Genomic DNA, 72,089 nt, shown 5'->3' with positions numbered 1-72,089 from the left:
AACCGGACCAGACCGGCCGGTCCGACCGGTTCAACCGGGAACCGGACATCAGTCCGGTCCGGAAGAGCATGAAAACCGACCTGTCAAAAAACCAATGAAAAACCGTTAAAATGGTATAAAAATGGGAAAACCGGTCTGAAGAAAAAACCGGAAAAATGGGAGGATATGTTTTTTTGCTTGTTTGAAACCTGCAGATCTGATCTGAATCTCAATGACAGAAGAAATAGATCTTCTAAAATACATAGATGAAGAAGAAAGAAATAGATCACGAAGATATCAACAACCATTGTAGAGAAAGAGAAGAATAAAGAAGGAGAAGATGGGAGGAAAAGAAGCAGCATCCAAAAGAGATGACAGTCAAATGCGGCTGCTGGCAAATGCTAGGGTTTCATGCTAAATTGGACTTATAAAGAGAAGCCCATACTTAATTATTTATGGAGCCCATTACTCATTGTTTATATAAAACATAAATAAAAACATAAAAAAGAAAAGGTTTTCATTGGATTTAAATTGAAACAGACATTAGTTTTTTTAAAAAAAATCTCTAACGAGCCAAGTAGACAAATAGACATGTTATTCTTTTAAAAAAAATTATAACTTCTTTAATATAATATAATAAATTATTCAAAAAATTAATATTTTATATATCCGGTTCGACCCGGTTCAACCCCCGGTTGAACCTCTAAACCTTAAACCCATGCCTATACCGGTTTATTGTCCGGTCCGGTTTTGATTACCTTGTATTTAACAACATAAATAACTTCATCTATTAGTAATAATAATCTTTTATGTAATGATTCTTAATAACTCAACCAACTTATAATTATCATTAACTTCATATTCATCACATTATAAACTTCATCATATAACACATAATAACCAAATCATAACCAATATAGATCATCATATCATAAATATTATCTTTAACACACAACGTAATCATTATCTCATAATAACTTAGACCATACAACATAATCATCACTTAATAATAATAATCATATACAACACAACATAATCATCACTTAATAATAATATAAACAACACATATTCATCATCTTATAATAATACAACAACACATATTCATCATCTTATAATAGTATAACAACAACATATTAATCATCTCATCATAATATAACAACACATATTCATCATCTTATAATAATATAACAACAACATATTCATCATCTCATCATAATATAACAACACATATTTATCATCTCATAATAACTTAAACAACAACAATTAATAAATATTAATACTTCACTTAGTTCTTTATTAACAACTCATTGACAAATGACAACTTAACGACAACGACAACGCAACTTCAACTTCTTAATCATGCTTGTGGTACCAACCAAGGCATCAAGCCCCCAACATATTGAGCGTAAATAGGCTCACAGAGCATCAAGCCCTCTCCCTTCACATATTATGTATAAATATACATTACAGAGCATCAAGCCCTCACCCAACGTAAATGAGTATGCAATGGACTCAACATCTTAACAACTTAACAACTTAGACATCTCTTATGACTCCAATAATTTGGATCAACATCTTACAACTTAAACCAACATTAGCATCTTAATGATATTAATACATCACATCAGCAAGGCAATGATGTAGTATTTTTTTTGCATCAAACAATAGTAAGTATTTGTATCGTCTCCTCAGGGACTAGTGCGATATCGCGGACCGTTCGACACCAAATATCATTCTAAGTTTAAAGATAATTTGTTTGTTTGTTTTAGTAACTAAATTGCAAAAGTAAAAGTTGAGAGTAATAGGGCGTAAAACTTGTTAGGATTAGAGTTCCTTGATTAAGCGTCACACATAACCTAATGACCATACATGGATTCTAGCTTTTCTTTGATATTATCACGTATCCCTCGACAACACCATTCATGTCCAAACAATATTGTGAAATCAATTGTATCATTCGAACGTCGATGTCTCAAACTATTGAATGATTCAAGAGTCGGTCATCTAATCGATGATTTCTCAATCTATTGAATGATAAGAAAGCTTTAAGTTTGGATACAAAAGGTGATTATCAAAACATCGATTCCATGTCTAGAACCTATGTTTTGATAGATGATTATTCTAAACCTAGATTCAAAAGTATTTCTCAATCACAATTAAATCAACATAAGCATTAAAATGCAAGAATAACATCAATATCAAATCAAATGCTAGAACCATATATTTATAGATCAAAAGATTACATGTTTAAGCTAAGATCAAGTACCTCTAATCCCAACAAAGGAGATTTAGCTACTCATTATCATGGAAGCCTTGCAAGAATGAATTGAAGAAGCAAGATTCATTACAACTTGTGATTTCTCAACCAAAGATGAAGAATCCACTTTCTATCACTCTCACTCTATGAAGAACAAGCCCTATCTCTCTCTCTCTGGAAATATTATAACATGAAAAGTATGAAAAACTAAGTATCCTAATGAAATGCTTGACTGGGCTATTTATAGAATTCTGATTCAGCATCAAATCGCCTCGCGAGCTCCTTCATTCGCCATGGCGAGTTGAGGTTCCTTCACCATTGGGTTTGTGCCACATCATCTGTGAAGAGTTAAACCGCCCTAACTCCCCTCGCGAGTACATCCATTCTCCATGGCGAGTATGCTCGCCTTCCACTCGCCATGCGAGTTGAGGGCGAATGAAAAACTGGTGCTCCCTGGAATTGCTCGCCTTTGAAGCTCGCCATGGCGAGTTGGAGGCGAGTGATATTCATTTTTCAGCCTCTTTGTACTTTTCTTCATTTTTGCTCTTTGCTTGATGTCTTGAGTTCAAATCCAGCGCAAATGGGTGAAGTAAGATAGATAAAGCGTAAAAGGGCAATAATCACTTATCTCTCGGCTTTTCCCTCAATAACTTGCAAAACAAGTATCAAAAGTGCCTAAAATATATCATGAATTTAACACTTCCTAGCACTTATCAAACTCTCCCCAACTTAACTCTTTGTTTGTCCTGAAACAAAAGATTGAAAATCAAACAAGTTAATATGACAAGACACAAGTACAAAAGGTTTGAAAACATTTTCAGATGAATGATTCAAAGTGAATGTGCGGGCGAGTCTGAGTTTCCAATCAATCTACGATTCTACCACAAATATGAAATGAGTCCTACGCACAAAGTTCATGTCAAATAGTTCAAGTCAATAAAACATTCATTCACGAACCACACCTAACACACTTTTTTGTAAGTAGATAAACAATTGAAATCAAATGAGTCAGGGTTATGAACACTCATCCTGAAGTCAAGTTAACATCCACATCAAGTTATATGTCCATCCAATTATCATTTCAAAAGGCATAAAAACATGGATCAAAAGGTCTTTAAGGGTTGTAACTTGGCTTGGCTACAAAAGAATTGACATTTGTGGGGCAACTGAATTCAAATGGCCAAGTATAAGGGAACTTTCCTTCTATTTACATTCAAAAGACAAGTTTACTAAAATTCCCTAAACAAACCCTTGGTGTTTAAACATGATATTCCTTGATCTTGACAACTTATTCTATTTTTGGATTTTTCTTTCTTTTTCTTTTTCTCCTTTTCTTATTTTTATCATGTGCACATTTTTCTTTTTCTTTTTCCTTTTACATATACAAACAATGTTGTCTTGATCAAAATTTCTGATTACACCAATTTACTTGACAAATGATGAACATCTACCTTTTCTCCCCAACTTGAATAAAAACATACCCTATTTGAATGTTCCCTTAATCTATGGCAAAAAGGACAAATAACAATGAAGGTTTAGGGTTCAACAATTAAAACATATCAAGGTCCGATAGTGCAACAAAAATGAACTGGATTTTGGAAAATTTAAGGCGAATTCATTAAGCATTGTGCTTATGAAGTGACAGTTCATCATTGAGGACCTTGCTTCATTTGGCTCAAGTGGGTTAACAAATATTCGCTCTTCTCACAAGGTATGCTATTTGTGGTCAAGTATGTTTCTCTCATTAAACAAAATATGCCTTGATCCTTTCCATGTCTTTGCACAATTTAAAACAAATATTAGATTTAACATAAAATGACCGAGTTAAAACAATGAATGCCGGTCTCCTTGCATATAGTACAAATATTTGAGGTTTCCTCACTTTTTGGCTAGTACTAAGTGGTTCACAAACAAACACATTATCGCGGAGAACTAGATGAACTGAAATTTGTGCAAAGTAATCGTTTCCTATTCAAGTAAAAACTTAGAAAAACCGGAAACTTTGTACCTTGGCTATGCGCTTTGTCACACTATCTATCATTACCGTTCATCTGAGATTCTGCTCAAGCTTTGGCTATCTTTCAAGCTCTTTGAAATCTGAAGCTTTGAGCATTTTTCTTTTTCAACAAGCAAGACTGATAAACTAAAGAAACTTCCACAATTTTCAAAACAAAGTACTTGATATAAACCAAAAGTGCTAATATAAAACAACACAATACAACTTTGAACAATGCGAACATCACAATACTAATTAAAGCAATTGTTTTAAACATAATATCCCACAATAAGTGAACAAAGTAATAATTAAACAAAGTTATGAGTCATAAGTGGCAAGATAAAACAACAGAAGCAAATATTTGTCAAAGTAGTTGGAATCGAAAGCAAATAAAGGAAATGAAAGAGAAGGAACGAATCGACTGAAAGCTTATAAAATGTCACCCAATAAAGGTGAGCTTTCACGTCTCTTCTCTTCCTCCTCAACCCTGCATGTCATCATCATCTGAACCGCCAGTTGCACTTGGAACTCTATCTGGATCGTCTCTGTTAGAGTCTCCCATCAATATATCATCAGAAAGCGTCTCAAACGATGATCCACCCCTTCCATAAGCATCTAGTCTTCCCTCAGGCCAAGAAAAATGCCTGATAGGCCTCTGGTGTCATAAATTGTGACATCACCTCCGGTGGGTACCCTGCCTGCTGCTGCATCAAATACTGAGACTGCTGAAGATATGTATTAGCACGGTTAGTTGAGTCCAGCATGTTCCATGCATGAGTATGGCACTGGTATTGCCATTGAGCGAAGCTTGCAACGTCAAAAGTAGCAGTGTGTGGGTCTTGTTGTGGTGGAAAGTGGGGTTGTGGTTCAGGTTGTCGTTGAGGTGCCCTAGAAGATGATGCTTGCTTGCCTTTATCCTTCTTTGTTTCACCCATAATGTATCGGGTGATGAAAGCATCATTGATGGGGTTCCTGATCTTCTCATGCATGGACACTAGTGGGTAGGCGCATGCCGGTATCTTTAATGAGACCCAGGATTCAACCGGGAAAAGAGAGACGAGCCTCTCTTTCAGTGTGACCATTCGGAGGTCCCAAGAAATGGTACGGGCAATATCTACCTTGATGCCTTTGAGGATGTAGTAAATTAAAGGGCACACCTCGACAACACAGTCAGAAAGATGACTATTGGGCATGACATTATAGAGAATGAATTTTTGTATGATTTTGGCCTCATTTGTCATGAATTTGTACTAGGCCCGGTATTCTCTCCTGGCCTCACTGATGTCATAGTTATAGCCTTCTTACAAGAGAAATCGTTTGATTTCTTCATGGAGAACCGGGAGGATAAAGTGGCCACAGTTTTGCTTATTATGAAAGTCATCAATGTCATCTGGGTGGTCTAACTCAAAAGGGTTGCCAAGGTAGGTGTTGATGGCCTCACGGTCAAACCGGATAGTGCGACCCCTAACAAAAGTTTCAAAGGTGAATGGGTTAGTGTGTGGGTTTTCAGGAAGGGCATTGGCATAAAACTCACGCACCAACTCAGCATTAATATCGGTTAGGGGTTTCAGGAGTCGATCCCACCCTTGATCGAGTAAAAGTTTGGCAATTTCTTTGAAGGGTCCCTCAGGGTTAAGGTTAAAGACTCTCTCACACCACATCGACTGGGTTAAAGACTCTCTCACACCATATCGGCATTGGCCTTTCTTTCTTTTTGTGGGGTTTGTAGGTTTCTTGGGTGTCATACCTGCAAAACAACAAGAAAGTCCATACACAAGACAAAATAAACAATTAAATATCAGTATGGAACTATAGGAAGCAATTTCAAGCTCAGAGACTTTATTTTAGAGAAAATGTAGCAGGTTCTGATGAAACTCGCCTCGCGAGAAGTTGTACTCGCCATGGCGAGTAATGAGAAATTTCTGGGTTTCCAGATGAACCCTCGCTAGGCGAGTGATGGAGCTCGCCATGGCAAGTTGCCCAGAAATTGGCAAAAATTGATTTTTTTTTTTTTTAAATTGTTCCAGTTTCATGATTCCTAACCGTAAATACGACCATTGCGACCCTGATGATGATAGTAAGATGAACTAAATCATGCATTTGATAAAAAGATCGAATTTGTTCCACAAAACCTATTTTATTTGAACTTTTTACAAAAGGGTTATCGAAAGATGTGGATTTGAATGAAAGACAGTACGAAATTATGCATGATTTCGTTTCATCTCAATCATGTGCATGCCATTTTTACAGATTTAGAATCCATAGCAAAATCTTCTACCCTAGGGTTTGTTCATGCAAAATTTGAAATGAATGGAAGCAAAGTGAATACAAACCTGAATCAGAAGTAATCTAAGTGCAGAAATGAGTATGCAATAAGCTTGACTTAGATTGACTTGATAAATTGAAAAAGGATAGTGTTGATGTTTAGGGTTAATGTTTGTTTTTGAGAGAAAATTTTTGTGAATGGTTTGATGAGAGAGAAAGAAAAACAAAAATGATAAATTAAAGTTGGTAACGGGTAGTTAAGAGAAATAAATGAGGGAGTTAGTGGTCTTGGACTCCGTAACTATCAGAACTGCTATCTCTTGACTCGCGAGCGGATTTACTCGCCATGGCGAGGGGTTTTACTCACCTCGCGAGTAATGACAGTTTAGACTTTGCTTTCTTTTGGCTTCTGATTTTTGAATGGTTTTGGTATGCACATGACTCCTACACCTAATATGCATTAAAACAGTAAATGTCTTACAAAGTTGGGTTGCCTCCCAACAAGCGCTTGTTTAACATCGTTAGCTCGACGCCTTTTTCGTTAGGGTGGCCAAAATGAAATGGACAACACATCATCTTTTGTAATCCTGCACTTTGGGAGGAATTCCATGAACTTTAGGCACAACTGATATGAAGTCCATATCCTCCCTAACTTTGGTTTATTGAACAAGGCACATATCTCATCTATGATCCGATCAATCTCCACCTTGTTCACTTTCTTCCCCTTTCCTTCCATTGATTCTTCCTTGCTTAGTATCCGTTCCTTTTTCTCTGTCACCTCCATCACTTCTTCATTTTCAATAGTTTCGGCCTCTTCAGTATATGGCCGTTCTTGAGGAAATTCTTCTTTGTGTGGCATTTCTATTTCTTTTGCACTTTCAAGTTCACCACATCTTTCTAATATTGTACCTTCCTCAGTTTGATCAACTCCTTCCTCAACAATCTCACTGACTTTCTCATTCTTAGTTGAAACATCTGTGCACTTTTCATGAAGGAGTCGATTACTTATTTGAATATCAATGTCAGAAAGTTGCAGCTTCATTTTCTCCATTTGGCATGATAAATTTTTCAATCTTTGGTTAGTATCTTGTATATTTATCATGGATTGCTGCATGAACAGATTCAGAATATTTTCCATCTTTGATATTCGGTCATCTTCAAAAGGATGTTGTTGATACTGTTGATATGACTCATACTCGAATGGAGTGTAGAGGTTGAAACCATCATGTTCAGCTATGATTTCATTTATGTAGCAAATCTGAAACGGATATAACCTAACAAGAAATTTTTCTTTGCATACAAAGAGGGGTTAGTACTAATAACTATACAAAAGAAAATTTATTTACAGAGTATATACTGATGCTTAAAATGATAAAATAGTCGAGATGTCTACGATATCTAAACGCCAATCCCCGGTAGCGGCGCCATTTTGATGTAGTATTTTTTTTTGCATCAAACAATACTAAGTATTTGTATCGTCTCCTCAGGGACTAGTGCGATATCACGGACCGTTCGACACCAAATATCATTCTAAGTTAAAAGATAATTTATTTGTTTGTTTTAGTAACTAAATTGCAAAAGTAAAAGTTGAGAGTAATAGGGCGTAAAACTTGTTAGGATTAGAGTTCCTTGATTAAGCGTCACATATAACCTAATGACCATTCATGGATTCAAGCTTTTCTTTGATATTATCATGTATCCCTCGACAACACCATTCATGTCCAAACAATATTGTGAAATCAATTGTATCATTCAATCGTCGATGTCTCAAACTATTGAATGATTCAAGAGTCGGTCTTATCATCTAATCAATGATTTCTCAATCTATTGAATGATAAGAAAGCTTTAAGTTTGGATACAAAAGGTGATTATCAAAACATCGATTCCATGTTTAGAACCTATGTTTTGATAGATGATTATTCTAAACCTAGATTCAAAAATATTTCTCAATCACAATTAAATCAACATAAGCATTAAAATGCAAGAATAACTGATAAGTGCTAGAAAGTTGTATTTTAAATGATATATTTTAGGCACTTTTGTTACTTGTTTTGCAAGTTATTGAGGGAAAAGCTGAGAAATAAGTGATTATTGCCCTTTTACGCTTTATCTATCTTACTTCACCCATTTGCGCAGGATTTGAACTCAATACATCAAGCAAAGAGCAAAAATGAAGAAAAGTACAAAGAGGCTGAAAAATGAAGATCACTCGCCTCCAACTCGCCCTGGCGAGCTTCAAAGGCAAGCAATTCCAGGGAGCACCAGTTTTACATTCGCCCTCAACTCGCGTGGCGAGTGGAAGGCGAGCTTACTCGCCATGGCGAATGAATTTACTCGCGAGGCGAGTTAAGGCGGTTTAGTCTCTAACAGCTGACGTGGCACAAACCCAATGGCGAAGGAACCTCAACTCGCCATGGCGAATGAATGAGCTCGCGAGGCGAGTTTATGCAGAGTCAGAATTCTATAAATAGCCCACTCAACCATTTCATTGATATACTTAGTTTTTCTGAGTTTTTGATAGTTTTTCACTTGTAATATTTCTAGAGAGAGAGATAGGGCTTGTTCTTCATAGAGTGAGAGTGATAGAAAGTGGATTCTTCATCTTTTGTTGAGAAATCACAAGTTGTAATGAATCTTGCTTCTTCAATTCATTCTTGCAAGGCTTCCATGACACTGAGTAGCTAAATCTCCTTTGTTGGGATTAGAGGTACTTGATCATAGCTTAAACATGTAATCCTTTGATCTATAAATATATGGTTCTAGCATTTGATTTGATATTGATGTTATTCTTGCACTTTAATGTTTATCTTTGATTTAATTGTGATTGAGAAATACTTTTGAATCTAGGTTTAGAATAACCATCTATCAAAACATAGGTTCTAGACATGGAATCGATGTTTTGATAATCACCTTGAGTATCCAAACCTAAAGCTTTCTTATCATTCAATAGATTGAGAAATCATCGATTGAACGATAAGATCGACTCTTGAATCATTCAATAGTTTGAGACATCGACCATTGAATGATAGAATTGATTTCACAATATTGTTTGGACACGAATGGTGTTGTCGAGGGATATGTGATAATATCAAAGAAAAGCTAGAATCCATGTATGATCATTAGGTTACGTGTGAGGATCGATCAAGGAACTCTAATCCTAACAAGTTTTACGCCCTATTACTCTCAACTTTTACTTTAGCAATTTAGTTACTAAAACAAACAAACAAACTATCTTTCAACTTAGAATGATATTTGGAGTCGAACGGTCCGCGATATCGCACTAGTCCTTGAGGAGACGATAGAAATACTTACAATTATTTGATGCAAAAATACTACATCAAAATGGCGCCGCTGCCGGGGACTAGCGTTTAGATATCGTAGACATCGCGACTATTTTATCATTTTAAGCATCAGTATATACTCTGTAAATATATTTTCTTTTGTATAGTTATTGGTACTAACCCTTCTTTGCATACAAAGAAAAATTTCTTGTTAGTTATATCCGTTTCAGATTCTCTACATAAATGAAATCATGGCTGATCATGATGGTTTCATCCTCTACAATCAAGTTGAGAATGAATCATATCAATAGTATCAACAATATCCTTCTGAAGATGAACGAATATCAAAGATGGAAAATACTTTGAATATCTTCATGCAGCAGTCCATGATAGACATGCAGGATACCAATCAGAGATTCAAGAATCTATCCTTTCAGATGGAGATGATGCAAGAACAAATCATGGATATTCAAGCCAACATTCAATCCACTCACGGAAAACAAGAAAATAATTCAAATACATTTGAGGAAGTCGGAAAGATTGTTGAAGAAGGTGTTGATGATACCGAGGAAGACATATTACTAGAAGAATGTAGCACAATGAAAATGCCGGAAGAATTAGAGCCACTACATCCAATTGAACTTCCTCAAGAAAGGTCATATGCTGAAGAGGCCAAAACTGTTGATAATGGAGCAGTGTTGATAGTTACAGAGAAACAGGAATGGATACTTAGCAAGAAAGAATCAAGTGAACAAAAGGGGAAGATAACGAGCGAGGCAAAGATTGATTGAGTCATAGACGAAATATGCGCCTTGTTAAACAAACCCAGGATAGGGAGGATATGGACTCCACATCAATTATACTTCAAATTCATGGAATTCCTCCCAACACGGAGAATTACAAAAGATGATGTGTTGTCCGTTTCATTTTGGCCACCCTAACGAAAAAGGCATCGAGCTAACGACGTTAAACAAGCGCTTGTTGGGAGGCAACCCAACTTTGTAAGTTATTTATTGTTTTAATGCATACTAGGTGTAGGAGTCATGTGCATACCAAAACCATTCAAAAATCAGAAGCCAAAAGAAAGCAAAATGTGAACTGTCATAGCTTGCGATGCGAGTACAACAACTCACCATGGCGAGTACATTGGTCATTGACTGCGTTGACCACCAAAGAACTCGCCACTGCGAGTAAATATGCTCGCGAGGCGAGGTACAACAGTTCTGACAGTGACGGAGTCCAAGACCACTAACTCCCTCATTACTCCACTTAACCACCCATTACCAACTTCAATTTATCATTTTCGTTTTCTATTTCTCTCTCATCAACCATATCACATTTTTTCTCTCAAACCCTAAAACATCAACACTACCCTTTTCCATTTCATCAAGTCAATTCAAGTCAAGCTTCACATTCATCATATCCTTTCTACACTTGCATATCATTAACAAACAGGTATGAATGGCTATCCCTTTTGTAGATTTCTGGTAATGCATGTGAAACCCTAGGGTAGTTGTCAGATAACTCCTGTTCTTTGTAATTGACACCCACATGACTGAGATGAAACATAATCATGCTTAATTTCGTAATGTTTCTCCTTCCAATCCACAATTTTTGATAACCCTTTTGTACAAATTGAAAATAAAATTAGGGTTTTTGTGGAACAAATTCGAATTCCAAAGCAAAAGCATGCTTCAGTTCATCTCTGTGTCTAACAAGGGTCGCAAATGTTGTACAAAGGGTTAGAAATCATGAAACTGGAAAAACTTTCGAAAAAGGGGTTGATTTTGACATTTTTTTCTGAGCTACTCGCCATGGCGAGCTTCATCATTCGCCAAGGCGAGTGAGCAATCTGAAACCCAAAAATTTATCATTACTCGCCATGGCGAGTATACCTGCTCGCGAGGCGAGTAGCAACAGAACCTGCAACATTTTATCTGGAATGAATTCTCTGAGCTTGAAATTGCTTCCTATAGTTCTATACTGATATTTAATTGTTTATTTTGTCTTGTGTATGGACTTTCTGGTTGTTTTGCAGGCATGGCTCCAAAGAAACCTACCAACACCGGAAAAAGAAAGAAGGGTGAAACATCCGTACCTCGACCCCCATCCCGAAACCAGGCCTTTGAGAGGGAGAGATTTAGGTCTCGATATCATCAGGACAGATACATAGAACTGCTTGACCAATCCATGTGGTGCGAGCGAGTGTTTAACCTAAACCCTAAGGGACCCTTCAAAGAAATTGCCAAACTTTTACTCGATCAAGGGTGGGATCGACTCCTCAAACCCCTAACCGATATTAATGCTGAGTTGGTGCGTGAGTTTTATGCCAATGCTCTCCCTGAAAACCCACACACTGACCCATTCACCTTTGAAACTTTTGTTAGGGGTCGCACTATCCGGTTTGACCGTGAGGCAATCAACAACTACCTTGGCAACCCTTTTGAGTTGGATCACCTAGATGACATTGATGACTTTCATGATAAGCAAAACCGTGGCCACTTTATCCTCCCGGGCCCCCATGAAGAAATCAAACGATTTCTCTTCTTGGGAGACTTTAACTATGACATCAGTGAGGCCGGGAGAGAGTATCGGGCCCAGTACAAATTCATGACAAATGAGGCCAAAATCATACAAAAATTCATTCTCTATAATGTCAGGCCCAATAGTCATCTTTCTGACTGTGTTGTCGAGGTGTGCCCTTTAATCTACTACATCCTCAAGGGCATTAAGGTAGATATTGCCCGGACCATTGCTTGGGAACTCCGAATGGTCACGTTGCAAGGAAGAGGTGAAAGAGATGCTCGTCTCTCTTTTCCCCGTTTAATCATGGGTCTTATCAAAGATACCGGCATACGCCTACCCACTGGTGTCCATGAGAAGATCAGGAACCCGATCAATGATGCTTTCATCACCCGATACATTATGGGTGAAACCAAAAAGGATAAGGGTAAGCAAGCATCCTCTTCTGGGGCACCTCCACCACAACCCCAACCATCATCTGAACCACAACCTCACTTTCCACCACATCTAGACCCACACACTGCTGCTCTTGATTTTGCAAGCTTCGCTCAATGGCAATACCAATGCCATACTTACACTTGGAACATGCTGGACGCCACTAACCGAGCAAATACCTACTTCCAGCAATCCCAGTATTTGATGCAGCAGCATGCAGGGTACCCACCAGAGGTGATGTCACAATTTATGACACCAGAGGCCTATCAGGCTCATGTTTCTTGGCCTAAGGGCAGGCCAGATCCTTACGGAGGGGGTGGATCATCGTTCGGGACGCTTTCTGACGATATATTGATGGGAGATTCTGACAAAGACGATCCAGACAGAGTCCCAAGTGCAACTGGTGGTTCAGATGATGATGACATGCAGGGTTGAGGAGGAAGAGAAGAGACGTGAAAGCTCACCTTTATTGAGTGACATTTTATAAGCTTTCAGTTGATTCTTTCCTTCTCTTTCATTTCCTTTATTTGCTTTCGATTCCATTTATTTTGACAAATATTTGCTTCTGTTGTTTTATCTTGGCACTTATGCTCATAACTTTGTTTAATTATTATTTTGTTCACTTATTGTGGGATATTATGTTTAAAACAATTGCTTTAATTAGTATTGTGATGTTCCCATTGTTCAAAGTTGTATTGTGTTGTTTTATATTAGCACTTTTGGTTTATATCAAGTACTTTATTTTGAAAAATGTGGAAGTTTCTCTAGTTTATCACTCTTGCTTATTGAAAAGAAAATGCTCAAAGCTTCAAATTTCAAAGCGCTTGAAAGATAGCCAAAACTTGAGCAAAATTCTCAGATGATTGATAATGATAGATAGTTTGTGATAAAGCGCAAAGCCAAGGTACAAGTTTCCAGTTTTTCTAGGTTTTACTTGAATAGGAAACGAGTACTTTGCACAAATTCAATTCATCTAGTTCTCCGCGATAATGTGTTTGTTTGTGAACCACTTAGTACTAGCCAAAAAGTGAGGAAACCTCAAATATATGTACAATATGCAAGGAGACCGACATTCATTGTTTTAATTCGATCATTTTATGTTAAATCTAATATTTGTTTTAAATTGTGCAAAGACATGGAAAGGATCAAGGCATATTTTGTTTAATGAGAAAAACATACTTGATCACAAATAGCCTACCTTGTGAGAAGAGCGAGTATTTGTTAACCCACTTGAGCCAAATGAAGCAAGGTCCTCAATTATGAACTGTCAATTCATAATCACAATGCTTGATGAATTCGCCTTAAATTTTCCAAAATCCAGTTCATTTTTGTTGCACTATCGGACCTTGATATGTTTTAATTGTTGAACCCTAAACTTTCATTGTTATTTGTCCCTTTTGCCATAGATTAAGGGAACATTCAAATAGGGTATGTTTTTATTCAAGTTGGGGAGAAAAAGGTAGATGTCATCATTTGGCAAGTAAATTGGTGTAATCAGAAGTTTTGATCAAGACAACATTGTTTGTATATAGAAAAAGAAAAAGAAAAAGAAAAATGTGTACATGATAAAAATAAGAAAAGAAGAAAAAGAAAAAGAAAGAAAAATCCAAAAATAGAATAAGTTGTCAAGATCAAGGAGTATCATGTTTTAACGCCAAGGGTTTGTTTAGGGAATTCTAGTAAATTTGTCTTTTGAATGTGAATAGAAGGAATGTTCCCTTATGCTTGGCCATTTGAATTCAATTGCCCCACAAATATCAATTCTTTTGTAGCCTAGCCAAGTTACAACCCTCAAAGACCTTTTGATCCATGTTTCTGTACTTTTTGAAATGATAATTGGATGGACATATAACTTGATTTGGATGTTAACTTGATTGCCGGATGTGTGTTCATAACCCTCACTCATTTGATTTCAATCAAATATCTACTTACAAAAAAGTGTGTTAGGAGTGGTTCGTGAATAAATATTTTATTGACTTGAACTATTTGACATGAAGTTTGTGCATAGGACTCATTTCATATTTGTGGTAGAATTCTAGATTAGTTGGAAACTCAGACTTGCTCGCGCATTCACTTTAAACCATTCATCTGAAAATGTTTTCAAACCTTTTGTACTTATGTCTTGTCATATTAACTTGTTTGATTTTCAATCTTTTGTTTGAGGACAAACAAAGAGTTAAGTTGGGGAGAGTTTGATAAGTGCTAGAAAGTTGTATTTTAAATGATATATTTTAGGCACTTTTGTTACTTGTTTTGCAAGTTATTGAGGGAAAAGCCGACAAATAAGTGATTATTGCCCTTTTACGCTTTATCTATCCTACTTCACCCATTTGCGCAGGATTTGAACTCAAGACATCAAGCAAAGAGCAAAAATGAAGAAAAGTACAAAGAGGCTGAAAAATGAAGATCACTCGCCTCCAACTCGCCATGGCGAGCTTCAAAGGCGAGCAATTCCAGGGAGCACCAGTTTTACATTCGCCCTCAACTCGCATGGCGAGTGGACGACGAGCTTACTCGACATGGCGAATGAATTTACTCGCAAGGCGAGTTAAGGCGGTTTAGCCTCTAACAGCTGACGTGGCACAAACCCAATGGCGAAGGAACCTCAACTCGCCATGGCGAATGGATGAGCTCGCGAGGCGAGTTGATGCAGAGTCAGAATTCTATAAATAGCCCACTCAACCATTTCATTGATATACTTAGTTTTTCTGAGTTTTTGATAGTTTTTCACTTGTAATATTTCTAGAGAGAGAGATAGGACTTGTTCTTCATAGAGTGAGAGTGATAGAAAGTGGATTCTTCATCTTTTGTTGAGAAATCACAAGTTGTAATGAATCTTGCTTCTTCAATTCATTCTTGCAAGGCTTCTATAACACCCCGTTTTCCCAATATACAAATTTCATAAACAATTATCAGAGTAAAAACAATAAACGGGATATCACATAGAAACGTAATCCAAAACAGTTAAATAATAATTTAACCTTCACAATATCTTTAACATAGCAGCGGAATATTTAATTCAAAAATCATAAATCAGTTTGGCACGTAGGCCCCATCAAAATAGTTCATATTCCATAACATAATAAAAATAGCATATTATCCACGTAAGAGAATGAAGCTTGTTATAGCATATAACCCCATCCCGTTACGTATCAGAGCGACCTAGACGACACAGTGAAGGCAAGGCCACTCACGACGGCAACTGCACACTAAGCACGATCACCTGCAAGTTACCCATACGAAGGGCAACATTTCCAAGCAGAAGGGGTGAGATTTCATAATACAATAACATTAATCAATGTAATTGAGAATCATAAATTAACATCATAAATCATTCCATTATTAACTTTGCATAATTGCTAAACAGTTATCACGTAATCGTATATCCAATCATTAGGAATAACATATCATAATCAATAAACACATATCACGTATTCACATAATCAATCATCATCAACAAGGCATCTTAATCATGACAATGTGACAATGCTCTTAGACTCCTTATATGCATGTGGTACCAATCGTCATCATAAGTATTAATATACTTTAATCGTGCGGAGGACAAAGCTCCTATAAAACGTGCGGAGGACAAAGCTCCTAATATTCGTGGTGAGGACTAAGCTCAATGATATGCTATGCATGGACACATGTGAATAAAAACACGTAATCATCGTAATCAACATGCATCCAATAATTTGGAGCTAAACCTTATCATATAATTATGCACTTAGTTAAATAACAGAAGCAGCATAGACAGATCACATAACAAGATGATATCATTATATCAATAGCACATAAATTGCATTATTATCAAACCTTCGTATCTTGCATGAATATACAATACATTAGTTCATACTCAATTAATATCAATATAGTCTTATACAACTCTACAGGCTGTATTAAACGTCATCACTAGGTCTCAATACCAATTAGGGGTTCACTCTTGATCAACTCGTGCGACACAGATCGCACAAACACTCAAGCAACTACATTCTGGTTGTACTCGCGAGGCGAGAGTACTTACTCGCCATGGCGAGTAACACTAATCTCCCAAACTAAGGTTGTTCTGGGTTCAATCCTGTCCTAAAATCATTCCTAATCATCTCTAGGTATGTTTAGGCACTCATAGGCATCCAAGGTCCAACTAAAAAGGTCGAAACACAAAATATGACATGCTCTCTGCCTAAGCTCGCGAGGCGAGGAAAGGTTACTCGCCATGGCGAGTTGCACCAGACAACTCGCGAGGCGAAGGGGAAAGGCTCGCGTGGCGAGCGATGAACTTCATCACTCGCGAGGCGAGGATCATAGCTTGCCGTGGCGAGCGATGAATGTCGCTACGGCCAGGCTTCCTAAAATCACAAAAATCCGACGTTTCACATGGTTCTAAGCTTGGTTTTGATTCCAGAATTCATCCTAAACATATTCTAAGGTTACAGGACAATTCTTACATCAATCTAAACAAGTTTTACCGTTCATTCTCAAATTTTAGGGTTTTGACCTAATTCCAAAACTTCTCGAAATCAATCCTAACTTTGTCAACTAATCATCAGAATTACAGAGGTTAATGCTACTGAGTTATTAGTCCCACCCTTACCTGGTTATGAAGAAAATCGCAGCCCTCTTGGTCTCTTGCTCCTCTCTAAGCTTTTTCTCCCTTTTCCAAAAGTTTTCACGTACAATCAGTTTCTAAAATATTAGGTCTTCTCCTATTTATATCTCTTACTAATTACTTATCTTATCTCACTTTCACCCCCAAAACTATCTAAAATATCAAAACAGCCCTCAACTAAATATTTTATATTATTTTTAAATCTTTATTCTATTTATCAATAAAATAAAATCTCATATCTTAATCAAATCCTCCAAAACTCATAACTTATCACGTCATCATTCAAATCATCAAAACATATCAAAATCATGCATATATTATATAATTATAATATAATTGCCTAAACTCGATTAAATAACGATTAAACGAAAGTGGGCGTTACAGCTTCCATGACAATGAGTAGCTAAATCTCCTTTGTTGGGATTAGAGGTACTTGATCATAGCTTAAACATGTAATCCTTTGATCTATAAATATATGGTTCTAGCATTTGATTTGATATTGATGTTATTCTTGCACTTTAATGTTTATCTTTGATTTAATTGTGATTGAGAAATACTTTTGAATCTAGGTTTAGAATAACCATCTATCAAAACATAGGTTCTAGACATGGAATCGATGTTTTGATAATCACCTTGAGTATCCAAACCTAAAGCTTTCTTATCATTCAATAGATTGAGAAATCATCGATTGAACGATAAGATCGACTCTTGAATCATTCAATAGTTTGAGACATCGACCATTGAATGATAGAATTGATTTCACAATATTGTTTGGACACGAATGGTGTTGTCGAGGGATACGTGATAATATCAAAGAAAAGCTAGAATCCATATATGATCATTAGGTTACGTGTGACGCTCGATCAAGGAACTCTAATCCTAACAAGTTTTACGCCCTATTACTCTCTTAGTTACTAAAACAAACAAACAAACTATCTTTCAACTTAGAATGATATTTGGAGTCGAACGGTCCGCGATATCGCACTAGTCCCTGAGGAGACGATACAAATACTTACAATTATTTGATGCAAAAATACTACATCAATAACATCAATATCAATTCAAATGCTAGAACCATATATTTATAGATCAAAAGATTACATGTTTAAGCTAAGATCAAGTACCTCTAATCCCAACAAAGGAGATTTAGCTACTCATTGACATGGAAGCCTTGCAAGAATGAATTGAAGAAGCAAGATTCATTTCAACTTGTGATTTCTCAACAAAAGATGAAGAATCCACTTTCTATCACTCTCACTCTATGAAGAACAAGCCCTATCTCTCTCTCTAGAAATATTATAACATGAAAAGTATGAAAAACTAAGTATCCTAATGAAATGGTTGAGTGGGCTATTTATAGAATTCTGATTCTGCATCAACTCGCCTCACAAACTCCTTCATTCGCCATGGCGAGTTGTGGTTCCTTCACCAGTGGGTTTATGCCACGTCATATGTGAAGAGTTAAACCGCCCTAACTTGCCTTGCGAGTACATCCATTCGCCATGGCGACTATGCTCGCCTTCCACTCGCCATGCGAGTTGAGGGCGAATGAAAAACTGGTGCTCCCTGGAATTGCTCGCCTTTGAAGCTCGCCATGGCGAGTTGGAGGCGAGTGATCTTCTTTTTTCAGCCTCTTTGTACTTTTCTTCATTTTTGCTCTTTGCTTTATGTCTTGAGTTCAAATCCTACACAAATGGGTGAAGTAAGATAGATAAAGCGTAAAAGGGCAATAATCACTTATCTCTTGGGTTTTCCCTCAATAACTTGCAAAACAAGTAACAAAAGTGCCTAAAATATATCATGAATTTAACACTTCCTAGCACTTATCAGGCAACACCATCAAATAATTTACAGCAAGTCAACATCAACAATAATCATCTAATACAACCATTACAACTTCATATCAACATCTTTTACAATATATAAATATTCTCACATAAATCATCAAAGTAAATCATATATTCTCCACATAATGCATATGAACATTTCACATAACCAACAACAGCAATATAAGCAACACTTAAACACCTCAAGATATAACAACATCAAATAATACTCAACATTTTAAAACATCATATATACATATAACACTTCATCAATTATGGACAGTATCGTATTCACAACATATACATACATATACTAATTCATCAATCATAAACAACATCATACTCATAAACATATACATTCATATAACACTTCATCAATCATGAACAATATCGTATTCACAAACATATACATACATATACTAATTCATCAATCATATTCAATTATTCATTGTGACCTACGTGCAGTAATTTGACCATAACTCAAGTTCTATAAATCCTTTTGAAGTCACACCAACGGCATTAGAAAGCTAACATCCATACCTACAACTTTCGTGTTTACACCTAAGATCAATTCTTTACCAATCAATACCAGTTATCATTTCAAATTCGGACAAAGTTGTGCTGAAATTCATAAAAATTCACTGTGACCTATGTGAAGTAATTTGACCATAACTCAAGTTCTATAAATCTTTTTGACGTCAGACCAACGGCATTAGAAATTTAACACACATACCTACAACTTTCATGTTTACAGCTAAGACCAATTCTGTACAAATCAATACCAGTTTTCATTTCCAATTCGGACAAAGTTGTGCTGAAATTCATAAAAATTCACTGTGACCTACGTGCAGTAATTTGACCATAACTCAAGTTCAATAAATCATTTTGACGTCAAACCAACGTCACTAGAAAGCTAACATCCATACCTACAACTTTCGTGTTTACACATAAGACCAATTCTGTACCAATCAATACCAGATTTCATTTCAAATTCGGGGCAGGGATGAAAAGAAAAATCAGAAAAAGCAACCTATATTATTCAACTTCACTTTCATTGAAAATCATCACAATCATCACTCTTAACCCTGATTCTCAAATTCTCAAAAACTAAACCTACAACATGTTAAATATAATTTTCAGAATCATAGACTCAAGATTATTGAATGTTAGTCCCACCCTTACCTTAAGAAATCGATTGCAAGGTTCTCTTCTCGTTCCTCCTCTTCTCTAGGTTTTCTCCCTTTTTCTCCAAAAACTGGTTGTACGTGAAAAACTATTCTGACTTCTCACTTTTCTCTTTTTATAACCTTAACCTACCTATTTTCTCTTAACTCCACTTATTCTCTTAAACTCTTATAAATTCCTAAATCAGCCCACAAAGTCTCAATATTCTATTTTAATATATATATATATATATATATATATATATATATATATATAAAATACTTCTACACCAAATAACAAATATATTTCTATAACAAATATATTTCTACACTAGATAATATAATATAATATAATATATTTCTACACCAAATAACATATATATTATACTAACAAATAACAAAATATCTCTACACCAAATAATATATATTATAATATAATATGCTACTAAAACACCAACCTATAACACAAAAATAACCCACATCATCATAAATCAAATAAATTATTCAAAAAGACTCTAGCTCAATAAAATAATCAAATAAAACAAATAATTCAAAGAGGGCGTTACAAGTGGCATACAGAGTGGGATTGCCACCATATCTTTCGAATTTGCATGATGTGGTTCATATGTCGCAACTTCAGAAGTATGTAGCGGATCCTTCACATGTTATTCCGAGAGATGATGTGCAGGTTAGAGACAACCTTACAGTTGAGACCTTACCGTTGATAATCGAAGACCGTGAGGTGAAGAAGTTGAGAGGCAAAGATATACCTCTAGAGAAGGTTGTTTGGGGTGGAGTAACCAGTGAAAGTTTGACTTGGGAGCTGGAGAGTAAGATGTGGGAGTCTTATCCGGAGTTGTTTGCTTGAGGTAATATTTCGAGGACAAAATTCTCTAAGTTGGGGAGAGTTGTAACGCCCTAGTTGTTATTTTATTTATTTATGATTATTTAGAGTCTTTTATATGATTTTAAATAATTATTGTTGATTATGTGGTGTGTATTATTTTATTATATGGTTTATTTTAATATTAATTAGAATAAGGTGAGAATTATTATTATTTGGAGTTTTGGGAGTTATATTTTAATTCGTATAATTAAGTGGGAGTTAAGAGAAATAATTGGGGAGTTAAGAAAAGGGGAGAAGTCAAAAAATTGTCTTTACGTGCAAACAGAGTTTTTGTGAGAAAAAGGGAGAAGAGCCAAGAGAACCAGATTCTTGTAGAATTGTTCATATGAATTAAGGTAAGGGTGAGGGATTTAATTTATGTATGTTCGTTCCATATGCAATTGCGTTGAATGTAAGTAGGGATTTAATTTAATGATGTGTAATGAGTTGTTTAATTATGGACACTTTGTAATGTTTTGATGAATTTCAAACGTTTGTTTAATTTTAACCAAATGTTGGTTTAATTTAATTATGAACAATTGTAAAAGATATTGTACTTATCTTGATTATGCCCGAGTTTCAATCTTGTATGAATTATTTTGCCTTTGGAAATGCTTTGGTTTAATTACAGGTAAAAACTGGCCGAAAAAATGGCTTGGAAATGTTTAGAATTATGCAGAACCCACTGTCTGCATAATCAGTTTTCCTTGGCAGTTAACTACCGAGGTTTTCTTCAGCAGTTAACTGCATCCGGATTTCAAATTCCTTGGCAGTTAACTGCCGAGGAGTATTTGGGTAATTTACTTGTGATTCTCAGCCAAACAACATGCGGGAACAGCAATTCTCATAAAGGAAAAGTGTATAAAGTAAAAATTAATCAACTACTACTATCTATTAGATGCAAGCCATAGATAAGAGAATAGTAGAAAAAGTAAAATAGAAACTATATTTAGGAGTAAGAAAGTGATTATATTAAGCCATTCGTACAGGCTGGAAAATTAGTAACCAACTACAACAAATTAACAAACTATATAGTAAATTGACATAATTTCTACAAGAACTCCCACCAGTTTAGATTAGCAGTTTTACATCTTAAATTGAAGTTAAACAGATTTCACATAAATGGGGATGGAGTTTATCGTAAACAAGGAATGGTTGTAGGAGTGCGGTGTTGCAGAAAGGTTCAACGTGGAAAGTGGTAAATCATTAGAGCAATTTTGAGAACCAAAATAATGTTGTGGCGCAAACGGTTAGTCATTTGCATACCTTAAATATTCAATCAAATTTTAAAAGACTTCTAAGATGCAGATTGCTACATTCTCAGCATCAGATGCAATAATCAAGCTTGAGATACCTCTTTCTAGAGCAGATTGCAAACCCCATCGAGCACCTAAAGCTTCAACTTAGGCTGGCTCCACTGCAATTTCCTCCAATCTGCAGGCTTTGAAAACAACAGCTCCATTGTGATTTTTCACAATTAAACCCCACCCAGTTTGTTCATTTGGAAAATCAGCTGTAGCAGGAGCATTACCATTTACCTGCTGCATCGTGTGTTAAGGTGGGCCTCGGTTCGGGTTTCACTCTTATTTTCATGAACAAAAAGAGAGGCCGCTTCGGTTAATGCAGCGGGGTTTGGTGCCATATTGCAGAACACAACTTGGTTTTGGACATACCATAATTTCCAGAGCAGAGTGCAGAACAGTTGAGAGCCGAATTTGTCTTTACAATTCAACCATTTCAGTATCCAACAGTTAACATCAACATTATCAATGGTATGTGAGCCCAAATGGGATGCAAAGAGTGACAGTTTAGCAATATGACAATGCAAAAAAGATGGCTTTGGTTGTCCTAAGCAAAACCTATCCAATTTTAGACAATTTGACGTTATTATCCTCAAAATATTCTTCGAAACAAGTTCTTTTGCAAAATTAAATGGAAAGAAAGGGTAATTTTAGAAATGTAAAATTACTTTTGTGATTTAGTCAAAAAAATTAAACGGGGTTAACCATTATTTTATTTTGAAAAACAAAAATTATATTAATTAACAAAATCCAATCACAACCAGTTTACAAGCCTAAATTCCCACCCCATAAGAAAACTATCTGAAGGCAAACTGGCTGTCGTATTTCCAGCCAATTCAAAATCAAACAAAAAATATACGAGTAATTCTCTGAAGTGTATACATGTTAGTTCTCAACCTATAAACGTTATGCAAAAATATGACAGGACCCTGCCTACAGAGCCATTTTCTAGCAACATTATTCTTCTTGACTGACACAGATCTGATTCCAAAGCTATTCCAAACTTGGATTGATGGTTGTTACATGTTACCAGAATTTGACAACAAAAATAACATTTAAACTGTAATAATAATAACAATCCAACTGAACACGTTACCCCTGTACAATTATGCAGATCATCACACCCAATTCCACCAATAATGTGCACTAGTCTTAACCATAATGCACAATGGTAAGGCAGTGGTGGAATCGTTTGATTCTTACAAAAGGTGTCAATGATCCAAAGTGGACCTTGATCAACGGTCTTAGACAGCGTTGTGGTTAAAGATGGTCGTAGCTCCTCGAAGGGGGTGATGTATGATAGGTCCGCAAGTGCACGGAAATATCGGTTTTAGTATAAAAGATTGTCGAACCACAGAGACCAATGTCAAGTACCGTAATTAATTGTTACGTTGTTTATCTAAGGCGATGCAAATTAATTTGGTTGCAAAATTGGGAAAATAACTTGATTTTAATTACTTTTAAATGACGAGAGCCCGGAATATAATTCGTGTCGTCCGTTGGTGCTTGCTAAATTGTATTTTATTATTATAACATGACAATATTTTCACGTGTAAAAAGAACAAATTTAAAGGCACCGTCGACTTTCGTACGTCCGATACCGTATTTTAAACTCACAAGTTTCAGCTTTCGCATGTACGACCGCAAGTTTAAAATAGCCTTTTTGAAAATTTGAAATTTCTAAATTAATTAAAGAAAACGCTTTCGCTGTATTTCAAAATCAATTCCTAAAAATTCTACGGTCAGAGACAGGTTTCACTCTTTCGATATGAAACCGGTATCACTGTATTTCAACTTTCATTGTAAATGTTAATTGTTTAAAACCAGAATTTTTAGACTTTAAAAATAATTCCTGTTACAATTTCTAATCATACAAATTAACAGAGCACCATTGGTACGACATTCATCACATTCCGGACTCTATAAAAATCTACTCAGACATGGTAATTATAATAAACACACTTTTATTCATATCATTTATCATCATTGAAACAGAGAGATTGAAAGAACAAAAACAAAGTAAACCGAACCTGCAATCAGATAGACACTTTAATTGAATATAATTCCACTGCTACTAATTGAAAGCTAAGCCAATTCAAATAAACAGCCGCAACACACAGTATGAAATAACTTCTTGTTTGTAATGGATATGCGCAGCTACAGTAGCAATTTGGAATTGGAATGGAAACGAACAGCAAAGAAACGGCAATTGAGATCAAATAAAAATAAGGACTCCTTAAATAAAATTGCAATTCACAAAGATTCTGAAGTTGTAAGGATTGTACGATAGCTAAAACAAAAAGCTTGAATTACATAAGCAGTTTTCTAAATAGCACAGTTTCTCTCTAAAAGCTTCTTTTCTTCTTTCTGAGTTCTTCAGGTCTATTTATAGGGAAAAATCTCCTCTGAAGTGCTTCTGATCGTGCTTCTGCAGGTGGAGCGAGTGGGAGAGAAAACCGGAAACAGTTTCAGATAATGGGGGAGACTGCTTCTTCCGAACCCGTGACGGACGTCACAGGGTGTGACGATCTGCTCGTCACGGGTGGTGACGGCTTGGGCAGGTCGAGAGTTGGAGGGTGACGATCAACACGTCACAGGGTGTGACGGCCGTCACCCTGAAGCAGAATTCCTCAAGACTTCTTTCCTTCTTTGTTTTCTTACTGAATTCCGTCATTTTTGCGCATGAAGGCCTTTATTGCTGTGTACCTGAAACATAGCCATACAACCCAGCATAACATAGACAAAACCAGAGAGTTTAGGCCTAAACTACACACAAAACGAGCTGAAATGATGTTGTATTTTCCATGTTATCAAACTCCCCTATACTTGAACCACTGCTTGTCCTCAAGCAAATTTTAGCTTGCATTATCAAATAAATTGCAGCAATTCATACAGTCAGAATTTAGGAAGAAATAGCATCACAAGTGGTTGCAAGTGGTTTAAGAGATCGGAATGATTGAGTGTTAAAACTCTTGGTACTAAAATCAACTCTAAAGACATTGTAACAACACATACCGCATTAAGCGGGCAAAGGTCTCCCTCCTAACATACAAATTCAGATCATGCCTGTAACGCCCTCTCTAATTATTTGATTATTTTAAATGAGTTTAGAATATACTTATATGATTTGTGTGATTTATATGATTTATTTTGATGAGTGATATTTTGTTATGATATATGTTATATATTTATTAATATAATATTTGATTGAGAAATATATATGCTATTTGATTTAGAAATATATATATATATATACTATTTGATTTAGAAATATACATGATTTGTTTCAGAAATATAGATGATTCGTTATAGAAATATACATGATTTGTTTAAGAAATATATGTCATTTGTTATAGAAATAAACGTTATTTATTATAAAAATATATATGATTTGTTGCAGAAATAAATGTGATTTGTTATAGAAATAAATGTTATTTATCATAGAAATATGTATATGTTTTAGAAAAAATATATGTTAATTGGTTTAGAAAATATGTGTTATTTGTTGAAGAAATAAATATGATTTGTTAAAGGAATATGCATGCATTGTTATAGAAATATATGTTATTATACTATAGAAATATATATGTTATTTGATTTGAAAATATAAATGATTGGTTATGGAAATATATATATGTCATAGAGATATATTTGTTATTTATTATTGTTACAAAAATATTAGATATATATATATATTAGAATAGAATATTAATATTTGGATTTAAGAGAAAAATAAGTAGGTTAAAGATTTATATAAATAGGAGAGACCTAGTTTAGAAAAACATAACGTACGTACGACTGCTTTTGGAGAAAAAGGGAGAAAAAGTCAAGAGAAGAGGGAGAAGACCTAGAGGCTGCGATTTTGTGTATTAAGGTAAGGGTGAGACTAACTTTGCAATTCTATTAAGTATGTGAATCAATGGTTAAGTTTAACATGAATTAGGATGAGTTTAAGAAGAATCGGAAATTAGGTCAAATTGATAGAATTGATGATTAAACGGTGGAAACTTGTTAAAAAGATGTAGAAACTGTCCTTAGACCTTAGATAATGATTTAGATGAATTCTGGAATTGAAATTAGGCTTAGAACCTTGTTAGATGATGATTTTCGTGTAGAAAGTGCATCATGTCCGAGCCTAGATTCATCGCTCGCCACGGCGAGCTATGATCCTCGCCTCGCGAGTGATGATCTTCATCGCTCGCCACGCGAGCCTTCCCCTTCGCCTCGCGAGTGTTTTGGGTATTGCTCGCCATTGCGAGCAACCTTACTCGCCATAGCGAGCTAAGGCAGAGAGCATGTTAGATTTTGTAATTTCGACTTTTTAGTTGGACCTTGAGTGCCTTTGAGTGCCTGAACATACCTAGTAATGATTAGGGATGAATGTAGGATCAGATTGAACCCAGAACAACACTAGTTTGGGAGATGAGTGGTACTCGCCATGGCGAGTAAGAACTCTCGCCTCGCGAGCACATCCAGAATTGAGTGCTTTGAGGAATTTGAGACCTGAGTCGTTTGAATGGATTAGGAATGGAACTTTAGGTACTAATGAGACCTATCTGAGATGTTAACTGTTATTTGTGAAGCTATATTGAAATGCTAAGTGTTTATAATGTGATTTATTGATTGATTGCATTACTTGAATTATTATTGAATGATCAGGAAGTTGTTGAAAATGAATTGATATTAAGCTGTTGATATGATCTGATTATGCTGCTATTGTTATTTAACTAAGTTGCATGAGTTGTTGTTGATTATCATTTGATATTGTTATATCCTGAGATGTTTTATGTGTCGCCTATGCTGCTGTTGTTGATTATGTGAAATATTTATATGCCTTATGTGGAAGATTGTTTAATGTTTAAGTTGTTGATGCTTCACATTAATATTGTTATGTTATGAATTGAAAATTGATATATTGATATCTCTCTGTTGTTGTGTGACTTGACTGTGCTACTGCTGTTATTTAACTAAGTACATGAAGTCTATAAATATGATGAAATGATGACGTTTAGCTCCAAATTATTGGATGCATGTTGAATACGATGATTACGGTGTTTTGTTGATAAGAGTCCATGCATAGCATATCATTGAGCTTAGTCCTCACCACGATTTTTAGGAGCTTTGTCCTCCGCACGTTTTAGGAGCTTTGTCCTCCGCACGATAAAAGTATATTAATACTTATGATGACGATTGGTACCACATGCATATAAGTGTCTAAGTTGCATTGTCGCATTTGTCGAGTCAAGGTCATTGTTGATGAATTATCATCTATGAGTTGTCGAGTTGTCTTCTACCTATGTTGATTAACATGTTGATTATGATATTGTTACGTTGCTATGTTGTTTAACATATTGATTATGATATTATTATGTTGATTATGATATTGTTATGTTGCTATGTTGTGTAAGATATTGAATTAATGATATTGTTAAGTTGTTATGATGTTGTGTATAATTGTTACTATTAAGTGATGAATATGTTGTTCTATATATATGATTAATATTATTAAGTGAATATATATTATGTTATGTTATTGATGATGATCGAATGTTGTGATTACTTGGTAATTGTTTATCAAAGATGCTATGATGTTTAAGATGTTTATGTTGAAGATTTATGATGTTGATTTTGGTGTTAGTATGTGTTGATTATATTTTCATAAGATGATGAATATGTTGTTGTTATATTATTATATTATGAAGAGATGATGTATATATAATTATTATTATTATTAAGTGAATATCATGTTACGTTGTTGTTATATTATTATATTATGAAGAGATGATGTATATATAATTATTATTATTATTAAGTGAATATCATGTTACGTTGTTGTTATATTATTATAAGAAGGTGTTTATGTTATGATGTAGATAATTATTACTATTAATAAGAGATGATTATATTGTGTTGTTTTAAAGTTATTGGTGATGGTGATTATATGAAGATATTTATGAGTTGTTAGGTGTACTTGATGATGTTTATGTTAAGTTGATAAATTGTCTTTTATTCATGAATTGATAAATGAGATGTTTGATGAATAATTATTATTATGAATTAATGATGTTGTTATGTTGTATATGAATTATGATTAAGATGTTGTTATGTTATATGATGATATTTATAATGTGATGAATATAAAGTAAATGATAATTAGAGGTTAGTTGGATTATTAAGAATTATACATTAAGAAGTATTATTGCTAATAGATGAAGTTATTTGTGTTGTTAAATATAATTATTGAATTATATGCTTGATATTATTGTTTTGTGAAATCTCACCCCTTCTGCTTGAAAATGTTGCTCTTCGTATGAGTAACTTGCAGGTATTACTGATTAGTAGGAGTGGTGGCTCAAGTGTCTTAGGTGCTCTGATACGTAATGGGATGGGAATTTTATTGTTGTCTTTCTATTCCTTACGTATTGTTTTAAGAAGAATTATGACTTTGGTTTTAGATTAGATTATATGAGAAATTTATGAAGAGGCCTTCGTGCCAAAGACTGTTTTGATTATTGAATAATGTCCGCTGCGAAGTATTAAAGACTTTTTAGTTATTGAATTTTAAAGGATAAATAGTTATTTATTCGGCTTATGATTTTAAGAAAAGAAGTGTGACATTCCGTTTTTGTTAATTACTCTGATTAAATAAATGAAATTTTCACGTTGGGAAAACGGGGTGTTACAATGCCATTGTACCTTAGTCTCTAATCTGGGCTTCATTCATCCTCTTTCATTCTAGACAATCACATTAAGACCCTTTATCTTATCACACACATGGTAGGAAAACCGGTTAGCGTCTTTTTAACACATCTTTCTTTGAATTTGCACATTTTGCGCATAGATGCATTTATGAATGGATAATCAAGGTTAGCTAGTTTGCCCCTTTTATTTTCAAGGTTAACCATTATTGGTCCCTTTATTAAATTTGCGCTTATATTCATCGGCCAACCTACTTAACGTGTGATTTATTTAGATGGTGTCTGACTGGCTAAATGAACTACTTGAGGATAATGAAACAACAGTTACAGACTATGGCACAATAGGTATCTGAATTTGCATACATAATTAGGAGACCCAGGGTGTGGGGACAATATCAATTTAGTCAAAGTTAGTTTTACCAAATTTATTTAACACAAAATCTCTCTAACTTCGCAAACCAATTACTTCCTATGTGAACTAAGCACTTCTTTCAAAGAAAAAAAAAATTCATTGGTTCAAGAGTGGGAGAATCGAATAATTCATAGCAAATACATAAAGATAGTGACTCGACAGTGCATGTAGTTGGCAGTAACCCTTCTTATTACCAAAGGAAAATACTAAATCTAGAAAGCAATGAAATTAACTGAAATAACTAAAGAAAAGAAAATAAGTTTCCTCCCCCATACTTTAACCAGACATTGTCCCCAATGTCTGATAGTAGTATGAAAAAGAAAACATAACCTGCTCAATCGTCCTCGGGGCTGTTTGGAGGCATGCCCTGTTGTGTCATCCAAGTGAACATCTGGCGTATCATGTGGCTGTTGATACGCATAAGGTGGTCCCGTTCTGCATCACGGTCATTCCTCTCTTGTTGGGCTGCACGGAGGTCTGCTACCTCATTACGTAGAGCGTTAAGCTCATATTCAATACTGCCATGGGAAGTAGCGGTACCTGCAAAATAATCAGAGTGGAAATGGGGGGAAGGGGGTGGGTCAGAGTGTGTGTGAGGTGCACCGGACATGTGAGAATGAGGTGCATGTGGGCGCGGGGGAGAAAGCCTAGTTTGACGCTCGATCTCCGCATCGGTATCCTCTCCTTCCTCATCCGGGAAAACATAAATCCAATTTTCCTCATCCCTAACATCGGTAATGGTGGGATTTGGAAGCTTAATACGATTCTCGACCTTATTACGGATCATTAAACAGAACATCTCACCCTCTCTCTTGACGAGATTTTGTGCGAGGCACGAGCTCAAGTCAATCAACGTGTTGCCCTGTACAGGGGATAACGGTACGATACGCTCACTAAAACCTAACGCAAAAGCGATCGAGGTGATGAGGCCACCGAAAGCAATGGGTCCATTACCGGAGGTGGCCATTTTGAACATGTGAGCGAGCATAAAAGCCGCTGAATTAACTTGCTTGCGAGCAAAAATACAATGAATAAAGTAGAGTTCTCTTAAATTGACTACCCCTGTGCTATCCCCTCTCCCAAAAATAGTGTGCGCGAGTACTCTATGAAAATAGCGAATGGCGGGGTTATGGATGCACGACGCTTTATTGCCTTCTGCAGAAGTGGCCAAAGCGCCCGTAAGTCTCTTCCAAAACTGACCGTACTCAGTAGTCCAAGGTCCCTGAGATGGAACCCCATCCAAGGATTGAAGGGAGGTCTGGAATTGAAGCAAATTTCCTATTTCATTATGACTAAGCAAGAAATCCTGGCCAAACAGTCTAAAACTAGTGCCTCCGAAACCTTTACGAACTCTCTGAGCATAAGTGTACTTAAGAGAACTAAGAAATTCTAGAGTGATGCGCTCATACGTCGGGTGCCGCAGAGTCAAAAAGTGACCCCACCCGATTTGGTTAAACATCCAATTTACGCTATCAAATAATCCTAAAGTTCTGAGACAAGTTTCATCAGCATACCTTGTCGCCGTGATTGTGCGTTTGGACAGCTTTTCGAACAATTTTTGCTGCGCTTCATCCTTAAACTCAATTCCCATGTAATCAATGCGCGGATTCCGAGCAGCCATGACCGGAGCAACGCGAAATCGAACCCAACAGACAGAGACTCTGATGCAAACGGAAATGAGGAACTCACCGCACCATTCAGACAAACTTTGCGAAAATCAACAAGAAAATGGGTCAAGTTTTATGTGCTGGATTTGGGATTTTTGTGGTAAGAATGTGATGAGAGGTGAAAGAGTTTGATAATGGATGTTGCATGCAACGGGAAGAAGAGAAAATGAAAGGGGAAAAGAAAGAAAAGGGTATGATTGTGAGAGAACGATGGAAGAAAAGAAAATGAAAGGGTGCTAAGAGGGGGGAAAGGTGCGGGACCCACGGGCTGTTCAAATTCTTTACAGGATGACGGGCGTCACGACGTGTGACGGTCTAGTCGTCAAACAGAGTAACGGGCGTCACCGAAAATGACCAGCGGACCGTCGGAATGTATGACGGTCGTCACAAACGATGACGGTCAACCCGTCGTTGATTTTGAAAAAACGCTAAACCTCACTCAAACGATTGAAACTTATTGAACTAAAAACAAGTTGGAAGAAAAAGAGAAAAACAATGGGTTGCCTCCCATGCAGCGCTTCGTTTTATGTCGGTAGCTCGACAGTTCAGAGTAGCAACATTCAAGGAGGACACATAACAAGAGTAGCGACATGTCCTACTTTCGCTGCTGGGTGGTAGTGTTTTAATCTTTGGCCATTCACTAGGAATTTACCAGTGGACTCGCTCCAGACCTCAATGGCACCTGATTGATTTACTTTAGTGACTTCAAATGGTCCACTCCATCGAGAGCGAAGCTTTCCAGGAAAAAGCCTTAGCCTAGAATTAAACAACAACACTACCTCACCTTCATTAAATTCACGTCTTATAATGCGTCTATCATGCCATTTCTTTGTTCGTTCTTTATAGATCAAGGCATTTTCATACGCATCGAGCCGTAACTCCTCTAACTCATGAAGATCCAGCATCCTTTTCTCCCCAGCTTCGCTATGATTCATGTTTAGGGCTTTGATGGCCCAATAAGCTTTATGCTCGAGCTCAACCGGGAGATGGCACGATTTTCCATAAACGAGCTTGAAAGGAGTAGTGCCAATGGGTGTTTTAAAAGCGGTCCGATAAGCCCATAATGCATCGTTCAGCTTCAAGGACCAGTCCTTTCTTGAGATAGAGACAGTTTTCTCTAAGATTTGCTTAATTTCTCGATTAGAGATTTCTGCCTGCCCGTTCGTTTGGGGGTGATAGGGAGTAACTGCTCTGTGACGTACCCCGTACTTTGTTAGGAGATTCTTAAATATTTTAGAAATAAAATGAGATCCTCCGTCACTGATGACTAGTCTGGGGACACCAAATCTTGGGAATATAATGTTTTTAAACATCTTTACCACTACTTTTGTATCACAGGTAGGAGAGGCAATGGCGTCGATCCATTTTGACACGTAATCCACAGCAATGAGTATGTATTTATTTCCCATAGACGAAGGAAAAGGACCCATAAAGTCAATTCCCCAGACATCGAAAACTTCCACCTCTAGGATAAACTTTTGTGGCATTTCATTCCTGCTAGAGATGTTTCCGGATCGCTGGCACCGGTCACATTCTGAAACGAAAACATGAACATCTCGAAAGATGGTGGGCCAATAGAGCCCAGCTTGAAGAATTTTTGCTGCAGTTTTCGATCTACTCATGTGTCCTCCAACGGGAGAGGAGTGACAATGTGTGATGACACTCTCAATTTCCTCTTCTGGGATACATCGACGGAAAATACCGTCCACTCCTCTTTTGAATAAAAGGGGATCATCCCAGTAGTATTGCTTAAGATCGTGGAAGAATTTCTTCTTTTGTTGATAGGTCATGTCGGGAGGTAGGATTCCAGCAACCAAATAGTTTATGATATCAGCGTACCATGGGGTAGCTGTATTGCTTAGAGCACTTGCTTCTTCTGGTATCTTTTTGATGCCTGAACTTCCCTCTTCTAGAAAATCTACAAGGTGACCGTATCTAGGTGACTCCGCTTTCACAAAAGACACCAATCTTTCGTAGGGAAAACAGTCATTTATGGGTATCTCCTCCAACTGACCATCCTGAATTCTTGACAAGTGATCCGCGACTACATTCTCCGTCCCTTTTTTATCGCGGATCTCCATGTCAAATTCTTGCAGTAACAATATCCACCGAATCAGCCTCGGCTTTGCATCCTTTTTGCTAAGCAGGTACCTGATAGCCGCATGGTCTGTGTATATGATTATCTTCGATCCCACTAGATAGGAACGGAATTTATCAATCGCAAAGACGATGGCTAGAAGCTCCTTTTCAGTTGTGGCATAGTTTATTTGAGCTTCATCGAGGGTCCTACTCGCATAGTAGATAACATGGAGTTTCTTATCTTTTCGCTGACCTAAAACAGCGCCTACTGCGTAGTCACTAGCATCACACATGATCTCAAAAGGTTGACTCCAGTCTGGAGGTTGCATTATTGGGGCTGAGATCAATGCGTGTTTTAACTGTTGAAAGGACTCAAGGCATTGTTCATTAAAAATGAACTCAGCGTCCTTCATCAGAAGGCCAGTCAATGGTTTGGTAATTTTTGAGAAGTCTTTGATGAATCGTCGATAAAAACCGGCGTGTCCAAGAAAACTCCTAACTTCTCTCACAGTCTTGGGAGGGTGTAAATTCTCAATAACTTCTATTTTTGCTTTGTCAACCTCAATGCCTCTATTGGATACCACATGTCCAAGTACTATGCCTTCCCTGACCATAAAGTGGCACTTTTCCCAATTAAGTACTAGATTGACTTTCACACACCTCTCCAGAACTTTCTCAAGATTACCAAGACATTCTTCAAAACTAGACCCACACACAGAAAAATCGTCCATGAAAACTTCTAGAATATCTTCTAGGAAGTCGGCGAAGATTGCCATCACGCACCTTTGGAATGTGGCGGGTGCATTGCATAGTCCGAATGGCATTCGCCGATAAGCAAATGTTCCGTAGGGACATGTGAATGTGGTCTTTTCTTGGTCATCCGGGTGGATGGGGATTTGAAAGAATCCCGAATAACCATCAAGGTAACAGAAATATGAGTGCCTTGCAAGACGCTCGAGCATTTGATCAATAAACGGGAGAGGAAAGTGATCCTTTCTAGTAGCTGTGTTCAACTTTCTGTAGTCGATGCACATCCTCCATCCCGTAACTGTCCGCTTGGCAACTGACTCACCTTTCTCATTTTGAACTACAGTCATCCCGCCTTTCTTTGGAACTACGTGCACTGGACTTACCCACTTGCTATCGGATATAGGATATATGATCCCAGCATCAAGGAGTTTCATAACTTCCTTTTTGACCACTTCGCTCATAATGGGATTTAGCCTTCTCTGATGCTCTCTAGAGGTTTTAGAGTCTTCTTCGAGCAAAATTCTGTGTGTGCACACAGATGGGCTGATCCCGGTGAGATCATTAATCTTATACCCTAAGGCATTAGGATATCTTTTTAAAACATTGAGGAGTTTACCAGTCTCTTCCTTCCCTAACTCTGCGCTAATTATCACGGGGCGATTACGCTCTTTATCTAGGAACTCATATCTGAGGTTCTTAGGAAGTTCCTTTAGCTCGATCTTGGGGTGGTCTGGCTCGGGAGATGGGTCAGTGGTTTGGTCGAGGCATTCAAGAATGCGAGAAATTTCAGCCTCCTCATCACTTATTTCTTCCATCTCTTTTACTTCCTCGATCGGATCTTCAATTATTTCCTCAGATGGTTCATCTTCAGTTGAAAACTCCTTGATACATGCATCTATTATGTCAACAAAGCAACATGTATCGTTTATGGAGGGGCTTTTCATGAATTGAGATAAAACGAACTCAATCTTTTCATCGCCAACCTCAAAAGTGAGTTTTCCTTTCTTGACATCAATGATGGCACCTGCGGTGGCCAGAAAAGGTCTTCCTAAGAGGATAGGAGTAAGAGAGTCTTCACTAATGTCCATGACTACAAAGTCAGTGGGGATGTATAGTTGACCGATTCTAAGAGGGACATCTTCAATAATCCCGACTGGATGTTTAATCGAACGGTCAGCTAATTGCAGAGACATTCTAGTTGGTTTCAACTCCCCTAGGTTTAGCTTTTTACAAATGGATAGTGGTATCAGGCTCACACTAGCTCCTAAATCACACAAGGCTCTATCAATGATGTGGCTGCCTATAACGCAAGGAATTGAAAAACTCCCTGGATCTTTTAACTTGGGTGGCATCTTATTCTGAATAATAGCGCTGCACTCCTCAGTAAGTGCTACGGTCTCATTATCATCAATCTTCCTTTTGTTAGTCAGAATTTCCTTTAAGAATTTGGCATACGAAGGCATTTGAGTAATCGCCTCCGAAAATGGAATACTGAGATGAAGAGATTTTAGAAGTTCTACAAACTTCTTAAATTGGCCCTCAGTTTTAGACTTCGCGAGTCTTTGAGGGTAAGGGATTGAAGGTTTATAAGGTGGAGGAGGTACATAAGGTTTTTCTTTTTCTTTTTCTGTTACCTCCTGAGACTTAGATGTCTCTCCAATGTCAACTGGCTCACTCACAGGGTCTTTAGCCTTTCCTTCGTCTCGGCTCCTAACTCTCACAGCAGCAGGTCTGTTGTCTAATTCTGTTCCACTACGTAGTGTTACAGCATTAACATGTCCCTTAGGATTTGGTTGCGGTTGGCCCGGAAATGTTCCGGCTGGGGCAGCTATTGCTGCTTGTTGTTGGGCCACTTGGGATATTTGTGTCTCAAGCATTTTATTATGAGTGGCCATGGAGTCAACTTTGTGCGCCAACTGCTTAATCAATTCATTCGTATGAACGTTTTGGTTCATAAACTCCTTGTTTTGCTGAGTTTGAGTTAAAACAAAGTTTTCCATCATGAGCTCCAGGTTAGACTTTTTCGGAGCAACAGGGGCTCCTCTTTGTCCTTGGAAACCGGGGGGTGTTGCAGGTGCAGGACTCGGCGCAAAGGTAGGATTGTTATTTTTGTAAGAGAAACTTGGGTGGCTTCTCAATCCTGGATTGTACGTGTTAGCGTACGGGTTTCCTTGCGCGTAATTCACTTGATCAGTTTCTGCTAACAACAGACAGTCGACAGCAACGTGTCCTGGGGTTCCGCATATTTCACAATTAGGAGTTACGGCAGCAACAGTAGCTGGTGGAGCGATTTTTAGGTTATCCAACTTATGGAACAACGCATCCACTTTGGCGTTCATATGGTCAAGGTTACTGACTTCATGCATACCTCCCTTGGATTGAGATTTCTCTACAGGAGTGCGTTCGCTCCCCCATTGATAATGGTTCTGAGCCATATTCTCAATAAGCTCGTATGCCTCCTTGAAAGGCTTATCCATTAGGGCTCCGCCAGCTGCGGCATCAATGGTCATCCTCGTGTTATAGAGAACGCCATTATAAAATGTGTGAATGATCAGCCATTGTTCTAATCCATGGTGGGGACAAGCTCTCATTAATTCTTTGTATCTCTCCCACGCATCAAAAAGCGACTCGCCGTCTATCTGCCTAAAGCAGGTAATTTGGTTCCTAAGCTGGGCAGTTTTACTAGGAGGGAAATATCTTGCTAGGAACGCCTTTTTCAACTCATTCCATGTCGTAATGGAATTTGACGGCAGAGACTGCAGCCAAGCTCTGGCTCTGTCTCTGAGGGAGAAAGGGAATAAACGCAGGCGAATGGCTTCGGGAGCGACGCCATTGCACTTAAGCGTATCAGCGAATTGCACGAACACGGATAGGTGCAAATTCGGGTCTTCCGTGGAGTTACCGGAAAACTGGTTTTGTTGCACGATTTGCAACAGTGAAGGTTTCAACTCAAAGTTGTTAGCCTGAATCGTCGGGTTAACAATACTTGAGTGAGGCTCGTCCTGGGATGGGACGGCAAAGTCCTTAAGAGGACGGTTCGCGTTATGAGCTATTTCCATTTCAGCGTGAATTCGTTCAACTTGGCGTCTGATATGTAAAAAACGTTCGATTTCGTCGATTGGTCGCTCTAGATTGTCCTCAGAGGATCGAGTACTTGGCATATAATCGACGAATAGAGATAAAAAAAGAAAATAAATGCCTTAGTCTATACGGTGTAACAACGGTGTTACGATATTGCCTATTTTGGTCCCCGGCAGCGGCGCCAAAAACTTGATAGGTCCGCAAGTGCACGGAAATATCGGTTTTAGTATAAAAGATTGTCGAACCACAGAGACCAATGTCAAGTACCGTAATTAATTGTTACGTTGTTTATCTAAGGCGATGCAAATTAATTTGGTTGCAAAATTGGGAAAATAACTTGATTTTAATTACTTTTAAATGACGAGAGCCCGGAATATAATTCGTGTCGTCCGTTGGTGCTTGCTAAATTGTATTTTATTATTATAACATGACAATATTTTCACGTGTAAAAAGAACAAATTTAAAGGCACCGTCGACTTTCGTACGTCCGATACCGTATTTTAAACTCACAAGTTTCAGCTTTCGCATGTACGACCGCAAGTTTAAAATAGCCTTTTTGAAAATTTGAAATTTCTAAATTAATTAAAGAAAACGCTTTCGCTGTATTTCAAAATCAATTCCTAAAAATTCTACGGTCAGATACAGGTTTCACTCTTTCGATATGAAACCGGTATCACTGTATTTCAACTTTCATTGTAAATGTTAATTGTTTAAAACCAGAATTTTTAGACTTTAAAAATAATTCCTGTTACAATTTCTAATCATACAAATTAACAGAGCACCATTGGTACAACATTCATCACATTCCGGACTCTATAAAAATCTACTCAGACATGGTAATTATAATAAACACACTTTTATTCATATCATTTATCATCATTGAAACAGAGAGATTGAAAGAACAAAAACAAAGTAAACCGAACCTGCAATCAGATAGACACTTTAATTGAATATAATTCCACTGCTACTAATTGAAAGCTAAGCCAATTCAAATAAACAGCCGCAACACACAGTATGAAATAACTTCTTGTTTGTAATGGATATGCGCAGCTACAGTAGCAATTTGGAATTGGAATGGAAACGAACAGCAAAGAAACGGCAATTGAGATCAAATAAAAATAAGGACTCCTTAAATAAAATTGCAATTCACAAAGATTCTGAAGTTGTAAGGATTGTACGATAGCTAAAACAAAAAGCTTGAATTACATAAGCAGTTTTCTAAATAGCACAGTTTCTCTCTAAAAGCTTCTTTTCTTCTTTCTGAGTTCTTCAGGTCTATTTATAGGGAAAAATCTCCTCTGAAGTGCTTCTGATCGTGCTTCTGCAGGTGGAGCGAGTGGGAGAGAAAACCGGAAACAGTTTCAGATAATGGGGGAGACTGCTTCTTCCGAACCCGTGACGGACGTCACAGGGTGTGACGATCTGCTCGTCACGGGTGGTGACGGCTTGGGCAGGTCGAGAGTTGGAGGGTGACGATCAACACGTCACAGGGTGTGACGGCCGTCACCCTGAAGCAGAATTCCTCAAGACTTCTTTCCTTCTTTGTTTTCTTACTGAATTCCGTCATTTTTGCGCATGAAGGCCTTTATTGCTGTGTACCTGAAACATAGCCATACAACCCAGCATAACATAGACAAAACCAGAGAGTTTAGGCCTAAACTACACACAAAACGAGCTGAAATGATGTTGTATTTTCCATGTTATCAATGTACCTGCAAACACCAATAAGCCTACAAAAATCAGCCATAGCAGCTATGCCCATTATGAACACCGTAAAACTAGAAGTTACCAAGCATATCATCACCAACAAACACTACTGCATTGAAACCCGAAAAGGCCTCATTATTGTTGGCAACTTCCATCTCAACCAAAGAAACAATGCAAAGTCCAATAGAATACCGCATTACAGACACCAATTGTAGACAAAACACTACATGAATTTCACTCCAAATTTGCAACCATTTCCTAGGAATTATCTCAACAGTTTGAACACAGAATCCTCAAGAAAACAGTCCTTTGGATCCCACTCTTTGAGGTGTAAAAAACTTTTTATACGTGAAAAATCACAATCACTGCTAAGATTCTCTGACTTGAGTACCATATTCACTAATATAGAAACTGCTTCATGTAATGAGCATATATTCTTTCAAAAGTTGATAACCAAGGATCATGCTAACCAGAAATCATGTCAGCAACATATGCTTCTTGGGCTACATGTATGATTACTTTATAATTCATATACTTCTACAAGTAATCCACCATCCTTTTAGATGTTTTAACAAAAACACATGCTAATCTTCTTGATACAATCTAAATATAAATAGGGGAAACTTTTAAATGAAACAACCTGGAAAGCATGTATAGAACAAAGTATGTTTGCAATCAATTTCAATTATGAGATTTTTAATATTGTGCCAAATTATTTTTGTGCAAACATCTATCTAAGAGTCTTTATCTTGTCATAGTTATTTTAATCAACTAATATTCAATAGAAGATACCTTCTCCTTTTCTGAATAACCAATCACTGTGAAGCGATTGATGTGTTCAATAAGTAGCAGTTGATGTACATACCAAATTCTACACATCCGAAAATTGCATTAGAATTTGAATATGAAGAAGTAGAGTGGTAAAAAAATATGATACTAGTGGAATCTGTGAAACTAACGGGATCACAAAACTCTAATACAACATGTAATCATAAAATAATGCTTTTAATCGTATATTAAAAATACTCATTGACTACACCAATGAGGTAAATTCACCCTATACCAGATTCAAGATAGTATCGATATATAAGAAGCAGTGTATCACATAGCAAGATTTCTTCCAATACATTTTATTTTTTAAAACGATAAGAGATATTTTATAAAAAATGGACTATACTTTAACCCAAATACAAACTTATAACAAGGACATATCCATAAAAAAGTAAACTATAACACGAGGAAGACAAAAATATCCTAGAAACGAACACCAATGATTTCTTCCAATACATGTTACAAGGCAAAATTTCAAAAGCTAGAACATGAACCTGCTGAGAGCATCACCTGAAACCAAACAGTTAATATGCTATACTATAATTTTGTGACATTTCTTATATAGTCCATAACCATATGGCATACTGCAAGAGAAATTACATGCTAGAAGCATATATCATCGAATTTCTAAAGCGTCAAGTATTTGCCAATGCAATTTAAGACTTGTGATCATCATAAAAGCAATAGCCACCCTTTTATGTACACCACAGAAAAGCTGATCCCAATACACATCTTGTGTATGGAGCAAAGGTTTAAAGAAATGGTAGTAAGCAATATTATGATGTCTGCTTAAACTGAAATAAAAGACTTAGGATAGTAAATGACCATTTTGTGAATCTTGTCTCTAACATATCAAACCAGTTACAACCTTAATAAACTTTCTCAAACTATTTATAGCAATTTTTTTTTTTTTTTTTGGATAAATAATCAATTTTATTTAAAACAACTTGGTCCAGCATCACAAGTGACCACTCTCCCCACTTGATAGGAAGGATTGCCGAGGGAACTCAATGAGACACTAGAGCTAGATGAGGAAAAAAAATTACACCAAATTCAACCTACTAAAAACCTGTCGAGACACCAAGTATTATGAAACCCTTAAGCCACCTAATCTAAACTAGAAAGTAAGAAAAACCAAAATTAAAGGGACATTATCCTTAACTATGATAGTAAAGAAAAGAAAACATAATTACTCCAATACTAAGCTATGGTACTCCTAGACTAGCAAGAATCATGAACACCAAAGTACATACACTATCAATACCAAGAGTAGCACTAGAGAACAGCAAACTGCATCCTTCCATCCAATACCAATAGCAGCAACACACATCATAAAAAACAGGTTACCACTTTATGAAGTGCGTGAATATCTAGAGTGACAAACAAATACCCGAAATTGGAAGAAACCAAGAATTCCTTTGACTCCTCAGTAACACACTCCCCCATGCTCCATTATGCATCACAATAATGACTTCTTCAACCGTCATAATCATAACATGGAAAAAATCAGCTCCAAAGAATCATGCCAGTAGACCAGCGGCCATTATCCCACCCTTCTTTAGTATAACATCCCACATGAAGATACAAGCAACCTATTTTCCAGGCTCAGGTTGTAGCAATAAGAGCTCCCAAACCATAAATTCACATCACATCACCAAATCAGCACATGCCACTTGAAGCTAAGGACTTATACATTGAAACAATAACAAGCCAACACCTCATGTACACAGCCCTACTTGAAAGTTTATGTAGTGTAACCGTCCACAGGACACTAATTCATTCACTGCATGATAGTAGGTTAATAGCAACTATCGCACTTAACCTTTGCTTACCATCAAATCATGCTAGCATATATTCTCCTTCTAAATGTCCTTTGAAAAAAAGTTAATCCATATGTCGCTTGCCTCCCATGTTAACTATCAGAATTGACGTCTAATTATTATTATTTTCGTACAGGAGAATTGACCTCTAATTAGATTAAAATCCCAAGAAGTTAGATGGAATCAAAGCCAGGGTGAGAGAGAGGGAACATTAGAAACCTATAACCTCAGCATCCATCCATTTCCAATTTCTGACATTGGCTTCTTTAATTACTAAACCCAACCGAATAAGTTTATCTACAAATTACATCTAGTTTCTACACAGTCAGATCGTCCATATTACATTCCAAGAACATATCAAAAGCACCATACTCTTCTAGTTCTCACTTTTTTTATATAGTCTCTCAGCCAATTTCAAGCTGTTATCATAGCACATACACATTGTTCAACTCAATCTCACCCACACAATTCTAACTCTTTCTCATTTCAAAACTCTCAAAGCCTTAAGTATACCTCTGCATCAGAGAAAACTCCCACTCAACCACATCTTGCTCTTCTCAGCCTTCCACAACCTTTTTGATTCCACCAGATATTTCCATTCAAGACACTATAATAAAATCTAATGACTGGTACATACCAAATATACCATAAAAATAAAAAGAATGGGAGGATAAACTAATTTACTCAATAAATAAGGAGTTCATGCTAGTTTTAAATCTGCCAACAAAAAGGGAAATTGTGACAGTGTGATTAAGTTCCCAGGTACTCTTAAATCTCCAGAAAAAAAAAGAAGCTCACAGATAGTTTGTATGTGTTGTTGGACTGCAAATATAACAATCTCAATTGACATGTAACTCCACTTTTTTTTTCTTCCTAATAACACACGAATGAAACACCCAACTACATCAAAAAAACGTAGATGATTAACACAGGTGACAGGAATCTATGTCCATAACTGACAATTAGTATAGTGAGGATGAGTCAAATGTTAACCCAAAAATGATCTGTCTAAATGATCAAATTCCTTATATACGTTTTCTTCATACTTTTGTAAAAGTATATTCAAGATTATCAATAGAACATACGTACCTGAAATGATTTTCAGCCTTTCAAAAAGCTCCAATTCTTTGGCCAACAATGACTTCAAAGAATATATCAACAATTGTAGCTCTATAGAAAACTCAGATGATACAAACACAAAAGGTTGAATCCTTACAATTTCCCTTCATGTGAAAACAATCGAAGAAAATGCAATAAAAAACACAAATGCTTCTTCCGTCTAAATGGGGTCGACTACATGAACCATTTAAAACTCAAGAATTGCATTTAGTTTTTTTATTAGAAACACAGAGAATGACCAATGAAGGAAAAAATTGATACAACTATATGAAGAAAATTGACTGCACATTGGAAATAAAATATAATTACGTCAAAAATCAAAACAAACGACCATTCGTAACATTTTAATAACAAAAAGAACATAACAATACAAGATTTTTAGTTAAAACTACAGCATACTCATCACAAAATGAACATAACTAAATCATAATTGTTAACAAAAAGAAATCATCTTATCTCTACTTTCTCTTCTAACAGACCTCTAGCAATCATTTCACGTAGAAGTTTCTCTGCTTTATGGTTCTCATCATTTTTAAAAAGAGCGCGAATAATAGTTTCATAAGTTACAACATCAGGAGTGCAACCATTATCTTCCATTTTTTCCAGTAGGGTCATAGCTTCATCAAACAATCCCTCCAAACAAAGACCATTAATCATAATATTATATGTCCAGACTGTTACCTTATAGCCTTTAATCAAAAGATCCTGAAAAATCACTTGTGCATTCTCAAATCTTCCTTCTTTGCATAGTCCATCGATAAGTATATTGTACGTGTTAATATTTGGTTGAATGCCTTGGTCTTTAATTTTCTTGACCAATGCAACTGCCTTGTCAACTTGGTGGTTTTTACATAAAGCATGCAAGAAGGAGGTGTATGTGATTACATCGGCAGGTTGACCTCTAGCATGCATCTGATCAAGAAGCTCCCATGCATGAGAGATTCTCTCTGATTTGCACAAACCATCAATGAGAGAACTGTAAGTTACCTTATCGGGAGTAATTCCTTTGCAACGCATTTCATTAAAGAGACTCAAGGCTTCATCGACCATTTTAATCTTACATAATCTCTTAATAATGATAGTGTAGCTGTGAACATCAGGTGTCACTCTCCTTTTTCCTATGATGTTGAATACATGCTTGGCCTTGTTTACTTGATTAACTAAGCAATACCCATCCATTAGAGAGCTATATGTAACAAATCAGGTTCCACGCCTTCTTTCATCATCACAGCTAACACATTTTTAGTTTCTTTCGTGCTTCCTTCCTTACAAAGAGCATCGACCAATATATTGAAAGTACAAACATCAGGGTTGATGTTTGTCAATACCATTTCATGGAACAAACCAAATGCTTCTTTGAATTGACCAACCATGCAAAATCCATAGATTAGAGCACTAAAAGTTACAACATCAGGAGAAACTTTCTTTACAATCATTTGAGAATATAACTCATAAGCCTCAGTCACTAATTTCTCTTTACACAAACTATCAATGATTGTGCTATACATTACCACATTGGTGTTGACCAATTTCCCATCAATCTTTCTCAACACTTGCAAGGCAGCTCTTGTTTCTCCCATTTTACACAATCCATTGATCAAGATCCCATAGCTAACTTCGTTCAAACGAAATCCACGTGCAATCACATGATCGTGAAAGTGAAGAGCTTCATGTACCTTACCATTAAGACACAAGCCTTTGATAAGAGTAGTCAAGGTAATGGTATCTGGGTGATAACCCATCTTAAGAATTTTGGCCAACACAGAAAAAGCAAAATCCATTTCCCCTAGATGGCAGTAACAATTAATAACAGTGTTGAAAGTAACAATACTTGGAGTAATAGCATTTAATTGCAATCGGTGATAAAGGGAAATAGCAATGGGGTAATTGTTGTTGTTAGACTTAACAAGAGAACCTAAAATCTTGTTAAATTCAATGATGGATGGGGAAGGATTCATACGAAGCATGCGATAGAATGAAGAAATAGCATCATGAACATCAACATGATTGGAATTGAATTTAGAGTGAGAGTAGTGAAGAGTTCTAAAGAAGGGAAAAAGAAAAGAGGGAATAGGAGAAAAAGAGAACGAAACCTGAACAATGAAAACTGCGACATTTGAGACATAGAAAGGAGAGGATCGTAGGGAACGGCAAGTTGTCAATGACCGGAGTGGTGTATCTCTTTTCCGTCAAGAGTGAGCGAGTATTACGCAAAAGCAATGGATTTTCAGTTTTTATTTCACTTACTACTATTATTGTTTTTTTTTGTCAAGTCACTTACTATTATTATTATTATTATTATTATTATTATTATTATTATTATTATTATTAGGGTTAAATATGTTTTTAGTCCCTACATTTTACGCTCTTTTGATAAATAGTCCCTACATTTAAGTAAATATTTTTAAAGTTCTTACATTTTACTTCCGTTACCAAATTTAGTCCCTGACGTGGCATTACGTGAGCCCTAATTATTTTGTGATCTGGCCAAAAAACATAGACACCTGGATGTTTATGTGGCAGCAATGGTCCCACACATTAAATGAATGTAAATTAAACCATTTTAGTGTTAAATTGTAGTTAATTAATGGAATAAATGGATTAACAACAAAGCTGTGAAGCCCCGATACTTCAAAATGGATGACGCACCGTATCCCCTGCGTATTCTGCACCGATACTTCCCGATACGTATCCGGAGAGTATCCAAATATTAAATTTTATTTTTTAAAAAATAATTATCTGATACGTCTCGATACGAACGGATACTTGTATTCTTTAAATTATTTTGATTTCTGTTCTTTTTTTTTTTTGTAAAAAATAAGAATAAAAACATTATATTACTATAATATATATATTTCCTTTATCTTTTTTTTGTGCTAGTACGACCCACACCACACCACACTTTGGCCACCGTCGATAAATTAGGGTTTAAAGCTTCTTGTGAAACCTTGTTCTTCATCATGTTTTGAGAGAAATTGGGGTACTTTCTCTTTTATCCATTCTTTGAAAAGAAACAAAATGGATCCAAAAAGGGTAGAAGATTTGGTTTATGTGCATACTAATCTTCGACTCTTGTCAAGGAAAGAAGATGGGATATAAGAAAGGACAATAGAGAATGTGGGACATTGGTGGAGATGCGCATGAACCGCTTGATGGTGTTGGAATTGAGTTAGCAGAGTTGTCTTTGGATGAACCAGATTAGGAAGCTGATTTGTATCTTGTTAATATATTTGCATATTAAAAAAATGGTTATAATTATATTGTACATTTAATTGTATAATTTTTTTTATTAACGTATCCCAGCCGTATCGTATCTTGATTTTTGAAATTTTTCCGTATCGGTGCAGTATCGTATCCGTATCGTATCTCGTATCCGGGCTTCACATCAAAGTACAAATAAAATAAGAAAGAAGAATCTGAATGGAACGTATAAATAAGAAACTAAAGAAATAGAAACCCTAAAAGTTTCACAAAGTCCATCAAAGATCACCGCTAGCGGTGCTATTCACTGAGTTCGAGTTCAATTATGATTTAAAGATTGTTGTTCCCTGAGTTCGAGTTCGAGTTCAAGTTTGATTTCGTATTCACCGTGTTGTGGTCCAGGTATGTTCACTTTTAGGGTTTCTACTGTTTAATGTTTGGTTGTTTCTTTCGATGTTGATGGTTTAGTTATTGTTGTTTACTGTTGTCCTAATAAACTATTGGGTTGATTTTTGTCCTTTGTTTTCAAGTTGGTTGTTGTTTTCGATTTGTATATTTGTGGGAAAAGGGATTTTTTTGTGCTTTCTTGTTGTATTGAATACGTGTGGGGTAGAGCAGTAATGGCTTTCATTTTTGCAGAGCTCTATGTCTTATTGTTGAGAATCAAAATATGCCTTCAATTGTGTTTCCTTTTTTTCCCGAAAATCAAATTGTGTGCATGTGAACTTACCATTTTGCCCTTTGTTTTGGCAGGTATGGCTTTTACAACTGTATTTTTTGTGAAGGGCTTTTTTGCAAGTGAAAATGGAATGAAGTATGAGGGTGGTGTTACTCATGTAATGGAGGGTCTGGATGATGATAGGTGGTCTTTTTTTTTTTAGATTGAAGGTATTGTGAAGGAGTTAGACAAAGATCCTGGAAGCTTTAGAATGTGGTGGAAGCCTACAACAATTTCATTGTATGCTGGATTGATCAAGATTGGCGATGATAAAGATGCTAGCATCATTAGTAAGTATGTTGTTGAACACAATGCTAGAGTTGAGATATATGTGGAGTATATAACTGAAGTTAAGGCTACTGCAAATTATCATGTTTGTTTGGACCATGAAAAGTCTGTGAAAGATAAAAAGGGCAAGGGTGTGGCAATTCCATCATATGAATCCGGTTCTGATGCTGATTATGAAGCTGGTTGTGATTCTGTTGATAGTCAGTATTCAAGATTGGATGATAGTGAAGAGGAGAGGGTCTTGGGGTTGGATGATGGATTTGAAGAAGAGCTAGTTGAATTTGCTGGTGAAGGAACTTCTAGAGCTAGAAAGTCGGATGTGCATACTAGTAATGGTGCTGATGATGGTAATGATGTTGATGATGGTAATGATTATGAAGATAATAATTCAAATGAAAATTATTATGTGTCAGAAGAGCTTGGTAGTGCATCTGATTCTGGGGGTGATGGATGTGTTGAGGTTAGGTCAAAATATCCAAAGTTTAGAAGTGAAGATCTTACAAAAACATTCAAGTTCATTGTGGGTATGGAATTCTCTTCACTGATTGCAATTCAAAGATGTAGTTCTTGAACACAATGTTTTGAATGGGAAGCAGGTAAAGTTTAGGAAAAATGATGCAGTCAGGGTTAGAGTCATTTGCAAGTCTTTTGACATTTGTAACTATACTGAGTTTGTTAGTAGGGTGGCAGGGACTCACACTTTTAGGGTTAAGACTCTTTCACAAAAACACACATGTGGGAGAGTTTTTTATAACAAGAATGCTAAATCTGATTGGCTAGCTAAGGTTATATTTGAAGGTATGAAAAGCTCTAAACGTCTTCAAATTAATGATGTTGTCACTGAAGTCAGGACTAAGTATTCTACTGGCATAACATTTTCAACTGCATTTAAAGCGAGACAAATTGCAAGGAAGCTTGTGGAGGGTGATAGTGTCAAACACTATTCATTGTTGTGGTCATATAGTGAGGACCTACAAAGAGCATGTCCTAGAAACATATGCAAGTTGCATATTGAGAGGCCTGCCCCTACATTGAAGGACCTAATTAACAACTTAATTTCCGAAAATTAAGTTTAAATTAAGTTCGTCTCCAAAGAAGGAACCTTTGGTGACCAAAATTTATCCTACCTTTTTTGGCTTGGATTCTTGTCAAATGCCTAATATAGTTCATTCTAGTTATGTAATACTAATTTTATGATGATTATGGACATAATTAACAAGTTACTTCCCTAAAATAAAATTTAACTTAAGTTCGTCTCCAAAGGAGGAACCTTTGGTGACCAAAATTTATCCTACCTTTTTTGGCTTGGATTCTTGCCAAATGCCTAATATAGTTCATTCTAGTTATGTAATACTAATTTTATGATGATTATGGACCTAATTAACAAGTTACTTCTCTAAAATTAAGTTTAAATTAAGTTCGTCTCCAAAGGAGGAACCTTTGGTGACCAAAATTTAATCCAAACTTTTTTGGCTTGGATTCTTGCCAAATGCCTAATATAGTTCATTCTAGTTATGTAATACTAATTTTATGATGATTATGGACCTAATTAACAAGTAACTTCCCTAAAATAAAGTTTAAATTAAGTTCGTCTCCAAAGGAGGAACCTTTGGTGACCAAAATTTATCCTACCTTTTTTGGCTTGGATTCTTGCCAAATGCCTAATATAGTTCATTCTAGTTATGTAATACTAATTTTATGATGATTATGGACCTAATTAACAAGTTACTTCTCTAAAATTAAGTTTAAATTAAGTTCGTCTTCAAAGGAGGAACCTTTGGTGACTAAAATTTAATCCGAACTTTTCTTGCTTGGATTCTTGCCAAATGCCTAATATAGTTCATTCTAGTTATGTAATACTAATTTTATGATGATTATGGACCTAATTAACAAGTTACTTCCTTAAAATAAAATTTAAATTAAGTTTGTCTCCCAAGGAGGAACCTTTGGTGACCAAAATTTAATATGAACTTTTATGGCTTGAATTCTTGCCAAATGCCTAATATAATTCATTCTAGTAATGTAATACTAATTTTATGATGATTATGGACCAAATTAACAAGTTACTTCCCTAAAATAAAGTTTAAATTAAGTTCGTCTCGAAAGGAGGAACCTTTGGTGACCAAAATTTATCCTACCTTTTTTGGCTTGGATTCTTGCCAAATGCCTAATATAGTTCATTCTAGTTTTGTAATACTAATTTTATGATGATTATGGACCTAATTAACAAGTTACTTCCCTAAAATAAAGTTTAAATTAAGTTCGTCTCCCAAGGAGGAACCTTTGGTGACCAAAATTTAATCCGAACTTGTATGGCTTGAATTCTTGCCAAATGCCTAATATAGTTCAAGCCAAAAAAGTTCGGATTAAATATAGTTCATTCTAGTTAGGCATTTGGCAGAAATCCAAGCCAAAAAAAGGAGGAACTAAAATAAAGTTTAAATTAAGTTCGTCTCCAAAGGAGGAACCTTTGGTGACAAAAATTTAATCCGAACTTTTTTTGCTTGGATTCTTGCCAAATACCTAATATAGTTCATGTAACGGCCTATTTTTATTAAAGCGGTAAAACACGCGAATAATGCATTTATTCAAGAAATAGACGCTACTTCATCATACAAAATTCAAATCCATCATGCATGCATAAAAATATCTGAAGGTGAGAAAAACACGGGGGGGGGGGGGGGGGGGGGGGGGGTCGGTTGAATTGTGTTTTCTTTTTCTCAAGATAAATTCTTCTTCTGAGATCACTTCAGAAGCTATTTGAAAACGCTTCTGATGTGATGACACTTCAGAGGCAATTGACTTGCTTCTGATGTGCAGTTCAGAATAGGATAAGCAGCGGAGTAAAACAGAGTAAGAGAGAAGAAAGAAAGACACATACAATTATACTGGTTCCTTCCACAAACCGGAAGTAGTCCAGTCCCCCTTGCACTTCCAAGGAGTGTTTCACTAAGTTTAATCACAACTGATTACAACTGCTCAATACTACACCTAGTATGAGACTTCAAATTGCTCAAGCACGCAGGCAAGAGACTTCCTTTGCTCAAGCACTAAAGCAAGAGACTTCCTATGCTCAAGCACTAAAGCAAGAGACTTCTATTCAAACAGAATTACACAGAAAATTGTTTGAGTTTGAACATTTGATATACAATCAGTGGTGTTCACAATACAATGCAAATGAAAGACTCTCTAGACTTAAGAATTTCTAAGATATATCAAATGAACACAGAAATTCTGAGTGCTTTTATGTGAAACAAAATTAGCAGAGTTTGGGCGCTCTTTACTTGTTGTCTCGTATTTGATCTTCAAGTCTTCACTCCTTTATATAGAGATGTGAAAGAGTCGTTGAGATCTTTAAGCACGTCAGTAGAGTCGTTGTGAAACATTGATCAATCACCAATGATCTTTTGCCTGATTTGGATGTTGTCCTATGAAGGATCACGTTCAAATCCATTCCTATCTTGAAGGACATTTCTACAGGCAGAGCTGTTTTTCTTGTCTTGTAGCGTAGACAAAAACAGAGTAGTGGAGGTAGTGGTTGTACACTTTGTACTTTGTCAACTCTCTTTGAAGGACAAGCATCCAATGTCTTTCAAATGAACCATTGCCACCTTTCCTTTAGTCTTCCGCTTTCTTAGAAGAGGTTGAATCCAATAAACAGCTATTTGAAACTTTAGGTTGTATCTTCTGATGAACTGTAGCTTCTGGTGATACACAGCTTCTGATGAACTTTGCTTCTGATGACGTCATTACTTCAGAGGCACTTTGTCTTCAGGAGCACTTCATAACTTCAGACGTAGTTTTCTTCAGATGCTTTAAGCTTCTCTTTTTGTTGATATTCTTGCTCTTTATTTGTTCTTTCAGGATCAATTTAAGATATCAAATTTTGTCTATAGTCCTGTATACTTTGAACAAATATTAGCGTATCCAATTGGAAATTTTTAATACTTTGTTATCTTCAAAACTCTTAAGGGTTATTATTGCTAAACACATTTTGTTCCAACAATCTCCCCCTTTTTGATGATGACAAACAATAGTATTTAAAATGTTCAATTGTTGTTAATCTAATTAACACGTTGACTATTTTGGTAAGAGGTTTGTAAGCTCCCCCTAAGTCCAATAGTACTCTTAAGGTGAGGTTTGTAAGCTCCCCCTGAGTTCTATCCATGTTAATTAAATTCATCATTTAAAAACGAAATTCACTTGAAGGTTAAGAGATAAGAAGAAGGTTCTTTAAAAGTTAAATGATGGGGCTCAGTGCTTATATAAATACTATACATCTACTTTCCCTTTTGTCATCAACAAAAAGAAATTAATTAAAAAAAAATTAAACAAAAGGAAAAAGCAAGATATGAGAGAAATGCATATATTAATTAGAGCATAATAAAAGAAATTTCAGAGCACAATAAAGATAAACTGAGTTCAGAAGCAGTTAAAAACAAGAAATAGAACAAGCTATAAAATGTGTGCAATTAAGGGTTGGCTTGTTTGCTAAACATTTCCATCATTTGTTTAAGCATCTTGTTAGTTTCTTCTTGTTGTTTCTTCATTGCCTCTTGCTGAAGCTTCATCTCATTCTTGAAGTCTTCATTGCTTCTAATCAATTTTTCTTCTCTTGCTCTGGCTTCTTCAAGCTTTGCTTCAGTAATATTCCTGTATTCAAGCTTTGCTTCTCTTGCTCTGCTCTAGTAGATCCTTCTGAAGCTTCTTGACCTCTTCTATCAAAACAGCATTCTTCTGAATCAGTTCTAGGTTGGGAGATGCTGATTTGAAGTTGATTTTGCTTAAGAAAGTTAGATCCAAATCTCTGGGATGCACACCATTAAGAATGAAGTCTATGGCTTCTCTTCCTCTTAAGCTTGGAGGATTCTGCACCCAAGTTTTTAGAATCTTAACCTCTTGTAGACTGCTAAATCTTGTTCATCAGCACAATTTCTTTGAAGAGCAGACAAGATGTAGTCAACTCTCTCTTTCAGCCTATTCCATTGTTTCTCATAGTCATCTTTGTGAATTAAATCATTTCTAGCTTGAATGAGTTGATTCAATTCCTTGAAGATCTTCTCACACACATCAGTTAATAATGTAGAATCAAGAAAAATAGTAGGTGGTGAGGGTATCTTTGATGGTTTTGGAGAAATGACAAGTTCGATGGCTAAGTGAGATGATGATTGATGGCTGTTTGAGGAGGTAGGGAGATGATCAGAAACAGATTCCACGATCACATCAGAAGAAGAGTTGATAAGCTCTTCCTCAGCATCAGAGACATCTGATGAGATCATAGGTTCTGATTCAGATAAGGTTTCTGAGGTGGGTCGCTCATAAGCAATTTGTTCAGAAATAGTGTGTTCAGGAACAGATTATTCAGAGGGGTTTCGTTCAGAAGTGTGTTCAGGAACGACTTGTTCAGAGGGGTTTTGTTCAGAAGTGTGTTCAGGAACGACTTGATCAGGAACAGTTTCTTGGTTCAAGGTTGATGGTTCAGGCATTTTAGTTTTTTGGTTTGTATGTCTTTGAATGTTCATTGGTTCTGGTTGTTGTTGATGGGGGTCTTCTGAAGTAACTTCTTCTGAAGCTACCTCAGAGGCTTTCTGTGGTTCTAGAGTGGTTTCGGGTAGAACTACAGAGATTGGTTTCAAGAAAGGTGGTTGATAGGGACGGTCAGGAGGTAAATGGTCAGTCATTTTCATCCTTCTTGATGCTAGTTTGTTAATTCGTTCAAATGGTCCTGGAACCAAAGGTTCATATGTACTAGTCTTTGAGGTTGGCTTTTCGTGGATTTTGGAGGATGGTGAAAGGTTTTTATTCTTGATTTGATATACCTGGCTAAGTGTTATATCATCTAAGTCTAGCAATGATAATGATGTTGATTTTGAAGAGATAGAGGGGGATGAATCTGATTCTACATTAACAACATCAATATTGTGTTGAGAATCAGGAATACCTTTTAGACTGTCTGAGAGAGTGGCTTCTGATCCAAATTCTAATGCAGGAGATTCTGATATGCCCTCTCCTCTTGTCACAACTTCTTGTAATAGAACAGTTGCTTCCTTAATTGTTTGTTCTTGAATTTCAGTAGACAGAGCCAGAATCTCAGAAGCTTTCTCAGCACTTTGAGGATAAGTCTTAGTAAGTCTTGCACCTTTGAGATTTTCATCTCTCTCCTTTCTATACTGCTCAAGCTCCCACGTCAAGCTTTCACCAGTCGCTCCCTCCCAAACGACTCTCACGAGAGGTAACTCCTTGCCTCTCAACGTCTTCACTTTCCGATCATCAATCCTCACCGGTAAAGTCTCTACCGTAAGGTTGTCTCTAACTTGCACATCATCACTTTGGATCACATGAGATCGATCCGGAACATACTTCCATAGTTGCGACACATGGAAAACATCGTGCAAATTCGAAAGATGCGGTGGTAATCCCACTCGATACGCCACCGTTCCAACTCTTTCCGATATCTGATACGGACCAATAAATCTCGGAGTCAACTTCTTTGACTTCAAGGCACGTCCAACACCAGTCACAGGAGTGACTCTCAAAAACACGTGGTCTCCTTCTTGAAACTCAAGATCTTTCCTGCGCTTATCATGATAACTCTTTTGTCGACTCTGCGACGCTTTCATTTTCTCTTGAATCATCTTAACTTTCTCAGTAGTCTGCTAAACAATCTCTGGTCCTAAGACCACTCTTTCACCTGACTCTCTTCAAGAATCATTTTCTTCATCTCTGCATCGTCAGGAATGCAAATCCGACCTCGGAATCTCAACACGCCGTGGTCATCGACTTTAAAGTCACCGTCTCCAGTCTGATTACTAGCAACCAACAAGTCTACAAACTTGACATCAACTCTCTGTGCCTCTTTAATACTCTTCAGAAATTCACTATCAATTTTCAGCATTCCCAGTTTCACACTATGAGGTGACCATTCACAAACTAAACTCAAATCTCTGAACTGTTCAAGTAACTCAAACTCTCTAACCATCAAAGCGGACATATGCAATGTCTTCCTGCTCAAGGCATCTGCAACAACATTAGCTTTACCTGGATGATAATTCAAACCAAAGTCATAATCTTTCAGCAATTCTAGCCATCTACGCTGCCTCATATTCAATTCCTTTTGATCGAACAAATACTTCAAGCTCTTGTGATCGCTAAACACCTCAAACCTCGAACCATACAAGTAATGTCTCCATATCTTTAATACAAAGACCACAGCCGCCAACTCTAAATCATGCGTCGGGTAATTCTTCTCATGAATTTCAACTGTCTTGAAGCATAATCTACCACTTTACCATCTTGCATAAGTACACCGCCTAAACCCAACTTGGATGCATCATAATACACCACAAAAAGCTCATCGGACTTCGGCAAAATCAAAACCGGAGCAGTCGTCAAACGTTTCTTCAATTCACTGAAACTGTTCTCACAATGAACATCCCACGCAAAAGCTTTACCTTTACAAGTCAACTGTGTTAGCGGAAGTGCTAACTTGGAAAATCCTTCGATAAATCTTCTGTAGTAACCAGCTAAACCCAAGAAGCTTCTAATCTCTATAACTGACTTAGGAGTCTCCCATTACGATACCGCTTCAACTTTAGACGGGTCCACTGCAATACCATCACCAGAAATAACATGGCCAAGAAAACTTACTTCTTTCAACCAGAATTCACACTTAGACAATTTAGCATAAAGTTTCTCCTCTTTCAACACTTGCAAGACAATCTTTAGATGCTCAGCATGTTCTTCTTCAGTCTTGGAGTAAATCAAAATATCGTCGATAAACACAACTACGAACCGATCCAAAAATGCATGGAAGATGCGATTCATATACTCCATAAACACTCAAGGTGCATTGGTCACACCGAAAGGCATAACTTTATATTCATAGTGACCATAACGCGTTCTGAAAGCTGTCTTCTGCATATCTTCGTCTTTCACTTTAATCTGGTGATAACCTGACCTCAAATCAATCTTGCTGAAAACTTTTGCACCCACTAACTGATCCATCAAATCATCAATTCTCGGAAGTGGATACCTATTCTTGATAGTTACCTTGTTCAACTGACGATAGTCAATACACAATCTCATGCTACCATCTTTCTTCTTTACTAGCAAAACTAGCGCTCCCCAAGGTGAAACACTTGGTCTAACAAATTTCTTCTCGAGCAAATCTTCTAATTGTTTCTTCAACTCATCTAACTCGGAAGCAGACATACGATAAGGTGTCATCGACACCAGCTTCGTTCCAGGGACAAGATCAATAGAAAACTCGACTTCCCTCTCTGGAGGCACATCCGGAATTTCATCTGGAAAAACTTCAGGAAAGTTGAATACCACTTGTAGCTTATCAATTACCGCTTGATTCTCAATAGATAAAGAAGCCATCAAAGAATACATCAAAATACCATCGCGTTCCAGTTACTTCAGCTGCTTAGTAGATAAGAACTCTACACCACTTTCCTCTTCGACAGAAGAGAAATACACTGACTTGCTAAAACAATTGATATGAACATGGTTGTACTCTAACCAATTCATACCCATAATCACATCCATACCGCTCAAGGGTAGACAAACTAAATTCATTTCAAAATCACGACTAAACATAGATAAAGGACATCTCAAACATACGAGACAAGTAGTCACCGAACCCTTAGCTGGAGTTTCAACAACCATCTCTCCATTCATATCAGACAAATCAAGACCCAAAGCAGAAACACAATCGAAAGCAATAAAGCAATGCGTAGCACCAGTATCAATAATAGCAACTAAAGGAGTATTATTAATATAACAAGTACCTCTAATCAAACGATCCTCATTCTCTGTCTGAGTACCAGCCAGAGCAAAAACTCGACCCGTAGTAGACGTCCTCTTAGGCTGCTTGCATTGGGAACCAATATGACCCTCTTCATTGCAATTGAATCACACAATATCATTACGCTTGCAATCAGCTACTATATGACCCTTCTTGCCACACCGGACACATTTCTTTATCTCTTCTGGACAAACATTGCTCTTGTGGCCTTTCTCACCACAATTAAAACAGACAATCTCCGTAGGAGCATCCTTCTTCTTAGGCTGCCTATCATCGACCATTCTCTGTTTGCCCTTATCAGCAGGGGCACTATAGGGCTTAGGGTAACTTTGTTGGCCCTTAGTCTTCCGCTCATTCACAACCTTGTAATGAGCCTTGGTATCCTCCTAATAGATTCTACAACTATTCACCAAATCAGGAAAAACTCGGATTTGTTGATACCCAATTGCCCTCTTAATATCAGGCCGTAATCCATTCTCAAATTTGATGCATTTAGAAAACTCAGCAATCTCAGCAGCATAGTGTGGATAGAACTTTGCCAACTCCACGAACTTGGCAGCATACTCGGTCACGGACATGTTTCCTTGCTTCAGCTCAAGGAACTCGATCTCTTTCTTCCCGCGAACATCTTCCGGAAAGTATCTTCTCAGGAACTCTCTCCTGAACACAGCCCAAGTCACAGCAGCTCCATCTTGCTCAAGGTTAGGTAGCAGACTAACCCACCAGTCATCAGCTTCCTCAGCTAGCTGATGCGTACCGAATCGCACTTTCTGAACCTCAGTGCACTGCATCACACGGAAAATCCTCTCGATCTCCTTAAGCCACGTCTAGGCTCCATCAGGGTCATGTCTTCCTTTGAAGGTTGGAGGATGATTCCTCATGAAGGTCTCCAACATCCTTGTCTCAGCATTCACACTAGCATTAGGCTGATGTCCAATAGCTTGTGCTACAGTCTCTAGTGCAGCAGCAATCGCAGCATCGTTTCTTCCAGCCATTCTGATATTATACAACAAGTAGCAACAACACATAAGATAGTAATACAAATATTACTAAGACTCGACAAGACTCTTCTAACTGGCCGGACGGACCGACCTGCTCTGATACCAATTGTAACACCCTGTTTTCCCAATATAAAAATTTCTAAACATTTATCAGAGTAAACATCAAATAACGGGATATCACATTCAAACATAATCGCAGAACAGTTAAATAACAATTTAACTTTAACAAATATTTCAAACGTTGCAGCGGAAATTAATTCGAAAACCATAAATCATTTTGGCACGTAGGCCCCATCAAAATATTTCAAATGAGTTAATTCAATATCATAAAATAACATAATTGTTCACGTAAGAGAATGAAGCATGCATATCATAACACCCCATCCCGTTACATATTAGAGCAACCTAGACGACTCAGTGAGGCAAGGCCACTCACGACAGCAAACTGCACACTAATCACGATCACCTGCAAGTTACTCATACGATGAGCAACATTTCCAAGCAGAAGGGGTAAGATTTCATAACACAATAATATTAATCAATATAATTCGAAATCATAATTAACATCATAACAGTCTTAATCATCATTGCATCTTCGATAATAATTATCAAGTAATCACAGCATTCATTCAAAGATGCAACTCAGTTAATTAACAATAACAGAATAATCAGATCACATCAACAACTTAATATCAATCGATCTTCAACAACTTCTTGATCATTCAATAATAATTCAAGTAATGCAATCAATCAATAAATCACATTATAATCACTTAGCATTTCATAATAGCTTCACAGTTTTCAGTTAATATCTTAAATAGGTCTCATTAGTACCTAAATTTCATTTCCTAATCAATCCAAGCAACTCAGGTCTCAAAATCCTCAAATGCACTCAGTTCTGGAAGTGCTCGCGAGGTGAGAGCATCTGCTCGCCATGGCGAGTACAAGCCAGATTCCCAACTAAGGTTATTCCAGGTTCAATCTTGTTCTAAATCATCCTCTAATCTTTAGTAGACACCTAAAGGTACTCAACGGCATCTAAGGTTCAACTCAAAAGTCAAAAACTCAAAATTCGACATGTTCTCAGGTCATGCTCGCTATGGCGAGTAGGTTTGCTCGCTGTGGCGAGCTACGACATGTAACTCGCGAGGCGAGGGGTTTTGGCTTGCGTGGCGAGCGATGAACTTCATCACTCGTGAGGCGAGGATCATCGTTCGCCAGGGCGAGCGATGAATGTTGGCTCGGGCAGAATGCAGTTTTCTTCAAAAATTCACCTAAACTCATGGTTTTAAGCCTAGTTTCGGTTCCAGAATTCATCCTAAACATATCCTAATGTCAAGGGACAGTTTCTACATCAATCTAATCAATTTTTACTGTTTGATCATCAATTTTAGGGATTTGACCTAATTTCAAAACTTTCTAATTCAATCCTAACTTTGTCAATTAATCAACAGAATCATAGAAATTAACATTACTGAATTATTAGTCTCACCCTTACCTTAATTGATGAAAATCGCAGCTCTCCTAGGTGTTCTTGCTCTTCTCTTGGTTTTTCCTCCTTTTCTCCAAAAACAGTCGTACGTACAAAACGTTTTCTAAACCTAGGTCTTTCCTTTTTATATCTCTTCTTAATATCTTATCTTATCTCACTTTCTCCCCCAAAACTCTCTAAAATCTCAAAACAGCCCTCAACTAAATATTTTATTTTATTTTATTTTCAAATCTTATTTTATTTAACAATAAAATAAGTCTCATAATCTCATCAAATCATCAAAACACATCAAAATCATCCAAATCATCTAAATCAACAAAACTCACACATATATTATATAAATATCATATAATCGTCTAAACTCGATTAAATAATTAACTAAACGAAAGTGGGCGTTACAACCAACGCCACAAATTAGTTACATATGTACATTCAAAAAATAAGTGAAAGGAACTCTCCTCATTCATGTTACATAAAGAGCACACAGAAGGTAAAAGGCAGCCCCTAGCAGCAAGGTTTTCATCGGTGGGGAGCTTGTTCAACATAAGCCTCCAAACAAGCATAGACTTTGATGGAGGAATATCTCTTGACCAAATAATTTTTGCCCAGGGAACTTTGGTGAAATGGTGTTTCTTGAAATCATAAGCTTCTTTCAAAGTTAAAATTCCGGTTCCATTAAGTTTCCAAACGAGCTTATCCGGTTTTGTAACAGTAGGAAGAATAACTTGAGAATTAAGAAGCCTCAATGAAGGGAATTGCTGCAATAGTTCGACAGGGATATGCCAATGAGCATCGTGAAAATAGCTGCAGAGTTTAGGAGGAAAGGAGTTAGCTTGATCTACTGGAACATTCAAAATCTCAGAAAAAGGATCCCCATTCCAGTGGTCAAACCAAAAGTTAATATCTTTTCCATCACCAACAAGCCATGTTGTGCTGTCTTTAACTATGTTGTATTCATTTTTCATTCCACTCCATAGAGAAGAAAAAATGTGATGTTGAATGCAATTACTACCTCTAAGAACCCTACTTCTCAGGATGACTGCCCAATGCTCCTCTGAATGAAGCATTTCCCAACAAATCTTCATGTTTGTAGCTTGGTTCAAACAAATAAGAGATCTCAAACCAAGGCCTCCCTCATCAAGATCAACAAAAACTTTTTTCCATGCCATAGTCACTAGCTTTCTTTTATCGATATCTCCACTCCAGATAAAATTTTTAATCCATTTTTCAATGTCTCGAAGAATACTGATTGGCCAAGAGTATACAATCATTGTGTGAATCACCATACTTTGAATTACAGATTTACAAGTTGAACCCTACCCGCCATAGACAACAAAGAGGCTTTCCAAGAAGCTAACCTAATTTTGATCTTGTCAGCAATAGGTTGGAAGTAGATTCTTTTAGGTTTGCCTCTGAAAATTGGCGCGCCAAGGTAACTAAAAGGCAAAGTGCCGATTTCAAACCCTATAAGGTGCACCATATGAATCAGCCTGACATTAGACACCCCACCAGCATGAATTGAAGACTTGCTCAAGTTTATAATCTGTCCGGAACAATTGGCATACCTGGTAAACAATTCCTTTAAAGATTGTAAGCAAGAAATTTTCCCTTTGCAATAAACCATAAGATCGTCAGCATAAAAGCAATGAGAAGGGATATGATTACTTCTTGAAGCAGCTATTGTTTCCACTTTCCCATCCTCCCACTACAAGAAAACAGTGTTTTAGAGTCGGCCAGAAACCCACTCTAACAGGGAAAAAGCCGACGCTAACACTGAATTAGCGTCGGATTAGCGTCAGTGTCGGGGGCAGGCTAAAAAATTCGAAGTTACTGGATAGAGTCGGCTTATTTACATCCGAGGCTAAGCTAGAGTCGGCTTAGCCGAGTTTATAACCGACTCTTCGCTAGGCCGAGGCTATTAAATTCAAGATAAAAAAGTCAACAAAATCATTTAGAGTTAGCCACTCCGACGCTATATTTTACAATTTAGAGTCGGCTACGCTAACTCTAAAGTCAACTTTAAGTCAGTCCATCAATTCGAGTAGAGTTGGCCATCCGACTCTACAGTCAACTAAATATTAGAGTCGGTTAGTCCGACTCTAAAGTCAAATTCAAAAAGTCAAAATTAAAAAAAAGTCAAAATAAACTTTTAGAGGGGGTATACCCGACGCTAGTTTTTTTTTTTTTTTAATAACCCTGTGCAGCAAAACATTTCATTTCATACTCTCTTTTGCATAACGATGTCTGCTAAATAGTTCACTTTATATCATGTTTGCGCGTAGCGCCAATAAACCAGTTAGAACATCAAGTAAGCTACAAAAAGTAATATTGTGCTAACATAAGAAACACATTTAGTGTAACACTTAAACTATTGTTGCGATGCTGCAAAAGAACCGAAAACTACAAAATATCAAAGTTATGACCACACTAGCATGCTCATGTCATAATATATTACTAAAAAAATTAGCACGTCCAAAAAAAGTCGTTATAGTACTAAAAACTAGTCTAAAACAACCAAAGTCAAGAGTCACTATGCAATGAGTGGTCATCCAAGTTGTCATCATAATGAGGATGTGAAAGAGGCTGGGTGGCACTACATGATCCGTTACCCGAACGACGGTCGCGCTCCATAACAAATTTTTTAAATTCAGCTATTTCAATCATCATTTGCTTGTTTAGGTCTATAGCCATTTGAGATTGAGCTAATGCATCATCAGCCTTCTTTTCAGCTATAGCAGCCTTCTCCTCAGCTCTAACTCTAGCTGCCCTCTCCGCCTCCAAAGACATCTCATACATGGAACCATGATGATCTCGAGATTTTTGAGTAAATGACGTGCACCCACGCCGAAGGTTGACAGACAAGTCTGCTGTACCATAAACTCGACCACGAGTACGTCCCCCTGCAGACTCGGTCCACAACCTAAGCTTTGTTCCTCCATCAACCTCTTGCACACCATCTCCAGTTGTTTCATCAATTTGGGCTTGTACTGTACTTACTTTCTTTTTAAATGATTCCTATTCAATAGAGAAAAAATATATAATATTTCATGGTATTCATTAACCAAAAAAAACATGTCATAGGCATCATTTATAGGTTATTCACATGGTTACAACATTGTTACAAAACTAATCTAACCATCATAATTCACATGCACAATTTTTGAAAAACAGAAATCCATATTATTACAAAAATGTACAACAGTGATAATCATTCATAACTAAAACTCACATATTATGTAAACAAAACATTGATCATTATGTCAGTTAACAACGACAAGAAACGCTAGTATTTGCAAGTTATAACAATGTAGTTGAATAAATATCTAAGCATAGCATTAAGCAACCAAGTACACAAATGCAATAAAATATTAAAACTAAAAAGAGATAACATACAAAAGAATTAAAAGAAAACTCATCAACATTACTAAATTACCACAGAGCGAATCTGCATTTTAGTTCTCAAAATTGTAAAGCTCAGAAGTTAACACATTATGGTTCTCTTGAAATGTAGGATTCATAATTAGCCTACATTGTGTATAAGATATAATATGTAGGATTCAGGCAATGTATGATAGAAAGACACTAGCAGTAGCCAAATGAATGTCAAAAAATATATACAGTCAATAACTTACATAGGTCGCCTTTGATCTACTATCAACCCATTCACCGGTCTTCCTCTTGTGAGTATATAGAAATAATTCATCAGGGTCCAAATCCCTTTGAAGATTATTGGACTACAAATCATAAAAGATTGAAATAATCAGTACAGAAACAATTAATATAAACAATTCAGGAGTCAGTTTTCATTAATATGAGTGCCAATAGGTTTTATTAACATCAATAGACAACTCAGATTAAAGTCTTTAAATTCAAAGTGTCATTTTCACTTACGAGCTCAAGCGCCACATCAATATGAGCTTTGCGGCCTGAGGTGTGGACTGCTCCACCTTTTGTTGAAGCTCGATTGGCCTTATTTTGATTGGAGGATTTCAAAAAATTCGGGTTTGTTTTCCAATAGGTTTCAAGACCAGTCCAAGCATCCACACTTATCCATTTAGGCCGCCCTTTCTTCCTTGCCTTTGTAAGCATGTCTGTTAGTCGTTTAGCTCCTTTTTGTTCAAACACGCGATAGACAAAAGCTTGATCACAAGGATCCCAAGATACCTTCTCCTACAAATTCAACAAGCAAACATTCATTAAGTATTGGCTAACAATTTCTACAAGCAAACTGGTTGTGTAACATAAACTAGTTGTACATGTCCTGCAAATTTCTACAAAATACACCACTAAGTATTGGCTCACAATTTCTATGTATGAAGATCATGACTGATTTTTTATGATGCATATATACTTACTCAAGATATGGTTTAATCTCATCACAGTTAATCAAGACATGTACATGAGCAGACTTCCATTCTTCATCAGTCAGATAATGTTTTCCAGACTTTCCACCGGGTCGACCACTGTTGTGTAGGATGGATAATGTAGGATGGATAACAACACTTTCTGAACAAGAATTGTTACTTAAACTTGTGGTTGGCACCAAATTGAATGAGCTAAAATAATGAGCTAACAAATTAGCTATCTCGCGGTGTACATAATCAGTGCATATGGAACCTTCAACCCTAGCCTTATTTGTCACTGCCCGCTTTGAGACTCCCATAAATCTGCACATTCGATCAGTCCATGTTTATAATGCTATAATAAAAATGTAATCTCAATAAAATCAACCACAACAATTACCTTTCAAATGGATACATCCACCGGTAATGCACAGGACCACCTAGCATTGCTTCATAGGCAAGATGGATTGGAAGATGCTCCATTGAGTCAAAGAAACCTGGTGGAAAAAACCTTTCTAACTTGCATAGGATAATTGCAATGTTCTGATCCAGCTTAACCAAGTCGTCCATCGTCAATGTATTGGAACAAAGATCCTTGAAGAATTGACTTATCTCCGTTAATGCTTTCCAAACCAAATCTGGTAAGGAACGAAATGCAATTGGGATTAAACACTCCATGAAAACATGACCGTCGTGGCTCTTCATCCCATGCACTACACCCTTTTCGACATCGGCACACCTTGCAAGGTTTGAAGCGTAGCCATCTGGCATTCTCAATTCCTTAAGCCATTTACAAACAAGCTTGGCATCAGATTTGGTCAAAGTGTAACCTGCCTTTGGTTTACCCATCTTTCCATTAGATAAAGCCTGCATCTCCAAGTCCCCACGAAAGCAGCATTCAGCCATGTCTTTTCTCGCCTTTTCATTATCCTTTGTTTTGCCCGTAATATTCATGACAGTGTAAAATATATTATCGAAGAAATTTTTCTCTATGTGCATCACATCGAGGTTGTGCCTTAACAAGTTGTCCTTCCAATATGGAAGGTCCCAAAAAATACTCCGTTTTCTCCAATTATGATGAACTCCATACTTATAATCTTTGTTAGAATCATTCAACTCTTTCAGCTTTTTCTCCCAACCAACTTCGGTCACTTTTGGAAAGATACTTACTGCCTCCCATATCTCTTGCCCTGTGGAAATGTGAGGTGGACCTTTTTTCTCATCTTCATTTTTTGTAAAACTTCTTTTACTTTTTCTGAAAGGGTGATCAGGTGCCAAGAAACGACGATTACAACCAAACCAAGTATTCTTGCCGCCATTTTTCAAGTAGAAAGCTTTTGTGTCTCCCATGCAATGAGGGCATGCCAACCTACCTTGTGTTCCCCATCCAGATAACATACCATAGGCCGGAAAATCATTAATTGTCCACATTAAGCACGCTTTCATTATGAAGTTTTGTTTAGTGGATATGTCATAGGTCAAAATTCCGTTGGACCACAATTGCTGTAAATCATCAATCAATGGTTGCAAGTAGACGTCCAACTTTTCTTTGGGGTTGTTAGGTCCAGGTACGAGACAAGCCAAAAACAAGTATGGTTTTGTCATGCACATTTCAGGGGGAAGATTGTAAGGGGTAACTACTATCGGCCAACATGAATACGGACCAGCAGACGCTTGAATGTAAGGAGTAAATCCATCTGAACACAAACCTAACCTTACATTTCTTGGTTCCCTAGCAAATTCAGGATATACTTCATCAAAGTGTTTCCATGCTTTTCCATCAGACGGATGGCGAAGAAGGTTTGAATTGTTTTTATTTTCCTTATGCCATCTCATTTCAGATGCAGACCCGGTTGATGCATACAATCTTTGTAATCTAGGAATGATAGGGAAATAAAACATTCTCTTCGCTGGGACATCTTTGTACTTTCCCATACCAATCCTACGAGGAAAGAACCTAGGAGCAGAACAAAATTTGCACTCAGATAACTTACTATCATCCTTGTAATATAACATACAACCTTTCTTACAGCAATCGATCTTCTCAACCTTCAGCCCTAACTTAGACACCAGCTGTGTTGCTTGGTAACAATTCTCGGGAAAGCATTTTTTAACTGGGCATACATTTTTAAGCATTTGTGCAAAAAAATCTATACCTTTTTGTGGAACATGCCAGTTAGCCATAATTGACAGAAGTTTGACCGATATGGATAACTTAGACTCGGTAGCCCCCTCATAGATGGGCTTGTTGAAGGATATCAACTTGTCATAAAACTGTTTAGCATTTGTATTAGGCAACTCACCCTCGGCCAATATCTCATTTCCTATGTTAGCATTCGCATGGGGGACATCTTCGTAAAGCCTAAAAGCATCATACAACATTTGATCCATCACATCAAATTGGTCGTCATGATGCACATGGTCGTTACTACCCAAACCACCACTCTCATCAACAATGGGTTTCACTTCTCCGTGTTCAGTCCAAATCCAATATTCTGGTTGAAATCCATTCTGGTACAAGTGAAGTCTAACATTCACTGGTGTAGATATCTTGGTACACTTGCATTTTGTACACGGACACCTTATCCCTCCTTCAGATATACAAATCGGTTGTTTCAAAGCCCTCTTCACAAATTTTTGAACACCACAAACATACTTTTTTTTCAATCCGTGCCTATTAGCATTTACCCTATTGTACATCCAAGAACGATCCATTTTCTATAAGGCAAACAATTAACTTGTCAACCACAAAATAAGTTAGAAAAAAAGTACAAATCACTAAAAAAGTGATTGTCTTTGTGGGTTTTTTTTAGTCACTAAGTTATAAGAAGCTAACTTCTAAACTATTATGTCATGTTCAGTCAAAAGATGAGAATATCTGCTATTCCAGGTTCCAAAATGATAACTATTTTATCATTTTTAGGCAAAATATGAGAAGAGGACTAATTATAAAGTTTGATCACATTGAGCAGATTGCATTTTCTAAAAAATTAAAGATTTAGGAAACCAGCCAATATTAAATATAGAACAAACATGAGCAGATTGCATTTTGTAATCTGTTTTCTTTTTTAAAAAATTCTGAATTTTTAAATCCTACTAAATTCTGAATCATACGCAAACAAACTAATATTAAGTTTAGAACAAATAGAAATCAAACTAAAATTGGGGATTTAGCAAACCTGCCAATATTAAATTTAGAACAAACATGAGCAGAGTGCATTTTCTAATCTGTTTTCTTTTTTAAATGCATAATATATGTTTCATTGGATTATAAGGATATTATGAGAATGAATGAAGGTTACCTGAGTTGAAGAGATTGACGGAACACAAGATGAGAGTTGAAGAGTGCTGCAAAGCAAGATCTGAAACAACAAGAAAAAAGACATGAAGCAAACATTGGGTGCGTTTACTATAAAATTGTCTAAAAGTGCTATAACAATTGTAAAATTGCTATAGAGAAAAAACAGACTTTGAAAAGAAAATCAATCCTAATAAAATACCACCTTCCTAGAGTGACATACATCAACTGAATAGACTCTAAACATTAGGCTCTTTTATTTTTAGTGGGAAATTTATTAAAACTACACCAAACAGGAAGTGATCAGTGAGTAAAGCAAAGCAACAATACAAAGCTGGGAAAGGAAAAGGCTTGTACACAAACCCAAAACCCCAAATCTCTACCCATTCATAAGGCAAGGAAACAACTACACCAGGAAGCACACAAGTACACCCCACCTACCACTATAGCCGCAACACAAAACTAAAAACAAAAGTCCCTGATCTAAAACACCAGATCAGCATGCAGCGTACAAAAAGGCACCAAACCAGATCAGCAAGCTACACACAACAACTCACAGGACAGTTCTACCATGACGGAATCGTTGGTATTGTATATTCCATTTTGTTGGGAGTAAGATACTTATGAAGATTACCATAACTTCCAGAAATAAAATTACACTAAAACTTAAATTGTGTAAACTTCGGATTGCTAGTGAAAAAGCTACAAAGATGCCGCATATAGGCGTAACATCCACCAAATTAAAAAACACCGAAAAGCCACCGAAGGTACAGACGGTGAAACCCCAACAAAACTTCACATTCCAAAAACTTCATAATTCAGATTTATAATTTACATGAACACCTAGACAAGATATGACTATCAGAGCAAGCAGGAAAGTATTAATAATCATAAAATGCCTTGTCTTAATCTGAAGTTGTTGGAAACCATAGCAAACTCAATTCACAGTCAATGATTTCTAATACCCAGCATAATGATTTCTAATACCCAGCCATAATGAAGTGAATGAGTGTTGAGAGGAACAAATTTGAAAAGATTAATCAGTCAAATTTATGAATGGTTGATACTATTTTCACTAAAAATGCACCAAAAAATTTAAACTATCACAGAAAAGAACCAACAATAGCTAAGGAAAGGGACCTAAGTTCAAACAATGTCAGAGTATTGAAGCTAAATTAGGGATAACACAGGAACCAATATTATTAAATGTCCATTGCTTATAGTTTTTCATGATAAAACTAACATTTAATCAGGGAGTCATACACAAACTAATGCATAATATAATCTCATGAAAAAAAAAAATCACACATTGGATGCTAGAATGAAAATATAATTTTAAATGTTTAACAATTCTATCAAACTTATCCAAATATGAAAATACAATAAAACTTTTCCAAATATGAACATACTAAAGAAAGTCTATTAAACTGCTAAAAAAAAGTAAATTATATAAAAATATAATTTGTATATTGAGCAGAAAATAATAGAAGAAAAAAAGATTGAAAACTTTAAGTTATATGTAATATTTTTCTTTTAATCCAACAATCCCTACAATGTTTTGCATCTTACACAACACATTAATCAACTATGCATGACTACCAAAATTCACCAAAAAAAAAAAACAAATTATAAACTCACTCATCATCACACACTTCTCAAACAAACAAGTTCAAAACCTGCTATTAATCAAATAATTAAAACATTGAAATAAGAGAGTTGTGAGAGGTTGAATCAGTGACCCATTTGAATCTTTCTAAAGTTGAATTAGTGACTTACCAAAGAAGGGTTAAGGGTTAAAGTAGAATCAGTGACCCATTTGCATTTTCTGAAGTTGAATGAGTGAATGAGTGAAGGTTGAAGGGTTAACGAAGAAGAAGTGTGATTGACGAAGAAGAAAGGTCAACGAAGAAAGTTTAATGAGTGACCCATCTCAGTTTTTTCATCCGTTCTCCATAGAGGAGTGTGATTAATGAAGGATTTGGGTCGAATAAGTTATTTTGAGTGGTGAAAAGTGATTCCTGCAAGAACTGAATCGGTGGGTGAAGGGCACGGTGAGAAGCAGCTGAGTGGTGAAAAATGATTCTAGGAAGAGAGATGAGTGTTGAGTCTGATGAAAAGTGATAGGGTTTGTAGATGAGTGGTGGAGATTATTTTGGTAAATGATTTAATTTAATTTTTTACTGAGTAAGTGAGAAAAAAAAAAGAGGGAAAATATTTTGGTGTTTTTTTACTGAGTAAAGAGAGGGAAAAAAGTGTGGGAAAAAATTTAGGGTAAAATTTATATTGACTTGAATAAAAATAGTTTTATATAAATTTAAATTTTTTTAGCAAAAAGAATAGAGTTAGATAGGCCAACTCTAATTTTGTTATAAAAATTAATATGTGGGACCCAAGCGTGTTGCCTCGGCTAGGCCGACTCTAAAATTATTTATAATTAAAGAAAAATCATAAATTCATATAGAGTGAGTTTGGCCGACTCTACATGAACACTAGTAGCGTCGGTGTCGGGGGCCGACTCTAAAATCTGAGGCTAAAATCAAGTTTTCTTGTAGTGTCCACAAGTTTAGTGATACCTCTACTTAAGACTTCCTCTGCAATACAAAAGAGATTTTAAAATTAGAAGAAGAAAAAATATTCCAGAACTTTTATAAAATCTTTTCCAAGATTTAAAAATTTGAAAAAAAAAATTAATGTTTTACGAAATTTCAAAAAAAGGTCTGATTTCCCAACAAAAAAAAAATTAAATTTTTTCTACAAAATTTAGGGAAATATTTTAATTTTTAAAATTTGGATACAAAATTTTGGAAAATATTTTAATTAAAAAAATCCAGAATTCTGAAGTTGAAAAGGTTATAAAAAAGGTCATTTTTTTTTTCGAAAAAAAAAATTATTTTTAATTTTTTCTACAAAATTATGGAAAATATTTTAATTTTGAAAAATATATAAAAAAATTCAGATTTTTATATAATATGAAAAAAAAATTATTCCTGATAAAATCTTTTTCAAAAGTTGAAAAAAAATAATTTTATTACGAAATTTAAAAAAAAAAAAAAAAAAGGTCATATTTTATTTTTAATTTTTTCTATAAATTTTTTAAAAATGTAGATAAAAATTATTTTAAAAATATATAAAAAGATGTAGATTGATGGTGATTTTAAATTTATATTTTTAGGAAAATCAAGAAAAATAGAAATGATTATATGTTGTGAGCTCATTGTATACTTGTGTACTTTTCAAATCTAGCCCTTGATCTTCAATCTTAAATGACATGTGGGCAAGGGTTAACTATTTTTGAAACAAACTAACGGAGAGGACCAAAAGAGGTAACGACAGAAGACATAAGGGACCAAATTGAGACACTTTATAATTAGGGGACCAAAATGAAATCCGAAAATAAGTTAAGGGACCAAAGCATGTATTAAGCCTTATTATTAATGATGCTATGTTGTTAAGTTGTTGTATTTTGCTATCTCTGTTGTATTGATTATTAAATCATTAAGTTGCATATGTTGGTCAAGTTGTAAGTTGTTGTCAATGTCTGTTATACCCTGATTTTGGACCTAAAAATACTCATTCAAATTTATTTTCTACTACTGATAATTGTCAATTTACTGTTGTTTTACTCTGAATCTTTACTTTGTTTCATCTGCATATTTTACTGTCTCTGTCTCAAAGTGTGTTCAATCATGATTTTCTTGCATAAAACTATCCAAAGTGTCTTTCTTGCATTACAAGTCATTTGAAAATTCTCTGAATCATTGCATTACTTTTCTTACATTTTATTTCAAAGCATTTGCAAAAATCATACAAAAGGGTATTTTGGTCATTTCCTGCAGTGGAACCCATTTCAGTCCCTATGATTATCTCTGAGTCTTTCAAACTTGTCTGCACAAATCATTGTCGAATCTCTGTTTAAAATCATTTCAAAAAATTGCATCTGAGTCAGGTTGAGTCATTTTAGTCCCTAGGGGCATTTTGGTCTTTTCCTGTCAAAATTTTAATTTCTCTTTACGTTTTGTCCAATTTACCAATTTTAGTCCAATTTTATTTTAATTGCATTTTAATCCCTGAAACAGTTTCTAAAATTACATTTTTAGTCCAATACCTTTCCAAATTGCATTTTTAAGTCTTTTTTTATAATTGCAGATTAGTCCTTCTAATTTTTCTTTTTGTAGCAATGTCCATAAGTCCAATTACAGGTGTTTCTTCCTCATTGGTCCAAGAACACAAGTGGTAGGTTATAAATAGCCAAGTGTCAGAGTCAAATCCAGAGATAGATTTTCACGCCACATCACAAACAAAGAAAATTTTCTCTCTCTTGACAGTTACAGATCAAAACTGAAAAATCACAAGAACAATCACATAAACCCTAAAATTTTCCAAAAATCAAATTCATCACAAATTCATCAAATTCATCAGTTTCTTTTTTATTCTCAGAGATTCATCAAAGAATCTTCATCATTGAATCGTGTTGCTCTGCAATTCAAGTGCGAATTCACCACTGAAAGCGGCGAACTCAAGCACGATCGCAGAGTCTTTATGAGGAAGAAGAAGAAATCGAACCGGTGAAGTGGAAGAACACCGATTTATTTTCGGTTTCAAGTCAGAAAATCAACAAACAGCATCAAATCGAAGTTTTCCGAAGAACATATTCGAAATCTCCAACCGAAAAACACAGGTAAAACTCAAACTTCATCTTTCTTTCTCAAGAACATCAACAAAGACGAATCCAATGTAGATCCGTGAAGTTCCAAAAGCTTTCATTCAAAAAAGAACTAAAAAAGATTTCGAAAACCGTAAAAAGGAATTCCAGATCTACGTTGATTCGAATCTTGCATGAAAAATCTAGTGCCATATTCGAGTTCAGGACAAAAAAGGATTTCTAGAAATGTAAGAATTTTCGAAATCGGAGAAGTTTGTTAAACTCCGGCGGCGGCGCCACCACCCTTGGGCGGCCGGCCACCACGCCGGAGGAACAAACTTCACCGGAGAAGATGAAGATCATCTTCTTTCCCAGAAATCCGGCGAGGAAGGAGAAGAGAGAAGTGAGAGCTTCTCTCACTAGGATGAGAGAAGAGAGAGAAAGGAGAGGAAGAAATGAAATAAACCGGTCCTCAAGCCTTTTTATAAACAACTGAACCGGTCCGGTTTATTTCTGGTTCTTTCCCTTCATTCTGTGCCTTTAGATCTAGGGTTTGGCTTCCTGGATCAATCCAACGCTCCCTGTGCATCCAGATCCATGGGTTTTGGGCTTGTTTTTTTCAGTTTGTTTGTTTCCTGCATTTTCTTGATTTCCTTGCTATGCGCACCTCCTGTTTTTGCTATGTGAACTTCCTGTTTGCTCTTATTTTCTCATAAAAATTCCTAAAAAAAATTCTATGTGTTTCTTGATATGTTTCTGATACTTTTGTGATGCTTTTTACATGTTAAAAAATGATAAAAATATAGGTGTTATTCTCTTGATTAATTTGTTCTTTTTGGCTTAATTTTGTGAATTTCTTGCCATATTTTTCTTCATAAATTTTGGCAAATGTTATGAACAATTAGTATGCAAAATAGCTAATTCCACCTCACATTTTCCAAATCTCATGCCCTTGAGGCCTCTCATCTCCATTCTTCAAAATTCCTCTTTTTTTTTTTCAAACTTAAAATCAACCAATAAAAACAAAAAAAAAACAATTTTTGAGAATGAACTACGTTTGGTTTTGATCCCTTAAAAGGGTACGTAGGCAAGGAGTCAAAACTCTTCCAAGCCAAATAAAATAAAATCTCAATCATCTTCTTCCCCCCATTCTTCACTCAAATAAAACTTCCTTTTTCAATAAGTAGGCAATAAAAGTAAAGCGTAGACATAAAACTAGGAAAAAGGTTCTATAATCATTGCGGGTGCCTAACACCTTCCCGTAGTGAAAACGACCCCCGAACTTAGAATTTTTTAAAGGGTTTTTCTCAATTTTGCCCTTCCCAAGAAAAAATAGAGATTATCAAAGATTGAAAGGTTCAAGCCTAATTAAATGACTTGATACCCGAAAATCATGATAACAATGTCGTTAAAGTTGTAAGTTGTTGTCGATGTCGTTGAAGTTGTTGGTTGTCGTTGCATTAGTTGTTGAGTTCATGCATACTCATTTACGTTGAGGGCTTGATGCCCTGTGAGCTTTTGCTCTTTAAGTTGAGGGCTTGATGCCCTGGGAGTGTATTTGTAACACCCCGTTTTCCCAATATGAAATTTTCTTAAAACATTTATCAGAGTA

The 72,089-nt window shown here is 36.3% G+C and overlaps 5 protein-coding genes, 1 long non-coding RNA gene, 1 other non-coding gene and 1 pseudogene across 7 annotated transcripts; 2 read left to right on the top strand and 6 right to left on the bottom strand.

The window, feature by feature from the left end:
• Positions 1–7,038: 7,038 nt before the first annotated feature.
• On the bottom strand, positions 7,039–7,599 carry LOC112418696 (uncharacterized). The gene has a single exon (XM_024775180.2). It carries the CDS (start codon positions 7,597–7,599, stop codon positions 7,039–7,041), a length of 561 nt encoding a protein of 186 aa, XP_024630948.2.
• A 2,565-nt stretch (positions 7,600–10,164) lies between these two features.
• LOC112418697 (uncharacterized) lies at positions 10,165–10,719 on the top strand (annotated as a pseudogene).
• Positions 10,720–31,858: 21,139 nt separating this feature from the next.
• Positions 31,859–37,186, bottom strand: LOC112418543 (uncharacterized). Its single transcript, XM_024774934.2, has 4 exons — positions 35,500–37,186; positions 33,261–34,632; positions 32,962–33,155; positions 31,859–32,484 (listed from the first exon to the last, which is right to left on the bottom strand). Exons 1-4 carry the CDS (start codon positions 37,184–37,186, stop codon positions 31,859–31,861), a joined length of 3,879 nt encoding a protein of 1,292 aa, XP_024630702.2.
• LOC120576280 (small nucleolar RNA R71) lies at positions 36,693–36,798 on the top strand. The gene has a single exon (XR_005642358.1). It is a non-coding gene; the product is annotated as a small nucleolar RNA R71 (small nucleolar RNA).
• Positions 37,187–38,310: 1,124 nt separating the features above from the next.
• On the bottom strand, positions 38,311–44,895 carry LOC120580931 (uncharacterized). The gene is made up of 2 exons (XR_005646722.1): positions 44,779–44,895; positions 38,311–39,786 (listed from the first exon to the last, which is right to left on the bottom strand). It is a non-coding gene; the product is annotated as an uncharacterized lncRNA (long non-coding RNA).
• Positions 43,003–44,785, bottom strand: LOC25480558 (pentatricopeptide repeat-containing protein At3g22470, mitochondrial). The gene has a single exon (XM_024774477.2). It carries the CDS (start codon positions 43,862–43,864, stop codon positions 43,133–43,135), a length of 732 nt encoding a protein of 243 aa, XP_024630245.2. The 5' UTR covers positions 43,865–44,785; the 3' UTR covers positions 43,003–43,132.
• A 15,792-nt stretch (positions 44,896–60,687) lies between the features above and the next one.
• LOC120580930 (uncharacterized) lies at positions 60,688–62,397 on the bottom strand. Its single transcript, XM_039835264.1, has 3 exons — positions 62,086–62,397; positions 61,827–61,928; positions 60,688–61,209 (listed from the first exon to the last, which is right to left on the bottom strand). Exons 1-3 carry the CDS (start codon positions 62,281–62,283, stop codon positions 60,715–60,717), a joined length of 795 nt encoding a protein of 264 aa, XP_039691198.1. The 5' UTR covers positions 62,284–62,397; the 3' UTR covers positions 60,688–60,714.
• On the bottom strand, positions 62,289–65,349 carry LOC120576064 (uncharacterized). Its single transcript, XM_039827027.1, has 3 exons — positions 62,938–65,349; positions 62,550–62,861; positions 62,289–62,364 (listed from the first exon to the last, which is right to left on the bottom strand). Exons 1-3 carry the CDS (start codon positions 65,250–65,252, stop codon positions 62,289–62,291), a joined length of 2,703 nt encoding a protein of 900 aa, XP_039682961.1. The 5' UTR covers positions 65,253–65,349.
• Between the last annotated feature and the right edge of the window lie 6,740 nt (positions 65,350–72,089).

This window comes from Medicago truncatula, chromosome 6 (assembly GCF_003473485.1).
Source record: "Medicago truncatula cultivar Jemalong A17 chromosome 6, MtrunA17r5.0-ANR, whole genome shotgun sequence".
Taxonomy (NCBI): domain Eukaryota; kingdom Viridiplantae; phylum Streptophyta; class Magnoliopsida; order Fabales; family Fabaceae; genus Medicago; species Medicago truncatula.
The sequence above is the reverse complement of the archived record's forward strand: the minus strand, read 5'-3'. Positions and strand labels throughout refer to the sequence as shown.

Coding starts and splice junctions, on each gene's coding strand:
- LOC120580930 (XM_039835264.1), bottom strand. CDS start 62,283: ATGCTTACAAAGGCAAGGAAGAAAGGGCGGCCTAAATGGATAAGTGTG. Junction 61,929..62,085: donor TTGATGTGGCGCTTGAGCTC/GTAAGTGAAAAT, acceptor TATGATTTGTAG/TCCAATAATCTTCAAAGGGA. Junction 61,210..61,826: donor GTAGATCAAAGGCGACCTAT/GTAAGTTATTGA, acceptor TCTATTGAATAG/GAATCATTTAAAAAGAAAGT.
- LOC112418543 (XM_024774934.2), bottom strand. CDS start 37,186: ATGGAAATAGCTCATAACGCGAACCGTCCTCTTAAGGACTTTGCCGTC. Junction 34,633..35,499: donor AGCACTTACTGAGGAGTGCA/GCGCTATTATTC, acceptor TGCTCGAAGAAG/ACTCTAAAACCTCTAGAGAG. Junction 32,485..32,961: donor CCCAGAAGAGGAAATTGAGA/GTGTCATCACAC, acceptor GTCACAGAGCAG/TTACTCCCTATCACCCCCAA.
- LOC120576064 (XM_039827027.1), bottom strand. CDS start 65,252: ATGGATCGTTCTTGGATGTACAATAGGGTAAATGCTAATAGGCACGGA. Junction 62,862..62,937: donor TGGATGTATCCATTTGAAAG/GTAATTGTTGTG, acceptor TCGAATGTGCAG/ATTTATGGGAGTCTCAAAGC. Junction 62,365..62,549: donor GAGATTAAACCATATCTTGA/GTAAGTATATAT, acceptor TTGAATTTGTAG/GAGAAGGTATCTTGGGATCC.
- LOC112418696 (XM_024775180.2), bottom strand. CDS start 7,599: ATGATAAATATACAAGATACTAACCAAAGATTGAAAAATTTATCATGC.
- LOC25480558 (XM_024774477.2), bottom strand. CDS start 43,864: ATGGATGGGTATTGCTTAGTTAATCAAGTAAACAAGGCCAAGCATGTA.